Here is a 72,089-nt window from a genome sequence, read left to right as displayed (position 1 = left end):
CTAAAGGTGATCCTTGACAGAGGAAAATATACATGGGCTAGATGAAATATTCATTTGACAAATGACGTGCACAACACAGGCCTTCATTCGATCCTGTGGCAAAATATAACATTTGGGAAAAGGGAGCTACGTATTCATTTACAGACCAGTAAACACTGTTTATTACTATATAGTTACTTATTAAAATAATTAGCTCGTAAGCATCATATTCCTTGTGTGCCACACAGTGCTGTGATTTATAGTTTGTTGTTTTGAAAAGGGAGAACGGGAGATAGAGATATAGGAGGATGTGTGGAGGAGAGGAGCTGTCTCTCGTGGACAACCCATCGGAGCTTGGCGTCTCTCCAGAGCCACGCAGGGGCAGCGGAGTACAGCGTGAGTCTGGGCGCGAAGCACACATTGTGCACCGCGGGACCCCACCAGCCCCGGCCTGAAGGCACAACTCTCAAGGACATGGAGAACTGGGGCAGAGAACCTCCTAGCTTCACACTGCTACAGTAGGGCAGGATGCGTTATGGAGAGAGAGCGAGCGAGAGAGTGAGAAAGAGAGAAAGAAAGAGAGAGAGAAAGAGAGCTAGAGTGAGAGAGAGTTTCCAAACTGTTTTTCCTTTATTGATGATAGGAGATATGCATGGTTTCTGGATCTATTAACCAGTAACTCCTATCTGAGACATTGTCTCTTAGGGATCCGATCCCGTTACCGGGATCAAATTCGACAACATCCGGTGAAGTTGGAGGGCGCCAAATTCAAATAACAAAATCGTAATATTAAACATTCATGAACATACAACTGTCTTACATAATTTAAAAGCATCACTTCTTGTTAATCCAACCTCGTTGTCAGATTTCAAAAAGGCTTTACAGTGAAAGCATACCATGCCATTATCTGAGGACAGCGCCCCACATCAAAATACTTTTTCAAACCAGCACAGGCATCACAAAAATCACAAATAGAGATAAAATAAATAAACCTTTGAAGATCGTCCTCGGTTTGCAATCCCAAGGGTCCCAGCTACACAATGAATGGTCGTTTTGCTCGATAGTCCTTTATATCCAAAAACGTCTGTTTAGTAGGCGCCATTGATTTCCGTAATCCACTCGTCCACATGCATACAAACAAATCCAAAAAGTTACCGGTAAAGTTCGTCCAAATAAGTCAAACGATGTTTCTAATTAATCCTCAGTTACTCTAATATCTAAATAAACGATCAAATTTAAGACGGAGAATAATATGTTCAATAGGGAAGATAAATAACAAAGAGCACACACCTCATTCACACACGCATCAAAACTACTTTTCTAATGAGGGACACCTTGGATAACTTGTTATGGCTGCAATCCCGCTAAAGGGATCGTTATGACAACTACCAGTGAAAATAGAGGGCGCCAAATTCAAACCACAGAAATCTCATAATTACAATTCCTAAAACAAACATGTGTCTTATATAATTTTAAAGGTAATCTTATTGTTAATCACACCAAAGTGTCAGATTTCAAATATGCTTTTCCGCAAAAGCACTACAAACGATTGTGTTAGGTCTCCACCGAACCACAATAAGCACAGCCATTTTCCAGCGAAATATAGCATTCACAAAAAGCAGAAATAGAGATCAAATTAATCACTAACCTTGAATTATCTTCATCAGATGACACTCATAGGACTTCATGTTACACAATACATGCATGTTTTGTTTGATAAAGTTCATATTTATATAAAAAAAAATCTGAGTTTACATTGGCGTATTAGAGTCACAAGTTCCAAAAACATCAAGTGATTTTGCATAGCCACATCGTTTCTAGAGAAATACTCATCATAAATGTAGATGACAATACAAGTTATACACATGGAATTATAGATATACCTCTCCTTAATGCAACCGCTGTGTCAGATTTCAAAAATAGTTTACGGAAAAAGCAACCCATGCAATAATCTGAGACGGAGCTCAGAACAGTAACGAAAGTAGCCACCTTGTTGGAGTCAACAGAAACCAGAAAATACATGAACATTTTTCCTTAGCTTTAATGAACTTCATCAGAATGCACAATAAATGCTTGATTTGTTCGAAAATGTACATTATTTATGTCCAATTAGCTACTTTGGTTAGCGCGTTTGGTAAACAATTCCAAAGTCACAAAGCGCGTCCACTATAACGTGACGAAATGTCCAAAAGGTCTGTAACAGTCAGTAGAAACATGTCAAACGATGTACTGAATCAATCTTTAGAATGTTTGTTTACATATATCTTGAATAACATTCCAACCGGAGAATTAGAATGACTTCAGATGACCGGTGGAAAGCAGGTCCTTCCACTGTGAACGCGCATGGGGAAAGCATGGTCAACTCGTGGCAGTGGTGACTATTTCCTGTCTCATTAGACCCCCCTTCACATTAGAGTCATCAGACAAAGTTATATTGACTGTTGACATCTAGTGGAAGGCGTAGGAAGTGAAAACTCATCCATATCTCGCTGTAATTTCAATGAGAGCTTGGTTGAAAATCTGCCACCCCCAGAAAAATTCCAAACAGGAAGTGGAGTTTATCAGGTTTTTGCCTGCAATATGAGTTCTGTTATACTCACAGACATAATTCAAACAGTTTTAGAAAAGAGTGTTTTCTATCCAATACTAATAATAGCAACTGAGACTAAGGAGCTGGCCATTTACAATGGGCACCTTTTCATCCAAGCTACTCAATACTGCCCCTGCAGCCTTAAAAAGATAAACTACAACTACTTGTTCGTTTTTCAAGAAACAAGCCTAAAGACTGTTGACAACTGTCTAAAGACTGTTGACATCTATTGGAAGCCATAGGAACTGCAATCTGGGTCCTATTTATTTGTATATCCCATAGGCTAGCATTGAAATGACCTCCAAAATAAATTTCCGGATGGATTTTCCTCAGGTTTTTGCCTGCCATATCAGTTCTGTTATACTCACAGACATTATTTAAGCAGTTTTAGAAACTTCAAAGTGTTTTAAATCCAGATTATATGTATATCCTAGCTTCTGGGCCTGAGTAACAGACAGTTTACTTTGGCACGTCAGTTATCCGAACTTCCGAACACTGCTTCCTAGCCCTAAGAGGTTTAATGACACTTGATGAAATAAATGTCTTGAATCTAATTTTGCCTTATAGACCATACAATAGTCCCCTAATTTCTTATTATTATGTAGTCTAGACACAAAGCTGTGTGTGTGTGTGTGCTTGCTTACCTGTGTGTATTTAACTAGGCTCTGAACTCAGTCATATCTAATAACGCATTTGTTGTATAATATCCCAATGAGTGGTTTAGTTTGGGATCAATTTCTCATCTTGTTTATTCCTGCTTTCCATGTCTTTTACAGACAAATAAGAATATCATCTGAAAATGTAAATTACAGCTTAATGTTTTACGTACTTCTTAGCCAATGCATGACTATGGTTTTCACAACTCGACAACTTCCAAAAACATGAGTGTTTTGTAACGCACTAACATGTTTGTGTACTTCCATGGCTTTAAGAAGTTCGATTTTTCTCTCGAGTCCAGGATTCATGGCAACCTTCCAGAACACATATTACACCAGTTGAAGAAGTCATGCACGCCTCTAGAATATTCTCCCTGTATGAAGACTTACTTGACCTATTACTTTGACTTTTTAGTTGACCAAAGGGCCTCAAAGGTGCATCTCCTGCGATCTCTGTTCTGGACGGTTTTCTTGACTTCAATCCAGGTGGTCATTGTAAGTGCTCTTCATAAGCAATTCTCTTCATCCCAGTATGAAGAGAGAGGCCTATTTGATTACATTTCAAATAGACACTACACTGAAAAAAGAGAAACAAGATCCAATGGTACAGAGGTGCTTTAATTCTAAAGGGCCCAGCCCAGCCATGGACACCGTGTTCTCCCTCCTCCTCACTCCCTTTCCCCCTCCCTCCTTCCCCCTCTCAGGAGCACGTTGTCAGTGGGTCAGCAGCCGCTCTCTCTCCTCATCACAGGGAGCTGAACACACTGTGCCGAGATGGAGTACCCCCAACCAGACAGAGTACCCCGACCAGACCTGGCCACATCGACCCATGCTACCAACCCGGCCCTCTAATGGAAGTCCTGGGCATCCAGATGCCTCTCCCCGTCCCTCTCGCCCTAACGGGGGCATCAAGTAGGGCTCTACTCATCATCCTGACCAGCGGGCCCCCTCTACCCTCCTCAACCCCCCTTCCTTCTCCCCAGGCAGGCCTTTTTGGGAACATTGTGGGCAGATGTGTCCAGATGAGTACGTTCTAATTTCTTAGCCAGGTTAATGCTCAGCCAGAGGCCCTGGAGGATCGATAGCTTTATTTCCCTAAAACACCGGCATGGCGAGAGGCGACTCACAGGGTGCTTTTAATATCGCCAGCGTCCCAGTGTGTCCCAGTGAGGACTGGGCCTTATCGATCATGCCACACTGGAAATACGTGCGCCTTCTGGGGAAGGATCTATTTGTGTCACCCTGGGCTGAGATGGGGTCTCTGCTGGAGGAGGAGAGAGCCCAGCCAATGGAGGATGCCAAAAACATCAAAACAGCCATGTTTACAGATTACCCAAAGGGAAAGCAAATTACTGCAATTATGCAGGCTGTGGGAATACTGATATCAACATACCTGCTATTCCTCCCAGAGACACAACTTTTATGAGAATAGAACACAAACAAAAACAGCACACTGTTCATTTGATTTGACGGCTAAACTGCAATAAACATTGGTGGTCGGTTTTAACTAAGTGAAGCCCCACACGTCATTTGTATTGAAATGAATCATTTGTTTTTTTGGAGATCACACGGTTGTGCACACTAACTTCACTAACACACATTTCAGTTGATTGACTGGTAAACATCATTGTTATACCGCCATGCATTTCGGTATATTGGATATGTTTTCTGATCATTTTCCAGGAATAATGATGTATATAGATACTTTATTTATTACCGCAATTCCTATCTTTTCCCAGGCAGTGCCAACTGATCACCAATGAAACACCCTAACATGCTTCCCAGAAAATGTGACAGATCTATCATTGTAATATTCATCTGTTCATACAGAATGCATTTCCACATGATGGGCCTTTTGTTGTGGGCTGTATGTGTGCCATATTCATGACACAGACCATAATAGTCTAAATCCTCTTCTGTTCCCCTGAGAGACCACAGAGGACAATGTCATGTCCAATTATCTGGCTACACTATAGAGATGAATCACAACTCATGTCAAGAGGCTACAATCTACGTTACAAACATGCACACGTGCACTCTCACCAAGGCCAGGTTGTAGAGGGCAACAGATATTAACATTGATAGAATACATTCTCCTGAGGTGCTCCCAGGTCATGTATGGATTGGACAGGCAGACTGGATTGGCCGTGCTTTTTTTTAAAGATAAATTGACGTAGATGATTTCGAGGAGCTATACTGGTTAGAGAGATCGAAATTGTTTGAGCAAAATGTGTTATGTTTATCGATTTTGTGTTGGCATGTAGGTATTTCAATTTATGGCAGATCAGGCAACCAATTTCCTCCTAATTGTCAGAACAATCACTAGATGTGCTTCCAGGTCACCAAGTTCACCAACACCTGATATTCAGAGTCTAACAGCAAAATCCACTAAACTATCATAACAATACCTAGCCAACAAATCAATCAATGTTTCTCTCTCCTCGTCGTGCTGTTTGGTTTGTGATACCTGCTCGTGGTTGGGTGGGTGGACTCTACCTTAGCCGGGCACAACCTAGTGCCATCTCACCCTGAAGTGGTGCAGAGCTCCGGCCCAATAAAGCAGGCTGCCTCCCTAGGGCCCCTCCCTCAAGCCTCCAGTCAACGCTTGTTTTTGCACCATTTATTTAGTGTGACACATCTCCAATTAAACTGTGGAGGCTGCTGCATTTCCTCCATAACTACCTCTTATTCCTCCCCATAGACTTTCTGTCACACTGAGAGAGGGATGGAAGGTGGGAGAGAGAGAGAGAGATGGAGAGAGAGGGGGATGGAGAGAGAGAGATCACATCTTGCCTGCCAGCTATATGATCAAATAGTCATTTTCCCCTCAGTGGTTAGAAGCCTCGCCTGAAAGGTGCCTTGAATTATAATTATCAAAATATTGAACAAGATAATCTTCTGAAATAATACTGTCAACATGACACCTGAGAAGACACTGCATATACACTGAGCAAAAAAATAAACGCAACATATAAAGTGTTGGTTCCATGTTTCATGAGCTGAAACAAAATATCCCAGAAAATTTCCATACGTACAAAAGCCTATTTCTCTCAAATTTTGAGCACAAATTTGTTTACATCCCTGTTAGCATTTATCCTTTGCCAAGATAATGTGGCATTTCAATAAGCTGGCATGCTGACTGCAGGAATGTCCATCAAAGCTATTGCCAGAGAATGTAATGTTCAATTCTCTACCATAAGCCGCCTCCAACATTGTTTTAGGGAATTTGGCAGTGCATCCTACCAGTCTCACAACCGCAGACCACATGTATGGCATTGTGTGAGCGAGCGGTTTGCTAATGTCAACATTGTGAACAGAGAGCCCCATGGTGCCGGTGGAGTTATGATATGGGTAGGTATAAGCTACGGACAACGAACACAATTGCATTTTATTGATGGCAATTTGAATGCACAGCATTCAGCATTATTAATGCACGGCCACATGTCTCAAGGATCTGTACACGATTCCTGGAAGCTTAAAATGTCCCAGTTCTTCCATGGCCTGCATACTTACCACACACGTCACCCATTGAGCATGTTTGGGATGCTCTGGATTAGGGCTGTGGTGGTCATGCAATTTTGTCAGCCGGTGATTGTCAAGCAAATAACTGCCAGTCTCACGGTAATTGACCATTAATTAACATAAGAACATTTCGCATCTCCTGGCTTCCACGCATAGCCTACATGCCACTGATGCAGACCTTTGGAACATCTACATTTTAAAAAGTGTAATAAATCTATGAAATATTACCTACACCATCACAATATATCCATGATTTATTTTAGACAGGTCTAAAGAAATATGACATGAAGAAAATGTAGTCTATTTCGGAAGAACAGAATAGCATATTCTGAGTTGTCCTTATATTAGGTCCTGATCTGGCCATGCCATATGGCTGTGGGCTACACTAGTTAATTTAGCAGACAAGATTTGCTTAGAATTCCATTGCATTATTTTATAGTATGAAGAATACAATTGAACAAAGCTGAATAAAATAGAAAGGATATTTTCTCCAAACGATTTGAGGGAGTGCTATTCTGCATGCTACATGCTATTCTGTGGTGAGCGGTTAACAAAGAAACAGGTACTCCTATATGCTTAATTTAAAGTTATTTATGTAACTTTAGTTGTGATACAAATGTTGGGCTATATATTTTACATTCTAAGGCTACATGATGCGACTCTAATGATGATTTGAAAAAAGTTGCATGGAAGGCATGAGCTCTGCTTTGTTTTTTTTTGTGCAGGTTGTACACACTTTATCAGTCTCTCATTCACAATTTGACAAGCACTTGACAATGCCTCAAATTTCCCGGCTGCTAAAGCTCCTCTCATGCACATGGCTCTCCGTCACGTGATTGGGTCTTTCTACAAGTGAAGACAGACACATCCGGGATGCATCTGTGTGTGTCCTTATCCAATTCAGAGGCGCATAGTGAAGATATTGGAAGAACTGTCCACATTTACTATTCCTCAGCCAACAAAATGAGTAGGCCTAACCAACAGCAAAAGCACTAGCCAATGTCAATCTACTATCCCCCATAGTGCAAAAGTTTACCTATTCTATTCTGTGCAATAAATAAATATTCCAAACATAGTCTGGGACAGTTGTGGGATGCGATAGATCCCAAATTAATACAACCACTAGCATAAAAAACAGTTTTAAGCAACGAGCCTGACGCAACAGATGAGAACGTTTAGCTTAAAATGTTGATAAACTATAAGGCAATTTTTTCACATTATATACGCAGCATTGTGCACATGACAGTAGGCTATAGACATGAGTGTTCTATTAGCAGGAAAACACCATTGTCAAAAGTTGCCATAAATGCGATTATGCACATAATGCTCTCATTATAAAGCTGCATTTTTATGGTGAAAATGATCTTCCCCAAAACTTGAAACTCACGCGCTTCATATGTATGCCAGTTAGGCTCTACATACGATGTAAAGTGGATTAAAGTGCTTAATTTTGAGACGTTATTTGGCAAATTGGTAGTGAAACATATAGGCCTATGGGCTACATGAGGTGTGCAGCTATGATTTGAAAAGGTCACACAAAGAAAAGTCATGCGCTGTTTGGCTTAAACTGGGCATCATTCACAAGTGCTAGGCTAATATTGTCACCCATCACATTATTCTTTATTTAATCTTGTCTTTACAAATACTAAATAATATATGTGTGACATTTGTTTGATTTAAAATAGACCATTATCATGCACCTGTCTCGACACAGGGGCAACGGAAAAAAAGATATCATATATGCACTTAAATGAAAAATGCTTTTCAGTGGTTAATTTTCATGCCAGCCAGGTAAGCTATACTCCTGTTGTAAAGATAAGCAATGTGCTTAATATTAGGGAAGCTGAGAAATAAATATAGTCATGGGTGCCCAAACATTTTCAGATAATTTGCATATTCTGTCAAAAGAAAATATATGCTATATTTTCCCTTATATAATGTGCAACTTTTTTACAAAGTACAATCCCCATTCGCAACAAAAAGCAGATTTACCATAATTTGATTGTAGTATCATTTAGTATTTTTTTCTTCATATTTATGTGGTAAAAGCGACTGCCATTTAAAGAGCCAGTTCACAAAATTTGAAATGCACAGTTGAAGTCGGAAGTTTACATACACTTAGGTTGGAGTCATTAAAACTTGATTTTAAACAACTCAACAAACTATAATTTTGTCAAGTCGGTTAGGACATCTACTTTGTGCATGACACAAGCCATTTTGCCAACAATTGTTTACAGACAGATTATTTCACTGTATCACAATTCCAATGGGTCAGAAGTTTACATACGCTAAGTTGACTGTGCCTTTAAACAGCTTGGAAAATTCAAGAAAATTATGTCATGGCTTTAGAAGCTTCTGATAGGCTAATTGACATAATTTGAGTCAATTGGAGTTGTACCTATGGATGTATTTCAAGGCCTACCTTCAAACTCAGTGCCCCGTTGTTTGACATCATGGGAAAATCAAAATAAATCAGCCAAGACCTATAATTGTAGGACTTTACAAGTCTGGTTCATCCTTGAGAGCAATTTCCAAATGCCTCAAGGTACCACGTTCATCTGTTCAAACAATAGTATGCAAGTATAAACACCATGGGAGCAAGCAGCCATCATACCGCTCATGAAGGAGACGCGCTCTGTCTCCTGAAGATGAACTTACCTTGGCGCGAAAAGTGCAAATCAATCCCAGAACAACAGCAAAGGACCTTGTGAAGACGCTGGAGGAAACAGGTACAAAGGTATTTATATCCACAGTAAAACTAGTCCTATATCGACATAAGCTGAAAGGCCGCTGAAGCCACTGCTCCAAAACTGCCATAAAAAGCCAGACTACGGTTTGCAACTGCACATGGGGACAAAGATCATACTTTTTGGAGAAATGTCCTCTGGTCTGATGAATTAAAAAAATAACTGTTTGGCCATAATGACTATCGTTATGTTTGGAGGAAAAAGGGGGAGGCTTGCAAGCCGAAGAATGCCATCCCAAACGTGAAGTATGAGGGTGGCAGCATCATGTTGTGGGGGTGCTTTGCTGCAGGAGGAACTGGTGCACTTCACAAAATACTGTAGATGGCATCACCCTGACCTCAATCCTATAGAAACTTTGTGGGCAGAACTGAAAGAGCATGTGCGAGGAAGTAGGCCTTACAATCCTGACTCAGTTACACCAGCTTTGTCAGGAGGAATGGGCCAAATTCACCCAACTTATTGTGGGAAGCTTGTGGAAGGCTACCTGAAACGTTTGACCCAAGTTAAACAATTTAAGGGCAATGCTACCAAATACTAATTGAGTGTATGTAAACTTCTGACCCACCTGGAATGTGATGAAAGAAATAAAAGCTGAAATAAATAATTTCCTCTACTATTATTCTGACATTTCACATTCTTCAAATTGATTGATGATCCTAACTGACCTAAGACAGGGAATTTTTACTAGGATTAAATGTCAGGAATTGTGAAAAACTGAGTTCAACTGTACTTTTTATTTTTTTTATTGAGGGAGGATCAGCTTAATATTGCAGAAAGAATGTTGCTTCCAATGTAATTGTCTGCATCATTTCCAATCCCTCATATTTTTGGGGTAAATACTGTATATATATCCATACACGCATGCATACATATACACATATATACTATTCTATATTCTATTTGTAACTGTGCTATTTCACAGAAGTTCCGAACCTATATACATTTTACAGATCCCGTATGTTTTACATTGTTTATTTATTTATTTATTTATTTTACCTTTATTTAACCAGGTAGGCAAGTTGAGAACAAGTTCTCATTTACAATTGCGACCTGGCCAAGATAAAGCAAAGCAGTTCGACAGATAAAACGACACAGAGTTACACATGGAGTAAAAACAAACATACAGTCAATAATGCAGTATAAACAAGTCTATATACAATGTGAGCAAATGAGGTGAGAAGGGAGGTAAAGGCAAAAAAGGCCATGATGGCAAAGTAAATACAATATAGCAAGTAAAATACTGGAATGGTAGTTTTGCAATGGAAGAATGTGCAAAGTAGAAATAAAAAAAAATAATAATGGGGTGCAAAGGAGCAAAATAAATAAATAAATTAAAATTAAATACAGTTGGGAAAGAGGTAGTTGTTTGGGCTAAATTATAGGTGGGCTATGTACAGGTGCAGTAATCTGTGAGCTGCTCTGACAGTTGGTGCTTAAAGCTAGGGAGGGAGATAAGTGTTTCCAGTTTCAGAGATTTTTGTAGTTCGTTCCAGTCATTGGCAGCAGAGAACTGGAAGGAGAGGCGGCCAAAGAAAGAATTGGTTTTGGGGGTGACTAGAGAGATATACCTGCTGGAGCGTGTGCTACAGGTGGGAGATGCTATGGTGACCAGCGAGCTGAGATAAGGGGGGACTTTACCTAGCAGGGTCTTGTAGATGACATGGAGCCAGTGGGTTTGGCGACGAGTATGAAGCGAGGGCCAGCCAACGAGAGCGTACAGGTCGCAATGGTGGGTAGTATATGGGGCTTTGGTGATAAAACGGATTGCACTGTGATAGACTGCATCCAATTTGTTGAGTAGGGTATTGGAGGCTATTTTGTAAATGACATCGCCAAAGTCGAGGATTGGTAGGATGGTCAGTTTTACAAGGGTATGTTTGGCAGCATGAGTGAAGGATGCTTTGTTGCGAAATAGGAAGCCAATTCTAGATTTAACTTTGGATTGGAGATGTTTGATATGGGTCTGGAAGGAGAGTTTACAGTCTAACCAGACACCTAAGTATTTGTAGTTGTCCACGTATTCTAAGTCAGAGCCGTCCAGAGTAGTGATGTTGGACAGGCGGGTAGGTGCAGGTAGCGATCGGTTGAAGAGCATGCATTTAGTTTTACTTGTATTTAAGAGCAATTGGAGGCCACGGAAGGAGAGTTGTATGGCATTGAAGCTTGCCTGGAGGGTTGTTAACACAGTGTCCAAAGAAGGGCCGGAAGTATACAGAATGGTGTCGTCTGCGTAGAGGTGGATCAGGGACTCACCAGCAGCAAGAGCGACCTCATTGATGTATACAGAGAAGAGAGTCGGTCCAAGAATTGAACCCTGTGGCACCCCCATAGAGACTGCCAGAGGTCCGGACAGCAGACCCTCCGATTTGACACACTGAACTCTATCAGAGAAGTAGTTGGTGAACCAGGCGAGGCAATCATTTGAGAAACCAAGGCTGTCGAGTCTGCTGATGAGGATATGGTGATTGACAGAGTCGAAAGCCTTGGCCAGATCAATGAATACGGCTGCACAGTAATGTTTCTTATCGATGGCGGTTAAGATATCGTTTAGGACCTTGAGCGTGGCTGAGGTGCACCCATGACCAGCTCTGAAACCAGATTGCATAGCAGAGAAGGTATGGTGAGATTCGAAATGGTCGGTAATCTGTTTGTTGACTTGGCTTTCGAAGACCTTAGAAAGGCACGGTAGGATAGATATAGGTCTGTAGCAGTTTGGGTCAAGAGTGTCCCCCCCTTTGAAGAGGGGGATGACCGCAGCTGCTTTCCAATCTTTGGGAATCTCAGATGACACGAAAGAGAGGTTGAACAGGCTAGTAATAGGGGTGGCAACAATTTCGGCAGATAATTTTAGAAAGAAAGGGTCCAGATTGTCTAGCCCGGCTGATTTGTAGGGGTCCAGATTTTGCAGCTCTTTCAGAACATCAGCTGAATGGATTTGGGAGAAGGAGAAATGGGGAAGGCTTGGGCGAGTTGCTGTAGGGGGTGCAGTGCTGTTGTCCGGGGTAGGAGTAGCCAGGTGGAAAGCATGGCCAGCCGTAGAAAACTGCTTATTGAAATTCTCAATTATGGTGGATTTATCAGTGGTGACAGTGTTTCCTATCTTCAGTGCAGTGGGCAGCTGGGAGGAGGTGTTCTTATTCTCCATGGACTTTACAGTGTCCCAGAACTTTTTTGAGTTAGTGTTGCAGGAAGCAAATTTCTGCTTGAAAAAGCTAGCCTTAGCTTTTCTAACTGCCTGTGTATAATGATTTCTAGCTTCCCTGAACAGCTGCATATCACCGGGGCTGTTCGATGCTAATGCAGAACGCCATAGGATGTTTTTGTGTTGGTTAAGGGCAGTCAGGTCTGGGGAGAACCAAGGGCTATATCTGTTCCTGGTTCTAAATTTCTTGAGTGGGGCATGTTTATTTAAGATGTTATTAGTCCCACCCTTCAGCTCCATTCAACCCCTCCCATCTATCTTTCAACATCATCCATTTCGGATTTCTTTTTGCCATATCTTTTTCAACTGTGCTGTGATGCTTCACAAAATAATTGAACCTTCCTATTCTCATAGATTCTACAGATTGTAAATTAAAAATAAACATTTTTGCTAAAATAATTATTATATTATTGATTAACTATGGCTTTTCAAATCACCCAGTATTGCTATCTGTAGCGTTAGTTCTAGGCAAGTGTTGCAATTCTTCAGCCATTCCTGGACCTGTGACCAAAATCGAGCTACATATGGACAATACCAAAATAAATGATCTAATTACTCTGACTTCAACTGTACTTAATTGTATTGCCAAAAAGTGATTCATCCATGAATCCTGAGAGACATTGACCAAAAATCCACCCTCAGATTATGTTTAACTAAATATTTTGTCTCCTGAGCAACTTTGACTCAAATAAATACTTTTTTAGATTTGCCCGAGAATGACCAATACACCTCTCTGTGTATTCAGATCATATTTGAGTTTTGTATTGCAGTTCTATCAAGTATGTCCACGATTGGCACATTTTTTATTTTTTGTTTTGTGCACAGTCCTACGATATGGGGTATGGAAAAGTACAATCACTGGGAGCTATATCTCTGCACATGATCTATCTGTTCAAAACTACTGATACAGATCCCCATACACCCTCTGGTGGTATGGATAAATAGTTTATACACCTAATTTTGAGTTGCACCCCCTTTTGCCTTCAGAACAGCCTTAATTTGTCGGGGAATGGACAAGTTGTCGAAAGCGTTTCGCAAGGATGCTGGCCCATGTTGACTACAATGTGTCACAGTTGTGTCAAGTTGGCTGGATACCCTTTGGGTGGTGGACCATTTTTGATACACACAGGAAACTGTTGGTGGTGAAAAACCCAGCAGCGTTGCAGTTCTTGACACACTCAAATCGGTGCACCTGGCACCTACTACCATACCCAATTCAAAGGCACTTAAATCTTTTGTCTTGCCCATTCACCCTCTGAATGGCATCACATACACAATCCATGTCTCAATTGTCTCAAAGCTTAAAAATCCTTCTTTAACCCGTCTCCTCCCCCCCATCTACACTGATTGAAGTGTTATAAAGAGACATCAATAAGGGATCATAGCTTTCACCTGGTCAGTCTATATCATGGAAAGAGCAGGTGTTCTTAATTCAAATAAAGGCCTTATCAAATTACTATAGTCGGAATTAGGCGTTTTGGGCTGGGGTCAAAATGATCATATTGATACAAAAACACTCAATAATGATTCAGATATATTAAGAACAAGTTGAGTGACAAAGTCATGAGAAATTGGAAGAATTTAGTGAACCACCTTTGGACTATGATCAAAAATATGCCCCTGGGGTCAAAATGACCGATCGGTAGTTTGAGTCTTTGTTTCTTTCAAATTTGGACTTGAACCACTATCACCACTCGCTCCTGTCCGCCCTTCTCATGGTTGTGAAATCTGCAGAATGACTCAAACACAACGACTTTTATAGACAGCTCCATTGATAACATCACCCTCAATTCCAATTCCCTACACCTGGTGCTGAAAAAAGAGTCCACATTCAAAACATCCAACAATCCCACCCTGTTACATAAAGAGTCACGGGGTCATACTCATCAAAAACACAATGTAAATCAAATGTGGACTAGTGAGGGGTTGCTTTTACCCACTATCCTATTACGCTAAACAATTAGCACAGTGACGTCTCCATCTTGCTGAATTGATGAGTGCCCAAAAGAGATCCCACAGTACAGGAGTATAAGGGAAGAGTCTTCCTCCAACCACATAACCCTCCTCCTCCCATCCCTTCACCCCCTCATCCCTGTGCACCCCGTGGCACCAGACAGTCACAGGAGGAGTGACTTTGTCCGACCCCATTCCCGTCTGCGAGGGTGGCAGCTGCCAGGGAGGGCTGGTGGGGGAGCGCCCAAAACGGTGTGTCTGCCAAGCCAAGGGGCCAGGGGGAGCCCCAGTGGCAGCTGGGAAGGGTGGGGCAGCCAGCTGTGGAGCAGCAGGATGGTGCTGGGGTGACTGGGAGATGCCACCAGACCCTGAGCACTGCACATACATAAAGACACATAGGTTACATGCAGATCGTTATAAAGGACTGCAAACTAACACAAACAGGACTTCTCTATTTTCTCTTAGTTTTTGAAACATCCATAAACATTCACATTTTAGTAGACACTCATCCAAAACAACTCACAGGAGCACATAGGGTTAAGTGCATTGCTCAAGGGCACATAGGTGGATTTTTCACCGAGTCAGCTCTGTGATTCGAACCAGCGACCTTTCAGTTACTGGCCCAATGCTTTTAACCGCTAGGTTATCTAACACACAAACACATTATCATCAGCAGCAGCAGGGCAAGGCAGGGCCATCATCTCCACACTCTGGTCACGTGTTCTGGCCACACATCTGGTGCACCATCTGTATCTCTCCCCCCTACGTGAGCTGAGAGGGAGAAGAAGGGGGAGGGGAGGTCATTTTGGGTGTAAATATGCCCTGGACCTTTCCAGACACATCTGGACCAGACAGACCGGGTATGCAGGGTGTGGTGGGAGCGTATTGAACCTATACTGCCAATACAGTAAATACACAGATATTCAGAACAAGGAACTCACAAAGCAATCTTACAATATTATCTGGCTATATCCATACATTTGGAGAAGAGACATTTGAAAGAAAGACACTGTATAAAAATTCTAGCAATTTATTGTTGCAGTTTTTCCACAGTGACATACTGTACCATTTAACATCACAGTGACACTTACAGTAACGACCCCATCATATTGGCTACAGGGTGCTGAATGAAAAACAAAACATTAATTACAAGATATGTACTACCGTATACCAAGGTTAGTATCTTTGAGGCTGACTGGAAATCAATGATATACTTCTCTTCTCTGTAACATGTGAATGGTGTGTCCATGTAGTAATAGTGTATCAAGCCCAAGGTTTAATAGAATAACACAACTAGTCTGTACAAGCGTAAGATGCTGCATGGCATTAATGGAAATGTATCTCAAAGCCTCACAACACACTCCCTCTGAGTGTTTTATGTAATATTGTACCTAACTCACATTCGGTTGGTGGTAACGTACACGTTTATTCTGGGGGGAAAATGGCTTACGTCATTGTAAAGAAGACTCCATCAGACTGAAAGAAGCTTATGTGGGACTGATTATACTGAACGTACGAGTGAGTCTGATTGGACAGTCTGTGGTCAAATCACTCCCCCAGACCCATAATGGGAATATTCAGTATGGACATAATGTTCACAAAGTTGCAAATAAAAAATGTTATGTATCGAGCAGACACTATTCTCCATCACATGGAACAGAGATCTGTGTCGGATGTACATTAAGACATATGTTTGGAATTTCACCCAACTGAATAAAGCTCTTAACCAGCTGTCCAATAACAGAGCACACTGAAACGACAAGGCCATATTCTGACAACAGATACTGTAGATGCTACTAATTTTAACCTTTAGGAGTAGCAGGGGGCATTGGAAGCATTCAGGTGCCCTATTCATAAAGCGTCTCAGAGTAGGAGTGCTGATCTTGGGTCCATGTAGTCCTTCACATTGTGATCGCCAAGGAAAAACTGATCGCAAATCAGCTATCCTAATCAGACACTTTAGGAGTATGGGCTCAGCGCGGTTTTACACACATACAGTGCATTCGGAAAGTATTTATACACCTTCACTTTTTACATATTTTGTAACGTTACAACCTTATGCTAAAATGGATTTAATAAAAGAAATAAAAAAACTCAATCTACACACAATACCCCATAATTAAAAAGAGAACAGGTTTTTAATAAACATTTGCAAATGTATATATATTTTTTTACAGAAATACCCTATTTACATAACTACTCAGACCCTTTGCTACCTGACTCGAAATTGAGCTCAGGTGCATCCAGTTTCCATTGATCATCATTGAGATGTTTCTACAACTTGATTGGAGTCCACCTGTGGTAAATTCAATTGATTGGACATGATTTGGAAAGGCACACACCTGTCTAAATAAGGTCCCACAGTTGACAGTGCATGCCAGAGCAAAAACCAAGCCATAAGGTAGAAGCAATTGTCCGTAGAGCTCTGAGACATTTCTGCATCATTGAAGGTCCCCAAGAACACAGTGGCCTCCATTCTTAAATGGAAGTTTGGAACCACCAAGACTCTTCATAGAGCTGAGCAATTGGGAGAGAAGGACCTTGGTCAGGGAGGTGCCTAAGAACCCAATGGTCATTCTGACAGAGCTCCAGAGTTCCTCTGTGGAGATGGGAGAATGTTCCAGGAGGACAACCATCTCTGTAGCTCTCCACCGAGCAGGCCTTTATGGTAGTGGTCAGAAGGAGGCCACTCCTCTGTAAAAGGCATGGCAGCCCGCTTGGAGTTTGCCAAAAGGCACCTAAAGGATTCAAGATTCTCTGGTCTGATGAAACCAAGATTGAACTCATTGGGCCTGAATGCCAAGCGTCACGTCTGGAGGAAACCTGGCAGCATAATGTCGGGATGTTTTTCAGCAGCAGGGACTGGTAGACTAATCAGGAGAGGGAAAGATGAATGGAGCAAAGTACAGAGATCCTTGATGAAAACCTGCTCCAGAGCGCTCAGGACCTCAATACTGGGGCGAAGGTTCACCTTCCAACAGGACAACGACCCTAAGCACAAGACAGGAGTGGATTCTGGAAAGGTCTCAAAGTCATTGAGTGGCTCAGCCAGAGCCTGGAGTTTAACCCGATCGAACATCTCTGGAGAGACCTGAAAATAGCTGTGCAGCGACGCTCCCCATCCAACCTGACAAAGCATGAGAGGATCTGCAAAGAAGAACCGGATAAACTCCCCAAATACAGTGGGGCAAAAAAGTATTTAGTCAGCCACCAATTGTGCCAGTTCTCCCACTTAAAAAGATGAGAGGCCTGTACACTTCAACTATGACAAATTGAGCATTTTCCCCCCAGAAAATGACATTGTAGGATTTTTTATGAATTTATTTGCAAATTATAGTGGAAAATAAGTATTTGGTCAATAACAAAAGTTTCTCTCAATACTTTGTTATATACCCTTTGTTGGCAATGACAGAGGTCAAACATTTTCTGTAAGTCTTCACAAGGTTTTCACGTACTGTTGCTGGTATTTTGGCCCATTCCTCCATGCAGATCTCCAGAGCAGTGATGTTTTGGGGCTGTTGCTGGGCAACACAGACTTTCAACTCCCTCCAAAGATTTTCTATAGGGTTGAGATCTGGAGACTGGCTAGGCCACTCCAGGACCTTGAAATGCTTCTTACGAAGCCACTCCTTCGTTGCCCGGGCGGTGTGTTTGGGATCGTTGTCATGCTGAAAGACCCAGCCACGTTTCATCTTCAATGCCCTTGCTGATGGAAGGAGGTTTTCACTCAAAATCTCACGATACATGGCCCCATTCATTCTTTCCTTTACACGGATCAGTCGTCCTGGTCCCTTTGCAGAAAACCAGCCCCAAAGCATGTTTCCACTCCCATGCTTCACAGTAGGTATGGCATTCTTTGTCCCCCAAACACGACGAGTTGAGTTTTTACCAAAAAGTTATATTCTATTTACCAAAAAGTTCTATATCTGACCATATGACATTCTCCCAATCTTCTTTTGGATCATCCAAATGCTCTCTAGCAAACTTCAGACGGGCCTGGACATGTACTGACTTAAGCAGGGAGACACGTCTGGCACTGCAGGATTTGAGTCCCTGGCAGCGTAGTGTGTTACTGATGGTAGGCTTTGTTACTTTGGTCCCAGCTCTCTGCAGGTCATTCACTAGGTCCCCCGGTGTGGTTCTGGTATTTTTGCTCACCGTTCTTGTGATCATTTTGACCCCACGAGGTGAGATCTTGCATGGAGCCCCAGATCGAGGGAGATTATCAGTGATCTTGTATGTCTTCCATTTCCTAATAATTGCTCCCACAGTTGATTTCTTCAAACCAAGCTGCTTACCTATTGCAGATTCATTCTTCCCAGCCTGGTGCTGGTCTACAATTTTTTTTCTGGTGTCCTTTGACAGCACTTTGGTCTTGGCCATAGTGGAGTTTGGAGTGTGACTGTTTGAGGTTGTGGACAGGTGTCTTTTATACTGATAACAAGTTCAAACAGGTGCCATTAATACAGGTAACAAGTGGAGGACAGAGGAGCCTCTTAATGAAGTTACAGGTCTGTGAGAGCCAGAAATCCTGCTTGTTTGTATGTGACCACCATAATTTGCAAATAAATTCATAAAAAATCCTACAATGTGATTTTTGTCTGTCATAGTTGAAGTGTACCTGTGATGAAAATTAAAGGCCTCTCTCATCTTTTTAAGTGGGAGAACTTGCACAATTGGTGGCTGACTAAATACTTTTTGCCCCACTGTACATACCCAAGAAGACTCGAGGCTGTAATCGCTGCCAAAGATGCTTCAACAAAGTACTGAGTAAAGGGTCTGAATACTTATGGTAATGTGATATCTCCATTGTGTAGATTGATGAGGGGGAAAAAACGATTTATGTTTTAGAATAAGGCTGTAACGTAACAAAATGTGGGAAAAGTCATGGGGTCTGATAACTTCCCTGAATGCACTGTATATCTCAAGTCAGAATTCAGCCCCACTCACAGGTCATGTTCTGCTTCTGCTGCCCAAAGACATGTTTCAGCACTGATGCTTCAATGCAGATAGGTGTTCTCTGTTTGTTTTTGAGGGCTTTCTATGTACAATCCATTCATAAAACCAAGGCATCCGATTTGTTCACCCCAAGAACATATTCTTTGTACAAGTCACTGAAGAAGCAAAGAATTCAGGGGGAACAAATAAAAGAACAAACAAAATGGGGGATGAATACAATGTCATCACAACAACAAAAAATGACATCAATAGACATAGTTAAAGAGAGAAAAAACCCCAAAACAATATTCAACGATAGTCTCAATTCTTATACAAAGTTAGCTTAATCTAAAAAGCATAAAATAGATTTTTACATCACATATGTTGACCTTGACATGTACCATGGCCTAACAGAATTTTGTTTCAGATGCAAGATCTCCTCACGCCGCCTCTGTCCCACCCCCTCCCATTGGCATTATTGCTTCTTATGAACGGGGGGCTATTGGATGGAGAAACATTGCACTACATGAGTGTGAAGTTCAGTTCTGTACAATTCTGTCCTGTTATATCCAAAAAATGAATGTAACTTGTTATTTTTGCCCATTTCACCATCTGCGGGGCTCTGTATAAGGCAGCTCTGTTTCCTTTTAAGGCATCGCTGCTTTGAGACTAACACAGACCAGAAGCGAAGTGATGGAAGTGGACAAAATCATCTCATTATCGACATTAACAAAAATTACACATTTCACATAAGGACCACAAAGTGTGTGCGTGTGTGTGCGTGTGTGAGAGAGAGGGTGTCTCAGTGAGCTGCAGCCGAGTTTAGAGGTTAGAGGTCAGAGCAGGGCTCTTGTTGACTGCCATGACCATCTCTCATTGCTGGTAATTTCCATATTGACCCTGTGGAGGAAGGAAGAAAGTACTGTAAATGGACACATCTTAATGACTTCGCATTCTAACGTCTGAACAAACAGGCATTTACTTGAGAAAAGCTCATATTTATATATCTAAATAGGATGCAAACAAGCACATCTGTGGTAGCTATCAACCTTATGTCACAGATGCAGACTATTCCTGTCTGGCTGCATTGGCTGGATTTAACCAGCAGGTGGCAGCATGGCCTCAGAAAAGCTCATGAAAGGAGGGACGCAACTTCTTATTAGTATTCTGCAGCATTAAGCAAAATGCTGCTCTGTGACTTGTGCATTTAATATGATAGGAGGGATGTTTTGTTTGTTGGTATTTTAAAGGTTAATTTCTAAACAGGGGTCGAAAGTGGCTGCTCTTTAGGAACAATTGTCGTTAGTTACATATTTAAGATTTTCAGTTTCAATTTGACTATTACTTTGATCAGATACTATTTCTACACAGTGCATAATTATTAATAAATGACACATAAAACATTTAAATGCAGTTAATTGCATGAAAAAAATATGAATATTAACCAAAGTATGGAGAGTTGTATTTTTGATTTGGTCAATTCCAAAACATCTACATTTTCTCAAGTTCCCCTACAGATTGTGCTTGTTATATTTGAAGACCTCAAGCATAAAGTTCGACCCCTGGTTACAAAAAGACGTAAAGAAATCAGATGTTTAAACAGAAGACAGGAGGAGAAACATAACAAATGCAGATCAAGGCTAGGCGAACAGGTCAAACGTCCAGATTTGACGTTGAGGTGACGTCTTCACAGCAACCATTACCTTTGCTTCTTACAGAGCTAGTCAGGGGTTCAAATCCCCGGGTCTTTATTTCCTCATGTGTCCCTGAATATTCAAAGATAAAGAATCAAAGTGTAGCTGTGGCCTCCGCAAAGGACCACAGAAAATACAGGGCAACACGTAGCTCTCCCCTCCCTGTCAACACTACCAAAGGTCTATGTTACATTTGGGGAGGAGAGATTCTACATTACCCTGCTCTGCTCTGACTTGCTGTATTATTCAAGGCAATATATCATAAACTCTTTTCCACTCACAACTCAACTGTGAAGGCAGGTTTCTCTTAACAGAGGAGAACCATACTAAGCTGTAAGCTGGCTAAACACATCAAACCGTTTAAGGAATTATATATTAACCTCCCCATACAACGTCAGCATGCACAAGACACCCACTCCTCCCTGGTCTCTTGCTTATGGACACTCCCGGAACCCTGGATAAACTAAATGTTATATCTCATCTTTAACTTCTATCCATCTTTAGCCAACATACAAGGACACAGTAAGACCTGCCTACTCATGGGCTCATGCTCACCTGGTCGTAGCCTGGGTATGGGCGTTGTTGCTGGGCCTGAGGGGGGCCGGGCTGGGGGCCCCGGTAGGCCCCGTACTGCTGCCCCTGGCCCTGGGGGTAACCCTGAGGGTACTGGCCTGGAGCTCCCTGGGATGGACCTGGTGGACACACAGAGATCAAAGGTTATGGATGTCTGACTGAAATATTACATGTACATGAAGATACTGTTCTTCACAACGACATTATTATAGACATTGTCTGTTCACTCATCAAACGTACAGTGTCTGGGAGCGTAAACAGCATGCTAGATTCCCATATTTTGCTGTTCGATGTCAATCATTATGACACGTCGTATTCTTGCACAATTGAGCGCTTCAGGGGAACTCACTTAGAGTCAATCCACCTCTATCTACCCATGAACACAGGTCCACTGACAGGCAGACCGACAGAGGCATGACAGAGCGAGAGACTAGTGGGTCGTATTAGTTGGGCCCTGGGCCATTCGTTGAAGTTTGGCTCCACACTAACACTGGCCTACTCTTCTCTGTAATGAGAGTCAGAGAGTCTGACTAACTGCAGCCAGAGCTGTAGCCAGCACCAGGGACGGGACTGGGTGTTAAGTCATCTAATGCAAGGAGACATCAAGGAGATTCCGTGGGCCTTCATTAGAGAAGCAGAGCCTCATTAAAACCCATTTCATCGGACAGCCTCTGAATACTACCGTTGCACTGGTGTTACCGTACCGCCGCATAGCGCCGTGCTATCAGGCATTCCAACGGCTGATCAGTGATAGGATGCCTGACTGACTGGGGCCAAAAGAGAGTCAAAAGAGAGCCACGCAACATCGTTAGGGCGCTCGTAATGCCAACGCCGCAAAGCTTAACTTAGAGGGGGCCCGCCTGAGAGAGTGAACGAGCGTGTGGCAGATGGAGCCTACCTCACAGCTTCTGCCTCTCTCCACCAGCTCATTACTGACATGAGAGAAATGCCTCTGGCTCAGAGAGAGAGAGAGCGAAAGCAGGAGAAGAAGAGCTGACACGATTTTAAAAACGAAGGGGAGAAGGCCCACTCGCACACACTGCCATGGGCGATTACCCATAAGCCTGACCTTTCCTTTCTCTTTCACTCACTCTCTCACTTTCTGTAACACAGTGACTAGGCCTGCACAGTGACCCACCGTAGTACTAGAGGGACACCTAACACAGCACATTGTCTGCCAGCTCCCTCTTCTGATCAACGTGCCAGTGTCTGTAGCCTTGACTGTGCTGCTGCGACATTGAAAGTGCACAATGTCAATTAGGAAAACAGTGGCGTGGTACAGTAAACATACAGGAGGCACTGGGTTGGTGCCATTTGGAATCAAGGACTGATGTTTCAAGACAACTAAATCAAAAGCAAATGGTGCCTCCTACAGGATGAGTGTGGACTGAAAGAGAAAGAGGAAGTCAAAGGGAGACTGAGTATTTCCACCCACCATAACCCTGTTGCTGTCCAGGATAGCCCTGCTGTCCGGGGTACTGCTGCTGTGGGGGGTAGCCCTGCTGTTGAGGAGGACCTTGCTGGTAGGCCTCCTGCTGCTGGCCATACTGGGCGTTTCCTATAGGGGGGACAACAGAGACATTACAGTACCTGTGACATTACAGTATCTGAACCAGGCTCGACGACATAACAGCAGACAGCACAGCAGTGCTTAGTGTGGCCAGAATCAGGGTTGGGGTCCATTCCATTTCGATTCAGTCAACTCCGGAGGTAAACAGAAATTCCATTTCAAAATGAATTTCAGTTTACATCCTGAGTTGACTAAACTGAACAGGAAATTGACCCCAACCCTGATCCGAATGTTTTGAAAACACTGATTTAGGCTGTTAACAAACAAAGTTAACAAACCATGATCTTTTTCATAGGGGGACTGTTGGTTGGCTGCTGGGTCTCGCTCTGGCAGACAAGACAAGAACCACAGGAGAAAAAGAACCAACACTGTGAGCACGCCCATTGAAACATTAAGTTTTTAATATACAGAATTGTTATCGTGACATCTTTTCAGGACCCTTACCTGACACCTGCTATGAGCCGTAAAATAAAATCAAAGCTTGAACGACAACATTTATGAGAAATGAAATATTTGTGAGTGAGAAATCAAGAATGATAAAAAACGTTTTTAGGAAGGCAGAAAACAGAGCAGACTCGGGAAGCTTCAGCCGCTCAACTCAACCTCCCTTAACCTGAACTGAGCTGGCCAGGGAAGGCTAATTGGGAGAAATAATACCGGTGTAGAAAGTGTATTTTAGGCATGTTAATTGTAAAAAAAACTAGCATTTAGGCTACTGCAGTTATTGAACAAAATAGCCTTAGCAACAAAAAAAGTTGCATTAGTTATATGGCTTTAGCGTAGCTTCCTTTTTCCCTACGTACATTTCTGTGAAACTACAACGATACCTCCGTGGTAGTATTGTTCTGAGAAATCAAAGCGTTGATCAGGAAACGGTGGCTAAAGCAAACCGTACTCACCATCACCTATAGCATTACTTCACAGGGAGATAGGAGACATGTTATTTCATGTCCATTTTGGAGGAGGTAGAAGTCAATGGGGGGAAAATTCGGGGGATTAAGATAGTTATATACGCATAAACATATATTGTGCTTCACACAGTGTCTCTAAGCGTTGAAATGTTCAGAAATATAGTTTTGCAAAAGTTTAAACTAATCATGGGAGAAAATAAACTACTTTCTTTTGAGAATATACATATTTTTCCAAAACAATATTTAAAATCCTGTAATTCCCATCAGAGTACAACCTAGCTATTGGAGACTGCTGTGTCAACGTTTCAAAGGGAGTAGAATGTAGAAAAAGGTGTAAAAAGGTGATTGACACATGCAAGAGAAAATTATTCATTTGAGAATACTTTATGTTTATGTTGATGCTATGACACAAAATCACTATGAAGGGGTTGGAAATCATTGGGGAAATCATCCCAGGCCAACTAATCCCATTTTCCCCCAATGAGACTTTAACACAACATCTGTCAAGTCTGCTAACTCGTGTGTGTGTGTGTGGGGGGGGGGGGGGGGGGGGGGGCTTCTGCTAAAGTAGGACCTCTGCTTCCGCTAAAAGCACGACGGGAGATCAACTTCCAGGATTGAATCGCTGTATGCATTTGGAGTCCCACCATGACAAGATCAGGGTTCGACAGAATAACTAGCCAACTAGCTATTTGTTTATCGACGACGCACAGTCCTAAATGGGACGGAGGGTGGGAAAACCGAACATCAGAGCTTCCTTCAGGCCAGACTTACAGAGCACAGTGACTAATGTCCAACTGAAGTTAGATGACTTTCATTCTCTACTTCCACAAATGTTCTAGATAACCGCGTAGGAACCGAAATACACCGTCGACGCTCAGTATAAGGCTTGGGTGTGAGGTGGTGCTGAACGATCCACTCCCTTAGCTGATAGACAGGGTCACCATCTGTCACACAATGTTGTTTTGCTTTGTTACGCTCTCCATCCTCTGTCCTTCTCCATGCCTCAACACAGCTCCTCTAAGTGAACCTTAGACAGGCAGAGGTTTGGTTGGTTCTACGAGCGAGCAAGCGGTTGGTTGGATCTCCTACCTTCTGAAGCTCCCTGTCCTGCGTGACTGTACTGGTCCCCATAGTAGTCTTCCTGCCCTGGGTACTGCTGAGGGGGTCCTACACACACATACACACACGGCAAACAACACACACACAGGTAGATTCAAGGTGTTGTTGGGGGGTAATTTCGGCGAGGAAGTTGTAATTTTGGTCGCTTATTTGCTAGAGAGCTCCTGTGTGAGTCTCGTTGGTCACCAAACTACAGTTTAGTAGTGCTGGGACTGACAACCTTCAGGGCGCCTGGGTGAGTGTTCCTTCTATGGTTATGGGACTCCCTGCGTCTGTGAGCCACGACAGTGGAAGTGAAAGATAGCTCCACTTAAAGACGAAGAGGAGAGGAGGTGGCAGCCCTGTGTAAAGTCAAACCAAGCGCCTTGCTCTTGGCCCAGTGGTCCACTCTGTGGAGCGGAGCATACCTTGCTGTGGGGGTCTGTAAGGGGGCATAGGCCTCTGCCCCATGACATGGTTGCCCGGGTTGACCTGACCCATCATGCCCATGGGATTCTGCTGGCCCTGGTAGTGCTGCCCGCCACCCCCAGGGGGCATGTTGTACTGCTGGGAGGGAGGCTGCTGATGCATCATGGGGCCTGGGGTGGGAACAACACAAATACACACAATATTTAATTACAGAACCCAATTAGAAAAATAATAATAATAAAATGCTCTTTGGGTGGATGTCATCATCAATAGAAGGACAACTGAAGGTCCAGTGTGAGAGGTGATAAGGCCTATCAATTATACAACCCCACCCCCCCCCCCCCTTTCCTGTACCTTGGTTAGGCTGCATGTTCATGTTGGGCCGGGGGCCGTAGTTGCCCATGGGTCCCTGTCCCTGGGTCATGTTCATCTGGCCCTGGGCTGGCATGCCCTGAGACGAGGGCACAGCGTGGTTGTAGCCGCCCATGGAACCGTGGCTGCTGGGGGGCATGTTCATGGCGCCACTTCCGGGCATGTTGGGAGGCTGGTTGGGGCCAGGCCCGGGGCCCTGCATGGGCATGTGATTGGGCCCTGGGAAAAAAAGGACAGACCATTTAACCTTCAGGATGATACAGTGCCTTGCAAAACTATTCACTACCCTGGCGTTTTTACTATTTTGTTGCATGACAAACTGTACATTTTTTTGTTTGTATTTTTCTCCCCAATTTCATGGTATCTAATTGGTAGTAGTTACAGTCTTGTCTCGTCGCTGCAACTCCCGTATGGACTCGGGAGAGGTGAAGGTCGAGAGCCAGTCTCCCTCAGTCCGGAACACAACCCAACCAAGCCGCACTGCTTCTTGAAACAATGCCCATCCAACCCGGAAGCCAGCCGCACCAATGTGTCGGAGGAAACACCTGGCGACCGTGCCACAGGAGTCGCTAGTGTGCGATGAGACAAGGATATCTCTGGCGCACAAACCCTCCCTAACCCGAACGACGCTGGGCCAATTGTGCACCGCCCCATGGGCCTCCCAGTCGCGGCTGGCTGTGACAGAGCTTGGGCTCAAACCCAGAATCTCTAGTGGCACAGCTAGCACTGCGATGCAGTGCCTTAGACCACTGCACCACTCGGGAGGTGACAACCTGTAATTTAAAATGGATTTTTATTTGGATTTCATGTAATGGACATACACAAAATAGTGAAATGAAAAACAATTACTTGTTTCAAAAAATTCTAAAAAATAAAAAACCGAAAAGTGATGTGTGCATATGTATTCATCCCCTTTGCTATGAAGCCCCGAAATAAGATCTGGTGCGACCAATTACCTTCAGAAGTCACATAATTAGTTAAATAAAGTCCACTTGTGTGCAATATATAAATAAATAACCCACTGTTCCTAGGCCATCATTGAAAATAAGAATTTGTTCTTAACTGACTTGCCTAGTTAAATAAATGTTCAAATAAAAATAAAATCAGGGTTGGGTTATAAAAAAATCGGAAACTTTGAACATCCCTCAGCGCACCATTAAATCAGAGAGGCAACAAAGAGACCAAAGATAACCCTGAAGGAGCTGCAAAGCTCCAAAGTATCTGTCCATAGGGCCACCTTAAGCCGTACACTCCACAGAGCTGGGCTTAACGGAAGAGTGGCCAGAAAAAAGCCATTGCTAAAAGAAAGAAATAAGCGAACACATTTGGTGTTCGCCAAATGGCATGTGGGAGACTCCACGAACATATGGAAGAAGGTACTCTGGTCAGATGAGACTAAAATGTATCTTTTTTTGGCCATCAAGGAAAACGCTATGTCTGGCGCAAACCCAACACCTCTCATCACCCCGAGAACACCATCCAGTGAAGCATGGTGGTGGCAGCATCATGCTGTGGGATGTTTTTCATCTTCAGGGACTGGGAAACTGGTCAGAATTGAAGGATGATGCTAAATACAGGGACATTTTTGAGGGAAACCTGTTTCAGTCTTCCAGAGATTTGAGACTGGGACGGAGGTTCACCTTCCAGCAGGACAATGACCCTAAGCATACTGCGAAAGCAACACTTGATTGGTTTAAGGGGAAACATTTAAATGACTTGGAGGCTCTGCATCTGTCCTCGTGCTCCTAGACCTTAGTGCTGCTTTTGATACCATCGATCACCACATTCTTTTGGAGAGATTGGAAACCCAAATTGGTCTACACGGACATGTTCTGGCCTGGTTTAGATCTTATCTGTCGGAAAGATATCAGTTTGTCTCTGTGAATGGTTTGTCCTCTGACAAATCAACTGTAAATTTCGGTGTTCCTCAAGGTTCCGTTTTAGGACCACTATTGTTTTCACTATATATTTTACCTCTTGGGGATGTTATTCGAAAACATAATGTAAACTTTCACTGCTATGCGGATGACACACAGCTGTACATTTCAATGAAACATGGTGAAGCCCCAAAATTGCCCTCGCTAGAAGCATGTGTTTCAGACATAAGGAAGTGGATGGCTGCAAACTTTCTACTATTAAACTCGGACAAAACAGAGATGCTTGTTCTAGGTCCCAAGAAACAAAGAGATCTTCTGTTGAATCTGACAATTAATCTTAATGGTTGTACAGTCGTCTCAAATAAAACTGTGAAGGACCTCGGCGTTACTCTGGACCCTGATCTCTCTTTTTGAAGAACATATCAAGACCATTTCGAGGACAGCTTTTTTCCATCTACGTAACATTGCAAAAATCAGAAACTTTCTGTCCAAAAATGATGCAGAAAAATTAATCCATGCTTTTGTCACTTCTAGGTTAGACTACTGCAATGCTCTATTTTCCGGCTACCCGGATACAGCACTAAAAAAACTTCAGTTAGTGCTAAATACGGCTGCTAGATCATATTACTCCAGTGCTAGCCTCTCTACACTGGCTTCCTGTCAAAGCAAGGGCTGATTTCAAGGTTTTACTGCTAACCTACAAAGCATTACATGGGCTTGCTCCTACATATCTCTCTGATTTGGTCCTGCCGTACATACCTATACGTACGCTACGGTCACAAGACGCAGGCCTCCTAATTGTCCCTAGAATTTCAAAGCAAACAGCTGGAGGCAGGGCTTTCTCCTATAGAGCTCCATTTTTATGGAACGGTCTGCCTACCCATGTCAGAGACGCAAACTCGGTCTCAACCTTTAAGTCTTTACTGAAGACTCATCTCTTCAGTGGGTCATATGATTGAGTGTAGTCTGGCCCAGGAGTGGGAAGGTGAACGGAAAGGCTCTGGAGCAACGAACCGCCCTTGCTGTCTCTGCCTGGCCGGTTCCCCTCTTTCCACTGGGATTCTCTGCCTCTAACCCTATTACAGGGGCTGAGTCACTGGCTTGCTGGGGCTCTCTCATGCTGTCCCTGGAGGGGGTGCGTCACCTGAGTGGGTTGATTCACTGTTGTGGTCATCCTGTCTGGGTTGGCGCCCCCCCCCCCCCTTGGGTTGTGCCGTGGCGGAGATCTTTGTGGGCTATACTCAGCCTTGTCTCAGGATGGTAAGTTGGTGGTTGAAGATATCCCTCTAGTGGTGTGGGGGCTGTGCTTTGGCAAAGTGGGTGGGGTTATATCCTTCCTGTTTGGCCCTGTCCGGGGGTGTCCTCGGATGGGGCCACAGTGTCTCCTGACCCCTCCTGTCTCAGCCTCCAGTATTTATGCTGCAGTAGTTTATGTGTCGGGGGGCTGGGGTCAGTTTGTTATATCTGGAGTACTTCTCCTGTCCTATTCGGTGTCCTGTGTGAATCTAAGTGTGCGTTCTCTAATTCTCTCCTTCTCTCTTTCTTTCTCTCTCTCGGAGGACCTGAGCCCTAGGACCATGCCCCAGGACTACCTGACATGATGACTCCTTGCTGTCCCCAGTCCACCTGGCCATGCTGCTGTTCCAGTTTCAACTGACCTGAGCCCTAGGACCATGCCCCAGGACTACCTGACATGATGACTCCTTGCTGTCCCCAGTCTACCTGGCCATGCTGCTGCTCCAGTTTCAACTTCCACCTGACTGTGCTGCTGCTCTAGTTTCAACTGTTCTGCCTTATTATTATTCGACCATGCTGGTCATTTATGAACATTGAACATCTTGACCATGTTCTGTTATAATCTCCACCCGGCACAGCCAGAAGAGGACTGGCCACCCCACATAGCCTGGTTCCTCTCTAGGTTTCTTCCTAGGTATTGGCCTTTCTAGGGAGTTTTTCCTAGCCACCGTGCTTCTCCACCTGCATTGCTTGCTGTTTGGGGTTTTAGGCTGGGTTTCTGTACAGCACTTTGAGATATCAGCTGATGTACGAAGGGCTATATAAATAAATTTGATTTGATTTGATTTGACTTGGAATGGCCTAGTCAAAGCCCAGACCTCAATCCAATTGAGAATCTGTGGTATGACTTAAAGATTGCTGTACACCAGCAGAACCCATCCAACTTGAAGGAGCTGGAGCAGTTTTGCCTTGAATGGACAAAAATCCCAGTGGCTAGATGTGCCAAGCTTATAGACACATACCCCAAGAGACTTGCAGCTGCAAAAGGTGCCTCTACAAAGTATTGACTTAGGGGGTTGAAGTCTTGAACTGCACTGTTGGTTAAGGGCTTGTAGTAAGCATTTCACGGTAAAGTCTACACTTGTTGTATTCGGCACATGTGACAACGTTTGGTTTGATTTAGTTATGCACACTCAAGTTGTTTTGTGTGTGTCTTATTTCTCGTTTCACAATAAAACATATTTTGCATCTTCAAAGTGGTAGGCATGTTGTGTAAATCAGATGATCCAAACCCCCCAAAATCAATTTAAATTCCAGGTTGTAAAGCAACAAAATAAGAAAAATGCCAAGGGGGGTGAATATGTTTGCAAGCCACTGTATATTACCATACAGTACAGAGATTAAGATGGAACTGTTAAATTAAAAGATTCTCTCCCGAGAAAGTATTTTCTCCCTATACTAATATTTACAACCATGTGTGCTGTATAGAGCCTTGACAACTGGTAATAATTGGCATAACAAAGTAGACTAAATGCTCAGTCTCCCTCACTCAAACGAACACGCATATAAAACACAACCACAGTGAAGTGGAGTCCAAGACCACCTAGGAACATAAAGCGAAGAAACAGTCAGATGCACAATTATACCCCTGAACTAGCTGCACTGTGGTCACCATTCATGTAATCCATTAAATATATACATCATTAGGGAACAATTTCATAGTCTTCACAGGTACATTGTTTCCCCCATTTGAATCTTACAGCAACTCCAACTTACAGCTTTTCATGACTTATGGGCAGGGCAGACCATATGATAAGCGATTAAATATTTTGAAGTGCAACCTGGAATGAAAATGTAAGAGGACCAGTGCTTCTATAGTGAAATAAATCTCACATCTGTGCCATTTGCGAGCGATGTTGTTAGGCTACATTGTATCGTTGATTCTTCTTCAGAGCACTCTAGTGAGAAACAACATAATTTTACTTCGCAGAGAGAACCACGAGATCTTCAGGTTTAGCATCCACACATTTTTGAATGATGATGTTTGTGGTGAAGGGGGTGATTAAATGTACATTATACAACGGGCGAGTCTAGTCCTGAATGCTGATTGGTTAAAACCGCATTCCAGCCAGTGTCTATTCCACAAGTTACCAGCGGCTCACGTTGAAATGCCCATTTTCTTTGTTCCATCTGACTGTGCAATCCAGTCTCATCAGCCCAGCCATGCAATTATAAACTTGATCTCCACTATAAAAAGCATCTAGACATTACCTCACATTTATTTTAGACTAACATGTAGTTTAACAGCAAGAGACTTGTATAAACCTTGCTGTCTGTCTCTCCGACCTTTTCAATTGTTTCAATATGGAATTGCGATCTCCATCGTCCCATATAAAGTGACCGTGTCCGAATGAGCCTTACAGCAAATTGAGCTGGTTGTCATAGCAACATCAAGTTGATTGGCTAAATCGATACTTTGTTGCCAAAACTAAAACGGATGAGTGGAATATTTCTTTAGATTTTTTTCGGCAGCATGACTATGGATGAATGGGAAAAAGAGATGGCAATAATACCCAGGCATGCAGATTTGGAGGATAGTGCATTGAATGACCTAGAGAAAAGCAACGACAGAAAAAAAAACACAGTTAAGAATACAAACTGGGCTGTGTGTTGCTTTGGGGGCTGGCTAGCAGAGAAGAAGAAAAGGTTGTTGACTTCAAAACTGTCACTAAGAGTTTAACATCCTTCGCCTATAGTTTTATGGAGATGTACAAAATGGGAAGGGGTAGCACTACAGCATAAGTAGATACCTGGCACTCCGGGGTGGGCTCAACCGGTTTCTAAATGACCCACCCATTGGTCGCAGCTGGTGCCTTATGAAGGACACCAGATTTACCACCCAGAATCATGTATTTCTGGGAAACATTAAACAGCTAAGGCAGCAAGGGAAATATTTCACAAACAGACACCCTCCCATCACCGATAAGGACATGGCCCAGCTCCAAAACTCCCAGGCTCTGAATCCCGGTACACCAAGGGGTCTGGTCCAGAAAGTGTGGTTCAACCTCCACTTACATCTGGGTCGAAGAGGAAAAGAGAGGAACAGACAACTAAAGCCCAACTCATTCCTCGTAAAAACAGACGAGAACAGTCTAAGGTATGTTATGCATAGCCTGTTTGTGTTATTTCTAAGTTGCACTCGTAATTAGGCTATTGGAAAACAATATTATAACATTGCATTCTCTCTCAGATACGCCACTCTCGCATATAACGAGGCAACAAAGAATCCACTGGACCCAAGGGAGAGGGGTAGGGAGTCCAAGATGGGATTCATGTTCGAGCAGCCAGGGAACCAACTATGCCCAGTGGCATCACTGGAAAAATATCTATCGAAATGCCCAGAGAAAGCCCTTCAATTTTATCTCTGCCCAAGGAGAGGAGTGTGTATCGGGGACTCGATCTGGTACACATCAGAGCCGATGGGCGTGAACTATCTGCAAGATCTGAAGGGCAGCGGGAACAACTATATACACAAATCACAGCATCAGGACCATGACAGTCCAGAAACTGGCCAATGCCGGTTTAGAAGCGAGGGAGAATATGTTAGTGAGTGGGCATCAGTGAAAATATATCTACAACACAAAATCCTTGTCTACGTGTGTGTATAGTTCATATGTTATGTGTTTGTGCCTGTGTTGCTTCACAGTCCCCACTGTTCCATAAGGTGTATTTTTATATATTTTTAAATCTTTAAAAAATAAATAATCTGATTCTACTGCATCAGTTACCTGATGTGGAATATAGTTCCATGTAGTCATGGCTCTATGTAGTACTGTGTGCCTCCCATAGTCTGTTCTGGACTTGGGGACTGTGAAGAGACCTCTTGTGGCATGTCTTGTGGGGTATGCATGGGTGTCCGAGCTGTGTGCTAGTCGTTTAAACATATAGCTCAGTGCTTAGTTTCAACATGTAAATACCTCTCACAAATACAAGTAGTGATGAAGTTAATCTCTCCTCCACTTTGAGCCAGGAGAGATTGACATGCATATTATTAATGTTTGCGCTCTGTGTACATCCAAGGGCAACCCGTGCTGCCCTGTTCTGAGCCAATTGCAATTTTCCCTCTTTGTGGCAACTGTTAAGGTTGAGCAGTGCTTTATTATGGACAGACTTCTCCCCGTCTTAGCTACTGCTGTATCAATATGTTTTGACCATGACAGTTTACAATCCAGGGTTACTGCAAGCAGTTTAGTCACCTCAACTTGCTCAATTTCCACATTATTAATTGCAAGGTTTAGTGAATGATTTGTCCCAAATACAATGCTTTTCCCCCTGAAATACTTAGGACCAACGTATTCCATGCCACCTATTCTGAAACCAACTGCATTTCAAATGCTTGGTAGCTGACGTGTAGTGGTGAGTCATCCACATACATAGACACTCAAAGCCAGTGGCATGTCGTTAGTAAAGATTTTTTAAAGTAAGGGGCCTAAACAGCTGCCCTGTTCTGTTAGACAGGTAACTATCTATCCACAATATAGCAGGGGATGTAAAGCCATAACAAGTTTTTCCAGCAGCAGACTATGATTGATGTCAAAAGCTGCACTGAACCCCCCCCCCCCCCCCCAATCTTTTTATCATCAATTTCTCTCAGTCATTTGCATAAGTGCTGTGCTTGTTGAATGTCCTTCCCTATAAGCATGCCGTTAGTCTGTGGTCAATTTATTTAAATGTAAAATAGCATTGTATATAGGTGGGCTATTTGAGCCATTAAAGGGGGCTTTACAATTCTTAGGTAGCAGAATGACTTTTGCTTCCCTCCAGGCCTGAGGGCACACACTTTCTTGTAAGCTTAAATTGAAGATGTGGCAAATAGGAGCGGCAATATCGTCCAATATTATCCTCAGTCATTTTCCATCCAAGTTGTCAGACCTCGGTGGCTTGTCATTGTTGATAGACAATTATTTTTCACCTCTTTCACACTTACTTTATAATTCTTGCCTTTCACAATTTGGTCAGATATACTTGGATGTGTAGTGTCAGTGTTTGTTGCTGGCATGTCATGCCTAAGTTTGCTAATCTTGCCAATGAAAAAGTAATTAAAGTTGTTGCCAATTTCAGTTGTTTTGGAATGAATGGAGCTGAGTTTGCCTTTTTTCTCCAACATTTAATTGAAGGTGCACCAAAGCCTTTTACTATCATTATTCAAGTTATCTAGAAGGGTGAGTGACTAACTGTGTATTGTTTTGACAGAGTGAAAGTACAAGCGCTTCCCACGTTCGAACACACACACCCCACATCAAAGCACGCCTCCAAGACCCAAATTTCGTTCTGTTGAATTTCCTAATAAGGAGAATTAAAACCGAGGCTAAATCGAGTTCAGGCCCCGTTTAATGATGCTATTATTTTCTCCTTCATGGCATGCAGAGTGCGAAAGCTCATAAACTAGAGAGAGCTTCTACGATAACATTGAATTGGCTTCTTTCTCTCATCGATATGTTTCACACCTTTCCAATCCAGAACCAATTCATTTTCATAATGTTGGATGTGATGGGTATATAACACACACACGAGGAATTCATTTTCATGATGTTGGATGTGATGGGTATATAACACACACACGAGGAATTCATTTTCATGATGTTGGATGTGATGGGTATATAACACACACACGAGGAATTCATTTTCATGATGTTGGATGTGATGGGTATATAGTCTTCTCTATTCGCTACAGAAAATTGCAAAGGAGTAACGTTAGGAAACAGTAATCTCAACCTACAGCTGTCAAATGATTTGGCATAAATAGAAGCAATCAGCAACGGCTTGATAAAAGGTGTAAAACATGCGGATGATAATTACACAAATGTAAATGGGACAATATTTTCATGTTGTAAACCAAATTACAATTGCAATTTTAGTTGTCTCATTAAAATGGTTTCAATATCTGTTTATGAATTTCTACAATTTATATTTGGTTTGAGGTTAAGTCGTTGAAATTTGGAGCCATTAACATTTTGAAATATTGCCCCATGTACATTGTGTAATTTACCGATGGTCCGTCACTATTCCCGTGGGGATATCAAATGTCAAACCAAATTGACCATGGACATTACGATCCGGTGGCGTGCAGCTGCGCTCCAAATTGCTGCCAGCTGTGGGCATGATTGAATTAAACCCAAGGAAAACTGTTTCGGTATCTTTCATCCCGTGACATCTCGCAAAACTCAGATTTGGATGAGACTGACTTTATGACCATGGGTATCATATTTACACTTCGTAGTCAATTTTAACACTAGAATAAATGTTTGACTAACGTCAACGCCACATAGGATGTTTTCTACCAGAGAAGATGCTTGCCTTCAGTTGCCCTTTAAACTTTGATTCATTGATTGAATGAAACTATAGCAGTGCATTTGAATCATGACGGTGATATGAAGGAAAAGCGAAATACAATTCCGATTCACGTTTATTGACCTAAGAGGGAATCTTAGCACAGCTCACAAAACATATAGAAGACACAGCAGGAAACAAACAGAAAAAGTCAGACAAATATCTTACCAACCTTTCTGTCCCACACCTGCCCATATGGGGAGTTGTTCAGAATAGTAAGGCCCTATAAAATGTGCGTTGTGAAGAACACAGACGGAATCACCGAATCCAGACATTGAAACAGAATTCAACAACATTCCCCCAAAAAGGTGTACTTAGTAGAGAATTAACTTAAATCATTTTCTAATTTTTCAAAGTTAATCATAAGACATGAACAAATGCCTGTGTGTGTGTGCCGTGCGCGCGTACACTTTGTGTAGCCATTAGCAATGATGCTAAACGATAACCAGCTTCTTGTAGAGATGGAAACGATTTCCCAAAAACCTTCTCAATTCACCCTTAATCATTTTAAGATGGTCACACCATGATCATTTAGCTATTAGATGTATTGACTCAGGGGTGTTGTCAATAAATTGGCAAAAAATGTCTAAAAACATGTTGTCACGTTGAAAGCCAAATCATTCGGACGCTACAGACGTTTGTGAAAAGACCAATTTTCGGGATGTCTCGTGCGGTGAATTCAGTCACAGCAAAACATATCTATAGCTGAAGACAGATCTTGGTGAGGATTTTTTTATGTCGACTGTAAGGGGTTAAACATTAACTACAAAGTTAGCCTATGCCTACCTGGCAGAATGATGTGATTATTTGCATCAATCCAGTGGCCATTTGTTTTGCAAACTCGTCAGATGACCTGGCCTCCACAATCGCCAGACCTCAACCCAATTGAGAGGGTTTGGGATGAGTTGGACCGTAGGGTGAAGGAAAAGCAGCCAACAAGTTCTCAGCATATGTGGGAACTACTTCAAGACTGTTGGAAAAGCATTCCTCATGAAGCTGGTTGAGAGTGCGCAAAGCTGTCATCAAAGCAAAGGGTGGCTACTTTGAAGAATCTCAAATATATGTACATTTGTTTTTTTCTTACTACATAATTCCATGTGTGTTATTTCATAGTTCCATGTGTTATTTCATAGTTTTGATGTCTTCACTATTATTCTACAATGTAAAACCCTGGGACGAGTAGGTGTCCCAACTTTTGACTGGTTTGTGTGTGTGTGTGTATATATATATATATTTTGTACACATATTTAACCGTTTTTAGGGTAGGCACAAAACTACCTTCGTCCTTTCATAAGAATTTTTTAAAACGGTACGGGTTACCTTCAGACGAGTTCCATGACACTTGTGAGGTCACATTGGTTTGTAGCCCAAATGGGCTGTAGATCAGGTGGCAGGTTATGTGCTGGATAGCGCGTTAGTTCAGAAGGGAGAGTTTTAGAGAGGGGGACCCAATCCCTATAGTAGGCCTATAGGCTACCCCAACACTTTATTTTTATACAAACCTTCAGAAATCACAGTGCCAAACTTGTCGTTCTCATGGTCAAGCGAAATTATACAATGTATCAATTTTAGAACAGTACGCTCTGAAGAGTAAATAACGATACAATGTAGCCGAACAACCTCGCTTGCAAACAGCAGAGATGTGAGATTTATGTCACTCTAGAAGCACTAAACAAAATATTTAGGGGCATATGACGGTCTGCTCTGCCCTTCCTCTCAGTCACACCAGGGCTGCGAAGTACATAGGGTTGCTATATGATTGAACTGGGAAAATAATGTAACCGGGGGAAAAAAATATATTAAATAGCTCCCCAATACTGTTTGATGTTAATATTTTATGTATTACATGAATGGTGACCACAGGCCTCCCAAAAATACATTTAAATTGTGTTTTAATAAGATCATTTTGCACCCAGCTCCATTGATTTGGTAATTGCGTTTCAAATTTGGGTCCCAGTGTGGCTAGTTCCGGTGGCACCATGACACATCTGACTGTTCCTTCTCTTAGAAGACCACCAGAGCTCACAGACCAACGAGTGACATCATCATTTAGCAGAGCACCATCCCCTCCCATATCTGTGGTGTTGCTAGGCAACCCTCGTGAGTGAGAAAGGGACAGAGGGAGGTGGTGGTGACGGAGAGGTCACTTACCAGGCATCTGCCCGTTCATCTGGTTCTGCATGTGTGGGGCAGTGGGGCCGCCGCTGACCATGCCCTCCGGGGGCATGTTGTGTCCGTGGGGGGGCTGGGGGCCAGGCGCTCCACTCGGGTTCATCCCACCAGGGCCCATGGGCATGTTCTGAGTGGGTGGCTAGACAGACAACACAGAGACACAGGGAGAGAAACACCATCTGTGTTAAGGTACATATCTGAGCCACGTATGAGAAAGAAAGCAAATGAAGGTACAGAATTAAAAAGGCTTCATCTAACTGTGGACACAATCTCTGGCTATACAGTGCATTCGTAAAGTATTCAGACCCCGTCACCCTTTCAACATTTTGTTAAGTTACAGTCTTATTCTAAAATTGATTGTTGTTTCTCCCCCTCGTCAATCTACACACAATACCCCATAATGACAAAGCAAGATCCAGTTTATTTTTTAGAAATGTTTGCAAATGTATTGAAAACGAAAAACAGAAATACCATATTTACACAAGTATACAGACACCTTGCTATGACACTCGAAATTGAGCTCAGGTGCATCCTATTTCCATTGAGCATCCTTGAGATGTTCCTACAACTTGGAGTCCACCTGTGTTAAATTCAATTGATTGGAAATAATTTGGAAAGGCTATATAAAAAGGTCCCACAGTTGACAGTGCATGTCAGAGCAAAAACCAAGCCATGATGTCGAAGGAATTGTCCATAGAGCTCTGAGACAGGATTGTGTCGAGGCACAAATCTGGGAAAGGGTACCAACAAATGATGCAGCATTGAAAGTCCCCAAGAACACAGTGGCCTCCAACATTCTTAAGTTTGGAACCACCAAGACTCTTCCTAGAAGAATGGGAGAAACTCTCCAAATACAGGCGTGCAAAGCTTGTAGCGTAATACCCAAGAAAGACTCAAGGATGTAATCGCTGTGATAGGTGCTTCAAAAAACTATTAAGTAAAGGGTCTGAATACTTATGTAAATGTTATATTTCAGTTTTTTTTTTTTTATACATGTGCAAACATTTCTAAAAACCTGTTTTTGCTTTGTCATTGTGGAGTATTGTGTGTGTACAATCATGATGAAAAATAACCATTTAATCAAATTCAGAATAAGGCTGTAACGTAACAAAATTTGGAAAATTGAAGGGGTCTGAATACTTTCCGAATGCACTGTATAATCTCTGGATATATGTTATTCCATCCTCTATTTCACAGCGCCAGATTGAAGCAACAAGCAAGCTCATATAATAAAGGATGGCCTATCAACAGAGTATACCATTACATTTTCTCATACTATTGTAAAGGCCATCAACTGGCCTATCACCAGCAGTGTGTCTCAGAGGTGTGACGTGTCACAATAAAATACCCTGTTTGAATATCTATGGGGAAAAGCCTGCAATACACAGTATGTATAGTGTGAACCAAGACACCTTAGACACCCTATCATAATTCAAACACCACTTCTCCATCCATACTCACTTCAAGCTTTACCTCTGGAGGAGTAGGGGAGTCACACTTCTGAAATCAAGTAGAGCATCTAGGTGAACATTATACACCTCCCCTTTGTCCAACAACAGGGGAGACCGAGCAAGCTTGCATTTGGGTGGCATATGAGGCATATCAAATGATTGCTTTCAATCTCACATGCACCACAAAATCTATCGTCAGAGCTTGACAGCGGTAGATATACAAGCAAAAGGGAAGGGGTAACACGTATTATGGCCTCATTTCCTGTACTTGACGAATCTAGTGGAATTTCTGACCAGCAGTGTAATGTACAGTACCAGTCAAACGTTTGGACACACCTACTCATTCAAGGGTTTTTCTTTCGTTTGACTATTTTCTACATTGTAGAATAATAGTGATAATAACACATACGGAATCATGTCGTAACCAAAAAAAAGTGTTATGTCAACATACGAAAAATGATTCTTCAAAGTAGCCACCCTTGCCTTGACAGCTTTACACACTCTTGGCATTCTCTCAATCAGCTTCACCTGGAATGCTATTCCAACAGTCTTGAAGGAGTCCCCACATTGGCTGCTATTCCTTCACTCTGCGGTCCAAATCATCCCAAACCATCTCAATTGGGTTGAGGTCAGGTGATTGTGGAGGCCAGGTCATCTGATGCAGCACTACATCACTCTCCTTCTTGGTCAAATAGTCCTTACACAGCCTGTAGGTATGTTGGGTCATTGTCCTGTTGAAAAACAAACGATAGTCCCACTAAGCGCAAACCAGATGGGATGGCGTATCGCTGCAGAATGCTGTGGTAGCCATGGTGGTGAAGTGTGCCTTGAATCCTAAATAAGTTAACAACATTATCACCAGCAAAGCATCCCCACACCACCTCCTCCATGCTTCATAGTGGGAAACACACATGCAGAGATTGTCCGTTCACCTCTCACAAAGACACAGCGGTTAGACTCATCAGACCAAAGGACAGATTTTCACCGGTCTAAGGTCCATTGTTCATGTTTCTTGGCCCAAGCATGTCTCTTCTTCTCATTGGTGTCCTTGAGTAGTAGTTTCTTTGCAGCAAGTCGACCATGAAGGCCTGATTCACGCAGTCTCCTCTGAACAGTTGATGAGATGTGTCTGTTACTTGAACTCCGTGAAGCATTTTTTTTGGCTGCAATTTCTGAGGCTGTTAACTCTAATGAACTTATTCTCTGCAGCAGCGGTAACTCCGGGTCTTCCTTTCCTGTGGTGGTCCTCATGAGACAGTTTCATCACAGAGCTGGATGGTTTTTGCGACTGCACTTGAAGTCCTTGAAATTTCCCAGATTGACTGACCTTCATGTCTTAAAGTAATGACGGACTGTCGTTTCTATTTTCTTTTTTGAGCTGTTCTTGCCATAATATGAACTTGGCCTTTTACCAAATAGGGCTATATTCTGTATACCACCCCTACCTTGTCACAACACAACTGATTGACTCAAACCCATTAAGGGACGAAATTCCACAAATTAACTTAAGGCACACCTGTTAATTTAAATACATTACAGGTGACTACCTCATGCAGCTGGTTGAGAGAATGCCAAGAGTGTACAAAGCTGTCACTGCTACTTTGAATTCTTAAATATAAAATATATTTTGATTTGCTTAACACTTGTCTTACTACATGATTCCATATGTGTTATTTCATAGTTTTAATGTCTTCACTATTATTCTAGAAAATAGTAAAAATAAAGAAAATCCCATACTTTGACTGGTACTGTATATGTAGAGGGTATTCTTTAATTGCACAATAGCTCTGTGGTTGCCTGGCTATGCCCTTATATTTGGAGCGGCAAGGAAGCCTAGTGGTTAGTGTTTGGCCAGTAACCGAAAGGTTGCTAAATCGAATCCCCGAGCTGACAAGGTAAAAATCTGTCTTTCTACCCCTGAACAAGGCAGTTAACCCACTGTTCCTAGGTCATCATTGTAAATAAGAATTTGTTCTTAACTGACTTGCCTAGTTGAATAAAAAAAATGTAAAGTTGTGATTTAGGCCTATATATTATATCAGTTGGTGAAGGGAATATTATGGAGAGGGTATTTTTTTTATTGCCATGTTTGGGGCAATACAAAAATATATACTAGGCTACTAGCCAAGAACAACACCTTATTTGAAATTGTACAATATCTGTACAACTTCATGAATTCTAGTACGCTTCATGTTTTCTCTCTGGCAGAAATGTGTCAGAGTGAATCAGCACCTACGTCACTGCCCTTCGCCCTGGACCCATACTCACAGCAGGGAGCAGAGACTGCATGTTCTGATTGGAGTCTGCTATCGTGGCCAGGTAAACCAAATTTCTGTGGAGCATTTGTTGGTACCTTTTGACAGAATGAACATAAAACACATCTTAACATTTAAAAGACAGGGAGATGGGCCATCAATAAACTGCAAAAACGTACATGCATGACAGTGTGGAACCAGAAAGCACATCAGGTATGGAACTTTTGTATGGTACATAATCAAATCAAATTGTATTTGTCACATACACATGGTTAGCAGATGTTAATGCGAGTGTAGCGAAATGCTTGTGCTTCTAGTTCCGACAATGCAGTAATAACCAATTACCAAACATAAATGATAACTTACTGTGAACATTCTGCGGTCTTTCCTTTGCTCTGGAAATCCATTATACATTGAATCAGCTGATTGTTCTCATCCAGTAACTGAAACATGACAGAGCAAAAAGGAAAGAAAACTGAAAAAAATGTGGATAGGCCTGTAGAAGACAACTGCATCTTCCTATCCAGTAATGTTCGCATTCGGACCTGTTACATATGAGAGAATACAGTAGCCTAAATACAATTTTATGGGGATTGGAAACATGCATGAAAACAATTTTGCTTGTATTGACTGGTTGAACTTCAGCAGGACATACGGCTGTCCCATTCCAATGCAGACTACTCATGAAATCATATGTTCTTTGGTAGTACAGTAGTACATGACGTTGATGGCAACATCGTAGTTAGCTGGTCAACCGGTCTTTTTCTCCAAACGTTAGCTAGCTATAATCAATGTCATATATACTAGTAGTCCTGTTCTGTGCGTGCCTGGCTAACAAAAGACGCTAACAATCCAACTAGCTAAGAACACCTTAGCCTATGCTTCCATTTATATCAGAAACTAATTCAATGTTAGTCCATCGAATCGACTAAACATGTTTGTTATTTTTTAGATTATTTGCCCACTACCGCGAAGTTCATATTGGCCGCGCTTTACCCTAGCAACATTGTTACCATCTATTTCCCTCTTTACAGCTCGACCTGGCCGCTGGCTAGGCTAGTTAGCTAGCAACAGCAGCTGGTGCTGTATCCGCCTCCATTCTGTTGCGGTGCGTGATAAAAAATGAATTAGCTACCTTTTGAATTCCAGCGGGTGTTATATCACCCTTTCCACGTTGTCTGTGAGGTGCAAACGCCACCGACATGGTGTTTTCATATAAAGCTAAATAAACTAAAACATACAACTAACAAATCTGTAGAACTCAAAGCAGACAGTTTAGATTAGCAACATCTGATGTTATTCTGTGATGTAGTCCATGGCCGTGTTCGAGAGGATCAAATCTGCAATGTATCATGGGTAAATTGTGACTGATTGACTGATCTACAAATAACAATGAGTCATTATTTATGCTCCACCTTGATTTGTAGATCAGTAAGTCGGCAGTGGCCTGCAGTCGTTCTGATGCTCTCGAACACGGCCAACTAAAGGGCTGAACGATAATGCCCTTGAAATGTAATAAATCTTCATGATATATATATATCGAAATGATAAAAACATGTCAATGCATTGTATTGTTGTTTTGTGGTGTACAATTAAGACTTTTATCAAAACAAAACAATGTTTTCAACCCCTGTCGAAAGGTGGAATAATCCAAACTCAACCCAAAGGCCACAGGGGAATGGAAAATAGTATCCCCCGGAAAGGGTCCAAACAGCGCTGAAAACGTCTGTATTAAACCCTTATTATAGTCCCGGAACCACTTATGATAACAATGAAATGCTGTTGAGTTTATAAAGAGTAAAATAAATTGTTGCAGAGGCATCTGTGAATTTATGAAAATTTTCTTGGTGAAATGCTCAAAAATGAAAGAGTTCAAGCGCATGCGCCCTGTGATTACTCTCACTCAAAACTAGCTGGCAAACATTCGCTAGCGGAGTAGCTAGCTACACGTTTTAAACATTTCACTACATCTGTTTCGAGAAACACAATGGCAGCGAGATATGACAGGGCGATCACTGTGTTTTCTCCCGACGGTCACCTTTTTCAGGTGGAATATGCACAAGAGGCTGTGAAGAAAGGCTCCACTGCTGTAAGTTTATGAAGCTAAGCTAACGTAAGCTGTGTCATTTAGCTACTATGTAGCTATACATGTATAAAAAGATAGCTAGCTAACGTAACATTGTGATGCTGTTTGAGAAAATTGCTAGCTAACTCAATTTAGCTAGCTATCATGTTCTGTTGTTGAACGCAATATTTACTTGAATTTCGGTGAAATTACTTAGCTAGTGTCGAACTACTTAACTGTTTCATTTCCCCATTCCTAATTTAGGTGGGCATCAGGGGCAAAGACATTGTTGTCCTTGGAGTTGAGAAGAAGTCTGTCGCCAAACTACAGGAGGAAAGAACAGTCCGCAAGATCTGCGCCCTAGACGAACATGTTTGCATGGCATTCGCAGGTATCTAACTACATATTCATTCATTTGTATGTTATCTTGATCATCAGACGACATGGCAAAGTAAGTACCGTTGAAGTCTGAAGTTTAAATCTATTTGGCTAAGGTGTATGTAAACTCAGTTTTTCACAATTCCTGACATTTAATCCTTGTAAAAAAAATCCCTGTTTTAGGTCAGTTAGGATCACCACTTTACTTTAAGAATGTGAAATGTCAGAATAATAGTAGAGAATTATTTCAGCTTTTATTTATTTTGTCACATTCCTAGTGGGTAAGAAGTTTACATACACTCAATTAGTATTTGGTAGCATTGCCTTCGGGTAACCTTCCAACGGCTTCCCACAATAAATTGGGTGAATTTTGGCCCATTCCTCCTGACAGAGCTGGTGTAATGGAGTCAGGTTTGTAGGCCTCCTTACTCGCATTTGTTTTTTCAGTTCTGCCCACACATTTTCTATGGGATTGAGGTCAGGGCTTTGTGATGGCCACTCCAATAACTTGACTTTGTTGTCCTTAAGCCAGTTTGCCACAACTTTGGAAGTATGCTTGGTGTCATTGTCCATTTGGAAGACAAATTTGTGACGACAAAGCTTTAACTTCCTGAATGATGTCTTGAGATGTTGCTTCAATATATCCACAATTTTCCTCCTCATGATGCCATCTATTTTGTGAAGTGCACCAGTCCCTCCTGAAGCAAAGCATCCCCACAACATGATGCTACCACCCCCGTGCTTCAAGGTTGGGATGGTGTTCTTCGGCTTACAAGCCTTCCCCTTTTTCCTCCAAACATAATGATGGTCATTATGGCCAAAAAGTTTTATTTTTGTTTCATCAGACCAGAGGACATTTTTCCTTGCTGAGTGGCCTTTCAGGTTATGTCGATAAAGGACTCGTTTTACTGTGGATAGATACTTTTGTACCTGTTTCCTGAAGCATCTTCACAAGGTCCTTTGCTTTTGTTCTGTGATTGATTTGCACTTTTGCACAAAAGTACGTTCATCTCTAGGAGACAGAATGTACCTCCTTCGTGAGCGGTATGACGGCTGCGTGGTCCCATGGTGTTTATTCTTGCGTACTGTCGTTTGTACAGATGAACGTGCTACCGTCAGGCATTTGGACATTTCTCCCAAGGATGAACCAGACTTGTGGATGTCTACAATTTGCTCTCTGAGGTTTTGGCTAATTTCTTTAGATTTTTCCCATGATGTCAAGCAATGAGGCACTGAGTTTGAAGGTAGGCCTTGCAATACATCCACAGGTACACCTCCAATTGACTCAAATGATGTCAATTAGCCTATCAGAAGCTTCGAAAGCCATGACATAATTTTCTGGAATTTTCCAAGCTGTTTAAAGGCACAGTCAACTTAGTGTATGTAAACTTCTGACCCACTGGAATTGTGATACAATGAATTATAAGTGAAGTAATCTGTCTGTAAACAATTGTTGAAAAAAGTACTTGTCATGCACAAAGTAGATGTTCTAACCAACTTGCCAAAACTATAGTTTGTTAAACAAGAAATTTGTGGAGTGGTTAAAAAACGAGTTATGACTCCAACCTAAGTGTATGTAAACTTCCGACTTCAACTGTAGCTAACATTGCCTAGCAAGAACAATTCGTGTAATGGCTGTTTCCAGAGGTAAAACTTTGTCTAGGGAGTTTTTTTCCGCCATTTGTCTGGTTTCAATATTGTTTGGTTTGCTGTGGCTCATAACCAAACCAGCTGAACGTTTCGCTCTTATTGTCTCTTATTTAACCAGTTGTCTGCCTCTGTCAGGTCTGACAGCAGATGCCCGCATTGTGATCAACAGAGCTCGGGTGGAGTGCCAGAGTCACAGGCTCACAGTGGAGGACCCAGTTACCGTTGAGTACATCACACGGCACATCGCCACCCTGAAACAGGTACAATACACACCACCTCCAACTAACAGCCCCTAACGACTTGCTAGTGCCATCCGTGACAGACACCACTCAGCAATTAGATTTCACTAAAACAGGAAGTCACAGCTCTCCAATAGTCTCTCTCATATGTGCACAAGCAAGAGATGGCTTGTGTAAGACTTTTATTTTAATGTTAGGGGAAGCAATTTGTCAGGAACCTGTAGCAGACCCACGTTTAATAAGACTTCCCTGTGTTTATTTTGTCAACGTCATAAAGACCAACCACCTGGACAGCTGTCAGTGGAAGTTAAATGTTAATTCAACATTAGTGACACAGGGGACTTTTTTGTGTTGGGTCAACGTGGTGATGTTGTCCAAGAGTGACAGCATCGGCGCATGCTACCAGGTTCGGGTAGGTTACATTCAGAATGTAATCCTTTACAGTTACTATTGTTAGGTTCTAATTCTCAGCGTAAAAAACTCTAAGGACACTATGAAAGCTGAACCAAGTTTAATTCTTCCCAGAGGATCAATGCAGCTGCATTGGACAAAACATGTTTCCACCACCACAAGTATATATATACTCCAATTTAGATGCACTCCTCCTTCTCTCCAACCCTTACATCTTTTATGGTTCTACAGGAAGACGAAGTGATGGTGTAATAAACCGTTCCTTCTCCCTTAAGGTGACCTGACGTTAACCCCCTTGATTCCCAATCCAAAGCTCTCCACCGTATCACCTATAGCAATCATGTGACTGCCTCCCCTCTACCCAGCACATTCCAAAGCCATCTGGCTCCTACAGATAACCATTAACTTCTGATGTAAAAACCAGTCTCTCACTCCTCCGATACTATATCAAATCAAATCAAATTTATTTATATAGCCCTTCGTACATCAGCTGATATCTCAAAGTGCTGTACAGAAACCCAGCCTAAAACCCCAAACAGCAAGCAATGCAGGTGTAGAAGCACGGTGGCTAGGAAAAACTCCCTAGAAAGGCCAATACCTAGGAAGAAACCTAGAGAGGAACCAGGCTACGTGGGGTGGCCAGTCCTCTTGCTGTGCCGGGTGGAGATTATAACAGAACATGGCCAAGATGTTCAAATGTTCATAAATGACCAGCATGGTCGAATAATAATAAGGCAGAACAGTTGAAACTGGAGCAGCAGCACAGTCAGGTGGAAGTTGAATTACTATTACTATACTATTACTTCTGATGTGTCTTGTCTCTAGTGTAATAATGTTCCAACTTTAACCCAGAATCTAACAGTCCCCTGTTTTGAACATTTAACTCCATACTGTTCAACATTACATACATTTGGAAATGACTTTTCAATGGACAAACAATCATTAGTAAAACATGAACAAAAAATAAACATAATTAGCATTCACAGTGAGGGTTACAAACTCAGAGACTTATGGCCTCTGTTCTATGATCACACCATACACAATCTTATTTCCATTCCTCATAGAACACTGATTATAACGTGTCCCCTGGGTCTGTTGACTTCTCCCAGTTCAACGTTCTCCTTCTGGTTCCCAAGAGTGATAGTGCAAAACTTGCAAAGCAACGAGAAACACTAAACATAACAGTATTAATGTGGTAAGCTATGCATAATTATATATGCATGAAAACCAAAGTCTGAGACCATGACACTTCCCACTCTCTCTTCGCCTGACTCTATGCCTCCAGGATACTTTTCTGCTGGATTCCACATAAATGAAAGCCCTAAAAGCCTCTTAATGCTTTCGCCCAGTCTTCCCCTTACCGGTTCTGAGAGGTGTTCCCAAGCCATGTCATTTTCACTTTGTTCCCAATTCTCCTCCATTGCCACCTGATGGGCACCTCACCTGATAGGCAAGTGCGTATCCCTAATCAACGCTACATCTTCTTGCGGTAACTCGGCACTGTATAGACTTTCATATCAATGCCTCCAAAATGTTGTTTAGAGGACAATTATCCCACATCTATCCTTTTATATGATGCATTAACCTACCTGGAACACTGGGTTTACTGTCCCTCTCTCTTTCCCCCTCCCTCTCCCTCCCTCCACCCCCATGGGAAATTCTACCCACTGCCCTCTCTTCCATGCAGTCACTTCAACACAGGTGGACACACTGGAAACATGACAACAAATAGGATTTGCTAGCGTCCCACCTCAACAACAGCCAGTGAAATTGCAGGGGGCCAAATTCAAAACAGAAATCCCATAATTAAAATTCCTCAAACATACAAGTATTATCCACCATTTTAAAGATAAAGTTCTTGTAAATCCAGCCACAGTGGCCGATTTCAAATAGGCCTTACGGCGAAAGCACACCAAACAATTATGTTTGGTTTTCTGTGACTAGGTGCTGATCTTACAGCCATTTTCCAGCCACAGAGAGGGCTCACAAAAGTCAGAAATAGCAATTAAATTAATCACTAACCTTTGATCTTCATCAGATGGCACTCACAGGACTTCATGTTACACAATGTGTGTTTTGTTTGATAAAGTTCATCTTTATGTCCAAAAACCTTATTTGAAATTGGTGTGTTATGTTCAGAAATGCATTGTCTCAAACAAACATCCTGTGAAAGTGCAGACACATCAAATAACAGTAATACTCATCATAAACATTGATAAATGATACAAGTGTTAAACATACGAATACAGATAGAGTTCTCCTTAATGCAACCGCTGTGTCAGATTTCAAAAAGGCTTTATGGCGAAAGCCCACTTTGCGATTATGTTAGGTCAGCGCCTATACACAGAAACCCATACAGCCATTTTCCAACCAAGGAGAGTGTCACAAAAGTCAGAAATAGCATTAAAATTCATCACTTACCTTTGCTCTTCATCTGGTGGCACTCCCAGGTCTCCATGTTAGACAACAAATGTTTGTTTTGTTCGATAAAGTTCATCTTTATGTCCAAATACCTACATTTTGTTGGTGAGTTTAGTTCAGAAATCCAAAGGCACCATGCACGCTCTCAACACGAAGACGAAAAAAAAAAAAAGTACAAATAAAGATAGTAGAAACATGTCAAACGATGTTTAAAATCAATCCTCAGGTTGTTTTTGTCATAAATAATCAATATTATTTCAACCGGACAAAAGCTTCGTCAATGGAAAAGGTAAACAAGAAATGCGCTCTCCCGATCACGTGCTTGGTTCATGTCTGGAAATTTCCACTGTCCTCTCATTGAAAGTGGTGTATCTCCCTCATTTGTCAGAGTAGAAGCCTGAAACAATGCCTAAAGACTGATCACATGTTGAGGAAGCCATAGAGATCGTGAACTGGGTCCTAAGTCTTTGTATGTTGGATAGGCTTTCAATGGAAAAACAGCCTTTCAAAATAATAGTACTTCCTGGTTGGATTTCCCTCGGGTTTTCGCCTGCCATATCAGTTCTGTTATACTCAGACATTATTTTAACAGTTTTGGAAACTTTTGAGTGTTTTCTATCCAAATCTACTAATTATATGCATATACTAGCTTATGGGCCTGAGTAGCAGGCAGTTTAATTTGGGCACGCTTTTCAACCGAAATTACGAATGCTGCCCCCTACCCTAGTGAAGTTAACCAATAAAGCAGCTAACCCAACTATGTTTAAAGTAGCTCCCAGACCCAACCAATTTGCATGTCTATGGTGGAATCTAGTCTCTCTCTCTTTAGCTCCACTTCGTTTGTCATGGCGTCTTCAACCTCACCCATTATGCAGCTGGACCTCACTTCCTGTGAGAACTATGCGCCCACCGAGGAGAGACATGACGATCTTCACCGCTGCAGGTGCTGTAAGGACTACTGTGTGTAGACCAGAACATTGCTGTCCCAACATCCCTGCCTGGTGTATCTTGATGTACACTCTCAATCTCCAGAATTCAGCCCGTGCCTAGGTTATCTCCTGCTCCTCATGTGCTGCTTTCACCTGAGGATATACACACTGCAACACATGGGTCATTTCCTGACAACATACACTCCCCCCTTATGGGCAGATCACTAATTTGTGGCATTTGAATAACAGCCCCCGGCACTCCCATCAGTCTCCCAGCTACCCAGCCATTTGGCATGAGTCCTCAAACTGATAACCCAACAATGCTACTAAAGTAACCCCTGCTACTCCTAACATGGCCCACGACTATAGCCTCCTCCAATTACTTTCCCTACAAATCAAATCAGACTTTATTTGCGACATGCGCCGAATTCAACAAGTGTAGGCTTTACTGTGAAATGCTTACTTACAAGCCCTTAACCAACAGTGCAGTTTAAGAAGAAGAAAGTATTTACCAAGTAGGCTATAATAAAAAGTAACACAATAAGAAAAGCAATAACAAGGCTATATACAGGGGACACTGGTGCCGAGTCAGTGTGCAGGGGTACAGGCGACTGCTGTGAGAATAACTACTGCATGTAATCTGTCAAGTGTTTTCCGGCGGTTAGAAATTGGGAACGAGATTAATGAGTTGGAAGAATATCCAACCTAACACCATGATCTGGGTTTGTGTAATGTTCAATTTAACTTCATAATAGTCCCTATATTGTGCACAGTTAGCGGTCCTCCCTCTCCTACGAGCTATCTCCTGTAACGATATACATAGTCTCTGGGAATGATACCCCTCTATCACCACAACCTTAATTTATGAGCCCCCACAGATCTCCCCCGCAGTCACATTCCATCCCACTTAACAGCCCTATATAAACATTCTGTCTCAAACACAGGCCGTGTGTACTTCACCTCCTGCTGCTGATACATTTGCAAATATCATTCCATCTAACCCATAAAACACTAGTGTACTACTCCTAATGCACTTCTAGTTATAAACATACTAAAACATCCTCAAATCATTAGTCAATATACATCAGCCCCTCTGGAACAATGATCACTCTGATGTTCCACGAAACCTAAAAACATATTGACTTGAAAAGGAAAGGGAAGAAAAGTATGTTTAGTAACTTCACACCACCCTTGATGCGACTAAATCTGTGGAAAGAACCGTCCATCCGTAACGTTCTATACCCATATGATGCTGGTCTCCATGCCCTCTCCTTCATTTTCATCCTTGGGTGTTATTGCAAAACACAGACTATGAGCCTTTTATGCAATTCATTGTGCCGTATCTTCCAGCCATCTATATGTATTGTGATTTAACATTCAAATTCTGATGACCTGGTAAAACAAAAAAAAGCCTTCATGGTTGGCCCAAGCTATCATCCAGTGAGTTCTCTAACAACCTCCCTGTCGGAGGATACTTAGAGAGAAGGTTTCTAGAGCCTCCCTAGGCCTAATACATTTTTGCAGTGCCCTCACTGTTTTAGAGCCCCCCCCCCCCCCCCCCCCCTCTCTCTGAATCATAACTAAAACATTTTATAAATTATCCAACCCAAATTCAGAATGACAGTCCTTAGTGCTTACTTTGAGTCTACGACTTGAATTCAAGTCTCTCAACCTAGCACACATCATCCCTGTTACAATGTATGTTTATTAACTGAACCTTTTTATTGCCGGTAGAAGCTCTTCCCATTACAGCCCCCATTTGTCCCTGTTTTCCTGTCGCCTGGTAATGAAAGAGCGATATCTCAATGCATACCTAGTCGAAATTGTTTGCAGTGTGTAGACCCCCCCCCCTCTCCCGGCACTTATCATTCTAGCGTGTCTTCTTCAGATAGCGTTACAGTTCATCTTCCCAACGGCACAGGTAACTCGTGCCTGTCACATTTGATGGCCCTTGATCATGTCCTGATTTTCAATATCCAAATGGATACATCCGTTTCTCCCACGAACACAAGTCTCTCACCTGAGCCGGTATCTCTCTCCACACGCGCGGTCTCAGCACTCCTTCCGCCCGTACCCAGGTTTGGCTCGGACTCAGAAGTGTTAAGAGTCGCTGTCGCATTGAACGCCTTTGTCACTTTCTTCAGCCGGTTAGGGAGCGTTTTGTGGTTCACACACACTGTTTGTGGTCAAATGATTCCTACCATGTCTTAAGACATGATCTGATGTCACGTTCCATGGTAACCTCAAGAGAGGAAAGAGCATAATAACATACTGTTACTGATGAAACCATTTTCAAAATTAGTTCATACTCCTGTATTTTCCCTTCGAACACATGATTCACATTGTGATTCAAAAACATGTTAAATCAAAAATAAAATTCAAATAACCAATCAACTTAGAATTACAAATCTTGATAACTCCGTAAGAAAATAATAGTATCTCATTAAGCAATGGTAAAATAGAATAGACAGTGTTTCTTTCATTTTATAGTTTAATCTGACTCCTACAGATGACAATGAACTTATGGTGTAAAAAATCAGTCTCTCACTCCTCAGATACTATAGTATTACTTCTAATGTATCATGTCTCTAGTATAATACTGTTCTGATTTTAACCCAGAATCTAACCACTATACTGAACAAAAATATAAATGCAACAATTTCAAATATTTCACTGAGTCACAGTTAATGTAAGGAAATCAGTCAATTGAAATAAATTCATTAGGCCCTAATCTATGGATATCACATGACTGGGAATACAGATAACCATCTGTTGGTCACAGATACCTTAAAAAAAAAATGTGGCGTGGATCAGAAAATAAGTCTATCTCTGGTGTGACCATTTGCCTCATGCATAGTGACACATCCTTTGCATAGAGTTGATCAGGCTGTTGATTGTGGCCTGTAGAATGTTGTCCCACTCCTCTTCAATGGCTGTGCGAAGTTGCTTGATATTGGAGGGATCTGGAACACGCTGTTGTACACATCGTTCCAGAGCATCCCAAACATGCTTAATGGGTGACATGTCTGGTTAGCATTTTCAGCATTCAGGAATTGTATACAGATCTTTGCGACATGGGGCCGTGCATTACCATGCTGAAACATGAGATGATGGCAGCGGATTAACGGCATGACAATGGGCCTCAGGATCTCGTCATGGTATCTCTGTGCATTCAAATTGCCACCGATAAAAGGTGTTCGTTGTCTGTAGCTAACGCCTGACAGAACCATAACCCCACCGCTACCATGGGGCACTCTGTTCACAAAGTTGCACACCGCTCGTCCACACGACACCATACTCGTGGTTTGCGGTTGTGAGGCCGGTTGGACGTACTGCCAAATTCCCTAAAACGACGTTGGAGGTGGGTTATGGTAGTGAAATTATCATTAAATTCCATAGCAACAACTCTGGTAGACATCCCTACAGTCAGCATGCTAATTGCCCCCTCCCTCAACTTGAGACATCTGTGGTGTTGTGACGAAACTGCACATTTTAGTGGCTTTTTGTCCCCAGCATGAGTTTCACCTGTGTAAAGATCATGCTGTTTCATCAGCTTCTTGATATGCCACACCTATCAGGTGGATGGATTATCTTGGCAAAGGAGAAATGCTCACTAACAGGGATGTAAACAAATTTGCGCACAAAATTTAAGAGAAGCTTTTTGTGTGTGTGTAAAAATGTGTGGGATATTTCATTTCAGCTCATGAAACATGGCAAATTATTATATTTCTCTTCAGTGTAGTTACCTGTCCAAAATTGTAATCACAAATGTAACTTTTGGATTACCCAAACGAAATAACGTAATCTGATTACATTCCATTTTTTGTTATTTAACTAGGCTAGTCAGTTAAGAACAAATTCTTATTTACAATGACAGTCTACCCCGGCCAAACCCGGACAATGCTGGGCCAATTGTGCGCCGCCCTATGGGACTCCCAATCACAGCCGGTTGTGATACAGTCTGGAATTGAACCAGGGTCTGTTGTGATGCCTCTACCACTTGGGAGCCCAACTATCCATCAGACACATTTGGTGTGTCATCATATTAGTCTCTGATTTGTGGTCAGACTCTTTCAGACATGACAAACTTAAACTTGTGCCTTTTTTCAATGCTGATTTGAATGTCATTAAGGAAAATAAATGTACCAACAACACAAAAATATTTTAAAAGTAACCCTAGAAGTAATCATCTAGTTTTTCAAAAGTATATAATCTGATTACAACATTTTTGCTGGTCATGGATTACAGTTAGTTGTTTTGTAATCCTTTACTCCCCAAACCTGCATGCAAGGCCACCTTGTACCCAGTTTGGTAGAGTAAACTAGAGTCCATATGATACTTGACTGTTTGTTTATTTTCATATAAAGCCAGCTTTTATCTTTTTCTATAGCGTTACACTCAGAGTAATGGACGAAGACCGTTTGGCATCTCGGCGTTGATTGTGGGTTTTGACTACGATGGGACCCCCAGGCTCTATCAGACTGACCCCTCAGGAACATACCATGCATGGAAGGTCAGCCAATCCACCAAAATATCTCACCTTTCTCAACAGATAATGTTTTAACGTTTTTCATAGCCATAATGATTATCTGAAGTGTATCATTGCAAAATATCTTCTTGTCTTAATTGTGCGGTCTGTTTTTGAAAATAAACATTAGCTATTGAGCTGGATTTAAACCACACTATTGATATGTTATTGTTTTAAAAATACTCAGTTACTGATTTGTTACCCATCTCTTTGTTCAGGCAAATGCAATTGGCCGCAGTGCTAAGACAGTGAGGGAATTCCTGGAGAAGAACTACACAGATGAAGCCATCGCCACTGACAACGAGGCGATTAAGCTGGCAATCAAAGCCTTGCTTGAGGTGAGGTCAACCACTGTCATTTTTATGCTAAACTCCAAACCGACTCCTAACGCCTACTTCCTACTCCCCTAGGCACTTCTGTAGGTCTGAGACAGTTATATTTGGGTATTCAATATGGCCAAAAATTTGGCTGTTAGCATATTAAATCCATTGTGTACATTTGACCTTTTGAACTATGTTTACAGGTGGTTCAGTCTGGTGGGAAGAATATTGATCTTGCTGTGATCAGAAGAAACCAGCCACTGAAGGTAACCTCACCAAAAAGTTTGGTCTGATCCCAGTATTTGCTGCTTTACACATGTCCTTGTCTATGAGTTAATTGCTTCTTTCTTTTGTTGTTGCTCCATGTAGTTATTGGAGTCCAAAGAAATTGAGACCCTGGTGGCTGAGATCGAGAAAGAGAAAGAAGATGAGGCAGAGAAGAAAAAACAGAAGAAATCTACTTGAAGTCGTTACTCAACCACTGGCATTAATTTAGCCCTTGGGTAAAGGCAGTGTATTTGGTCGGTAAATATAGAAAAGTGTCAAGGTTTATAGGCCCAAATTTAGCTTTCATGTAACACACTAAGGTTCGTATGTTGAATTTTCACAAATATCCCACCGGCATTGCCATCAATGCATGGTTTATGTGGAAGTTGAGCTGTGTGGATCTCAAGTTAGGATTCAGAACTTTGAGATCTCACCTCTGCCCTCTTTTAAGAACAGTATGTTATTTTTATTTGAAGTGAATGTTAATTGACTGACATACTTAATAAAGTCAACTTGTTTATGTACCTTAGTTTTTATTCATTCATCGGGTTATAGGGAGAGTTTATTTTCTTTAGATTCATGTTATCTTTGTTGTGTGTGTTGATGCTAAAATATGTCTGTAGTGAAGTCGAGCACCCAATCCCAGCTAAAAAAAAAAAAAAATACTGTAGTAAAATGGAATCGGAACAGCATTATACCAACTATGTCAAGAATCAACAATGAAACAGTAAATATCACCCCCCCCCCCCCCCCCCCCCCCCAGGACCTATTGAGATATTGCGCGTGACTAACATATTTAAGTTCATTTCTAATGCTAATGCCTTGGTCCAATCAGTGTAATTCTGTACATGCCGGATCTCTGTGGCAGGATGCATCATTCACCCAAGTTTTGTCAATTGGGCTACTGCTGTCTGAGATGTGACTAATGGACAGCCAGGGACAGATCCACAGTCCCTTCCCTGATTTCATCATGGGGGATAATGAAGGCTTAGTTTGACATAAGTGGGTCAATATGAAGAAATGACAATGTAATTTTAGCTTCACTTCAGTATCCTACCCAGCAGTATACAAAAAGATCACTGTTATCCCTCACTCCGACAGAGTAGACTCAACATCCATAACGGCAATGTTTCCATTTACCAGCATTCTTTAGGAATATCACTCATACAGCGAATGCAGAGTAGCCCAGGCCCCAGACGGACTGCTTTATGACGCGCTCATCTCTCACATAGTCATTTAAAGCGTAGTGCAGTTACAGTTGAAGTCGGAAGTTTACATACACTTAGGTTGGAGTCATAACTTTTTTTTTTTTCAACCACTCCACAAATTTCTTGTTAACAAACTATAGTTTTGGCAAGTTGGTTAGAACATCTACTTTGTGCATGACACAAGTCATTTTTTTTCAAAAAATTGTTTAGACAGATTATTTCACTTATAATGAATTATATCACAATTCCAGTGGGTGAGAAGTTTACATACACTAAGTTGACTCTGCCATTAAACAGCTTGGAAAATTCCAGAAAATGATGTCATGGCTTTAGAAGCTTCTGATAGGCTAATTGACATCATTTGAGTCAATTGGTGGTGTACCTATGAATGTATTTCAAGGCCTACCTTCAAACTCAGTGCTTCTTTGCTTGACATGGGAAAATCTAAAGAAATTAACCAAGATCTCAAAAATTGTAGACCTCCACAAGTCTGGTTCATACAACCACGTTCATCAAATCAAATTTATTTATATAGCCCTTCGTACATCAGCTGATATCTCAAAGTGCTGTACAGAAACCCAGCCTAAAACCCCAAACAGCAAGCAATGCAGGTGTAGAAGCACGGTGGCTAGGAAAAACTCCCTAGAAAGGCCAATACCTAGGAAGAAACCTAGAGAGGAACCAGGCTATGTGGGGTGGCCAGTCCTCTTCTGGCTGTGCCGGGTGGAGATTATAACAGAACATGGCCAAGATGTTCAAATGTTCATAAATGATCAGCATGGTCGAATAATAATAAGGCAGAGCAGTTGAAACTGGAGCAGCAGCACAGTCAGGTGGAAGTTGAAACTGGAGCAGCAGCATGGCCAGGTGGACTGGGGACAGCAAGGAGTCATCATGTCAGGTAGTCCTGGGGCATGGTCCTCCGAGAGAGAGAAAGAGAGGAGAGAATTAGAGAACGCACACTTAGATTCACACAGGACACCGAATAGGACAGGAGAAGTACTCCAGATATAACAAACTGACCCCAGCCCCCCGACACATAAACTACTGCAGCATAAATACTGGAGGCTGAGATCTGTTCATCTGTACAAACAATAGTACGTAAGTATAAACACTAAGGGACGCCGCAACCGTCATACTATTCAGGAAGGAGATGCGTTCTGTCTCCTACAGATGAACCTACTTTGGTGTGGAAAGTGCAAATCAATCCCGCAACAACAGCAAAGGACCTTGTGAAGATGCTGGAGGAAACGGGTACAAAAGTATCTATATCCACCGTAAAACGGGTCCCCTATATCGACATGATCTGAAAGGTCGCTCAGCAAGGAAGAAGCCACTGCTCCAAAAGCGCCATAAAAAAAGCCAGACTACAGTTTGCAACTGCACATGGGGACAAAGATTGTACTTTTTGGAGAAATGTCCTCTGGGCTGATGAAACAAAATTAGAACTTTTTGGCCATAATGACCATCGTTATGTTTGGAGGAAAAAGGGGGAGGCTTTTTCCTTCACCAACCGTGAAGCACGGGGGTGGCAGCATCATGTTGTGGCGGTGCTTTGCTGCAGGAAAGACTGGTGCACTTCACCAAATAGATGGTATCATGAGGAGGGGAAAGTTATGTGGATATATTGACGCAACATCTCAAGACATCATTCAGGAAGTTAGAGCTTGGTCAGAAATGGGTCTTCCAAATGGACAATGACCCCAAGCATACAGCCAAAGTTGTGACAAAATGGCTTACGGACAACAAAGTCAAGGTATTGGAGTGTCCATCACAAAGCCCTGACCTCAATCCCATAGAAAATTTGTGGGCAGAATTGAAAAAACATGTTCGAGCAAGGAGGCCTACAAACCTGACTCAGTTACACCAGCTCTGTCAGGAGGAATGGGCAAAAATTCACCCAACTTATTGTGGGAAGCTTGTGGAAGGCTACCCGAAACGTTTGACCCAAGTTAAACAATTTAAAGGCAATGCTACCAAATATTGATTGAGTGTATGTAAACTTCTGACCCACTGGGAATGTGTTGAATGAAGTAAAAGCTAAATATATCATTCTCTCTACTAATTATTCTGACATTTCACATTCTTAAAATAAAGTGGTTATCCTAACTGACCTAAGACAGGGAATTATTACTTGGATTAAATGTCAATTGTGAAAAACTGAGTTTAAATGTATTTGGCTAAGGTGTATGTAAACTTCAGACTTTAACTGTACATGTGATTTTCCTGCTATGACGTCAAAATAGTCTGTCGGTATTGGAACGTTGTGCCTAGAAGAAGACCAACAGCACAAACAAACAGGCTATACAGCTACAAGTAGTGAGTGGAGTTACTAACAGACTATACAACTACAAGTAGTGAGTGGAGTTACTAACAGACTATACTACAAGTAGTGAGTGGAGTTAACGGGCTATACAGCTACAAGTAGTGAGTGGAGTTACTAACAGACTATACAGCTACAAGTAGTGAGTGGAGTTACTAACAGACTATACAGCTTCAAGTAGTGAGTGGAGTTACTAACAGACTATACAGCTTCAAGTAGTGAGTGGAGTTAACGAGCTATACAGCTACAAGTAGTGAGTGGAGTTACTAACAGACTATACAGCTACAAGTAGTGAGTGGAGTTACTAACAGACTATACAGCTACAAGTAGTGAGTGGAGTTACTAACAGACTATACTACAAGTAGTGAGTGGAGTTAACGGGCTATACAGCTACAAGTAGTGAGTGGAGTTACTAACAGACTATACAGCTACAAGTAGTGAGTGGAGTTACTAACAGACTATACAGCTTCAAGTAGTGAGTGGAGTTAACGAGCTATACAGCTACAAGTAGTGAGTGGAGTTACTAACAGACTATACAGCTACAAGTAGTGAGTGGAGTTACTAACAGACTATACAACTACAAGTAGTGAGTGGAGTTACTAACAGACTATACAACTACAAGTAGTGAGTGGAGTTAACGGGCTCTACAGCTACAAGTAGTGAGTGGAGTTACTAACAGACTATACAGCTACAAGTAGTGAGTGGAGTTACTAACAGACTATACAGCTACAAGTAGTGAGTGGAGTTAACGAGCTATACAGCTACAAGTAGTGAGTGGAGTTACTAACAGACTATACAGCTACAAGTAGTGAGTGGAGTTACTAACAGACTATACAGCTTCAAGTAGTGAGTGGAGTTAACGAGCTATACAGCTACAAGTAGTGAGTGGAGTTACTAACAGACTATACAGCTACAAGTAGTGAGTGGAGTTACTAACAGACTATACAGCTACAAGTAGTGAGTGGAGTTAATGGGCTATACAGCTACAAGTAGTGAGTGGAGTTACAAATGGTCTAAAGTAACAAGTTAAATGTCTTACCTGTGATAAATATTTTCCACAAATATAGCTAGCTAGACGTAGCCTACTTGGATCCCGGGTCGCCACATTTCCCACTCCAAATAGCCTGAAGCCACAGGGCTGTTCTCGCGGCCTTTATTTCCCTACATGGGAGCATGTACATTGAACAACACAGCAGCTTTTCAGCTTTTTTTATTTCTCTATAACAAAAAATCTACAGCTTCCCATTGTCAATGGGAAAGAATTCATTTTTTGTTTTCCCCAATTTGTGGGTGTGGTTGAGGAGAATTCCTTTTTATGACGTAAATATAGACTCGGAGTATAACTCTGAAATTGTGAAAATTAAGATTTTTTTTGTGTGTAAGAGCTGTTTGATAGACATTCCTGGAATTTCAGCCTGTTCAGGTGGGATGGAACTTTTAGCCCACATCATGACGTCACAAAGTGATCTAATTATAATAGACAGATTACTTTTCATCTGGGCAAGGGGGTGGACTCTAGACCATCATATCAGCCAATCAGGGCTGTGTATGTAAATATATTCACATTTGTTTCCTAACGCCCACAAGATCAAGACAGCATTTCAAGGGTCAAAGGAGGCCCAGGGAAATAAATACATGTTTTTATTTTGTAGTTATTTTCATTAAATAAACACACACATTGGTGTATTAGACATACAGTGATGATTTTAAAATAAAATTACAAACGACTGCATGAGGGCTTTACAACAAATTAGTGATGGACCAAGGGAAGTGTCCGTATGCCTCTTCCCTCCTTTCTTGCCTCACCCCCTTCTTTTATTTCACCCTAAATTTGCTTATCAAGCAACCGCTGCTCTGAATTCTCAAAGACACAATTATGGCCGCCGGTGTAGTAGGCCTGCTTAATGGGATCCTGGCCTCAGACCCCAGTGGGAAACTTCAGTGACTTTAATCTGGAGCCCTTTGAAAAGTTGTGCTGCCGAGCGTTGCTGAGGAGCCCCGGGGGGTCCCTGTGACTCTCACCAAAGACATAATGGTGAATGGTAAAGTCCTTCATTTAGAGTCATCTCCCCGAGACAGGATTTCCTGAGTGGGTGCCATGACTGCCATGGCAAGAGAAACTGCTATTTGTCTGCCATTTGTCTTGTTTGTGTGGGTTATAGATGTGTGGGTATGAATCCGTTAATTTCAGGAGAATACTTTATAACCCTACTATAAATGTATAGGTTGTTCAATTATTTATCAAACTCAGTTCTTCAATTTTTTAAGGACAATGGTAGTGCAGATGTGTGCTAATCAAGAATGAGCTTTCCATTTACAAAAAAAATCCAAACATCACACACATTTTGTATTTCAATCAGTTGTATGTTGAAGATCAGCTCTCAGTATGACAGAAGCGCTTGCAAAATTCTTATTCTGACAGAAACAGACAAACACTGCTTTTCTGATTCTTGTGGTAGTGGTTGAAAGGGAAGACAAATTACAAAGGAGCAACAAAATAAGCTACTTCCTTAACTTTCTCCAAGTTCACTAAGAGTAATCCCTTCAGACACAGAGGTTATCTAGATCCATCTTGTCAATAGACTGAGAACAGCTTATGTTTCTAATGTCAAAGCTGGCTGCTGCTCCTAGTTCTGTTTCAACTTCTTGTGGGAAGAGTTTCTCTTTGTTTTTCACTGCCTACCGTTGTTGTTGCCCATAATCAGAACGAGCTACTTTGCCTGGGGACAAAGCCCATCACTGGCTGACTGCTGTTCGTCATTAATGCATAAAATAATGGCTCCACCAGAGGTCATTGACGGAGGAACAAGGCCCGGGGACATGTGCTCTCAAAGCAAGAATGCACAGTGCCCAAGGCTGTAGACTGAGTGCATTACATTGTACACACACACACACACACACACACACACACACTCTCTCTTAATGTACCTCACAAACCAATTGTGCAAACATATTGCGTTTTTTAGACTACTGACAATACCTCACAAACCAATAGCATTCTTATATTGCGTACTACACTTAGAAGACATTGCAAACTAAATAGAAATGTACATCAACACACACACACACACACACACACACACACACACACACACACACACACACACACACACACACACACACACACACACACACACACACACACACACACACACACACACACACACACACACATACACACACACACACACACACACACACACACAGGCCACAGAGCTCACCACACATACTCTCAACACAGTGTATTTATGCGTTTGAATTAATAGACTTTTATGTTACTTGAATGCATACAAAATAGATGGAAACTGCCTGTAGTATGAGTCTGCTGCACTTTTGCCTAATATTAACCAAATAAATGTAGCTTCCTGTCATGTTGATTTCAATTCCTATACAGTGCATATTGCAGGCAGCGCAGGTTGGGGATCTACATTTTGTCATTCTAATGTGTTACCCCCCTTAGCTGTATTTCAAAGCAGGCCCCTCTTGGGATGTTTGAAATTATCAGTGTGGAATGTCCCCAGGTCCAGATAAGATAACTGCTTCAAGGGCAAAACACACACACACAGACAGAGAGACACACACACAGACACACAACCCCTGGGAGCTAAGGTTATATCAGTCCTCCTCTCTTACAGAGTGCTTCCGTTCCGCTGAAATCAAATGGAGCCAGTACCACTCGTCACCAGCCGGGTGCAGTGTTGCATAAAAGCAGCACGTTCCTATCAGTTACACTCATCTCACTTTTGTCATTAAGGCTTACAGTATGAGTCTAGCTAACAGCTAGCTGAATATACTGGCCTCTGACATGTTTTTAACATAGAGCCTCAAAGGCTCTAAGAAGAATTGAATCCATAGAGAGAGAGAGAGAGAGAGAGGGATATATATATATATATATATATATGTAAAGAGAGAGAGGGAGAGTTGTGTTTGCTTAAAACTGTCAAAAGAAAAAAACAACAAGGCTAATGTCCTGCAGCCATGGCCAAGCTGTCATAGTGTGGTGGGTCATGAAAGGCTACGCTCTCAACACTGTCCCTTTTCTGCTTGTCACTTGTTGACAGATATATACACCATTATCCGTGAAGGCTAGCGATCTGAACCGCTAGCCTTCACTCATCCCCTACAGGGTTTATGGTTACACCACAAAATAAAGGGTGGACAAATTGGAAGTAAGTGTGTAGTCCTAAGACAGATGTGTAATCACATGTGTGATCCCCTACTATAGTTCCGGGGATATTGACTAGAGTCATTTCCACATATTTCATTCATAGGTCTGCAAAGTTGCTATCTTCGCCTCGTGAACACACCCTCTGTCAATGTCACCACAGTTGCGAACATACACAGTGGCGTAAATGATACAACAAGCTGCATTGATAGCCTTGGCCTGTGTGTGTGTTGAATGGGTTTTGGAACACTAACAGTTCAGTGTTAACAGACTAAAGGGCTGGTTTACTGTTACCCCTCAAGAGTCAACATACAATGGTTTTGTCTCACTGGTGAAGAATATGAGTACATCCTCTTCTAATTGAAAGATGATACCATCAGATACACAGGGAGAGAGAACTAGAGGGAGGGGGGGAGAGAGAAGGCATGGAAAACTAGAGAGAGGGGGTAAAAAAAATAAAGGAAGGAGAGATTGGCAAAAAGGAGCAGACAGGGCTAAATAAACAATTCCCATGATGCCGTGGGGCAGGAAGCAGTAGCCCGGGGGTGCTTGGCCTCTCAGGGCCGTGGCAGAAGTCAGTCACACACATCACATAGAATTACACGGAATGAGGTTACAGCAAAATGTCAGCCAACGCATAAGGAGGAACCATCGACCCATAGGATAATTCGATGGCCTGAGGGGGTTGCAATCTCACATTCCCACGAATCCTCTCTTTCCACCCACACACCCTCTTTTCATTGTATTTTTAAATCAATTTTATCTCTCTCTCTCTCTGCTCCATTATTTAATGTTTTCAATTGTACTGTGCACTCTAGTAGCCAAGCATACTCATGAATATAACATGGTAAATGTGTGGCTAGTGTATTTCCATGAGAATTGACTGCAGTATCCTCTACCGCCTGTCGCCATTCCCCATGGAAATGTTCAGAGCTATTGGTTTAAAGGCTCCCCTGACCTGACTGTTGGATGGCTTGATTCAGGACCTGCTGCTTTCTGTTCATGCTCTCCCTTAGTCTCACTCTCATATTGTCTTCACCACACAAAATGCCTATCATTCTATTACTTGTCGGACATATTCTTTCCCTCCCAGTCATGATGTGAGACACTTGAGGCCTTTAATAACAATTAATTGAATTGGACAGTTGAAATAAGTACATGTTGTGTTTTTGAACTGTCATGTTCTTTTTGGGAGGTCTATCATTACGGTATCATATGGAAATGTGTGTAATATTATGTTTGTCAGAGTGTGTGTGTTATTGTGTGTGTGTGTGTGTGTGTGTGTGTGCAGATAGCTGAGTACCTCTGACAGGGAGGACAAGCCTGAAGGCAGGTCTTAGCCCTTCAGCACCAAAAATGACACATGACCCCCCCCCCCAACACATGCTGTTTACTGCTTAGATTACATTATATGTGTCCTCTGGACATGCACCCTCCTTGCTGGATGACATTTGGGCTTGTGCAGCGCTGAGGTTACCTTTATGCCCCCCGAAGTCAAACATGCCTGTCTTCAGTATGCAATCAGAAAAGAAAATGTGATGAGAGAAAGATTTCCAAAAGCACTTTGATCAGAGGCATCCACAGCAACTTGTTAAGCAGTATGTAAATTTAGGCTGATACTGAATAAAGTTGCCAGAATGGCATGAATCCATTGTGCTGCGATGATCAAAATAAAAGAGGGCTTCATGTGCTGGAGGGCAAGAAAGTCACAGACATTAGTTTTTTTTTTTCTTCGGCTTCCTCCTTTTTTTCTCACAAAGAGAGAGGGCTGATGGGGGGCAGAGAGGAGAGGGTAGGGAGGAAAGGAGGGAGGGAATGAAAGATGGGGGGGGGGAAGCCTGGAAGGATCTCAATCTAAATTAGCCGAATGGAGGGAAAGAATCTGCTGAGTGAGATGTATAATTCAAATCAGGGTTATACTGCTGTGCTGTGATGAAAACATCAGCATCCATTCATTATCTGACTGAGTGAATTCTCCAATTACAACTGGGACCTTCTATAGACGATTCAAAGCCAAAGATATAAGCTTGAACTATTGAATAGATTGTGGCAATGCCCCTAGAATGGATTTCAATGAACAATCTCACCTATGGTATCTCTTTCTCACTGTTCTCTCCCTCTCTCTGACACTCTGTGAGATGAATAGGCAGTGTCACTGAGACTCTTGTAGCCTGTCAGCTTTCAAACAAACAGTCACTGAAAGCATCACTTTCACAGGAGAGACCTGAGAGTCTGAGGTAAGATCATTAGCTTGCCTCAGTCACAACCCCTCAACTCACACCTGTGAGGGTGTGGGAAGATGTATCCTGCCAATGAAGCAGAAAGATACAAATATGGCCTCACAAGTAGAATGAGCATTTCTCCTGTCTTCAGCAATGTTATCACAGGAATCTGATTGCCTTCAGCATCCGTATTAATGTCAAACAAAACAAAAATAGCTAATTGTATGATCTTGTTCATTCAGTGTCCATAATAATTTTGAACAACACTGACCGTGTCTGAATACCCATACTTGGGTTCTAAATAATAGACATTTTGGGTATGCGAAAATAGAACATTTTATAGTATGTGACATTTAGCAATGTTATAACGAGTGGGGAAGCAAGTACAGGGAGGGTGTGTCAATAAAGCACCGTAACTAGAAAAACAAAACACACACCGACATGAAACAGAGTCAATAACACCTGAAGAGAGAACCAAGGGGAGTGACAGATATAGGGAAGATAATCAAGGAGGTGATGGAGTCCAGGTGAGTGTCAGGAGGTGCTGGTGCACTTGACAATGGTGGCAGGTGTGCGGGATAATCAGCAGCCTGATGACCTAGAGGCTGGAGAGGGAGTATACCTGACAGTATGCTTTAAATTCCAGGATGTCGTACTCATTGCGGCTTTCCGTCTAGTGCAATTCGTTGCACGCTGTTGAGGAAGAGAATCGTCTTTCGAGACCCACATGTGTTTGACAGCAGTTAATAATGACATAAGGTGACCGACCTACTGTTCCAAAATTATGAATGGCTGGAATAAAAGCAATTCTGCATTTGATGATACATTGTCAGTATGGACGAGCCTTGTATGTAGATATTTGTTGCTTACTGCATTCGATTTTTACTAAAAAGTGCCTTCTAAATAGTATGCAGTACTATTAGTACACAGTATCTACTTTTAGTAGTAGGTAAGACAGACTTTTTGATACTGTTTTTTGTCTACTTATTCATGTCCACTTACATATATACTGAACAAAAATATAAACACAACATGCGACAATTTCAATTATTTTACTGAGTTACAGTTCATATAAGGAAATCAGTTTGAATTTTAAAAAATTCATTAGGCCCTAATCTGGCTGGTCTAAGACGATCCCGCAGGGGAAGAAGCCGGATGTGGAGGTCCTGGGCTGGCGTGGCTACACGTGGTCTGCAGTTGTGAGGCCGGTTGGACATACTGCCACATTCTCTAAAACAACGTTGAAGGTGGGTTATGGTAGAGAAATTAATATTACATTCTCTGGCAACAGCTCTGGTGGACATTCGTGCAGTCAGCATGCCAAATGCGCGCTCCCTCAATACTTGAGACATCTGTGGCATTATATTGTGTGACAAAACTGCACATTTTAGATTGGCACTTTATTGTCCCCAGCACAAGGTGCACCGGTGTAATCATGCTGTTTAATCAGCTTCTTGATATGTACACCTGTCAGGTGGATGGATTATCTTGGAAAAGGAGAAATGCTCACTAACAGGGATGTATACAGATTTGTGCACAAAATAATAGAAACAAGCTTTTTGTGCGTATGGGACATTTCTGGGATCTTTTATTTCAGCTCATGAAACATTGGACCAACACTTTACATTTTAGTATTGTTCCACTTGATTTCAGTGATCTAACAGATTTGGATAGGGTTCAAATGAGATTTTCATTGTGATGCTTTCACCTATCAAATGAGATAACAAAAAAAGTAAATAAAAGAAAGAATAACACCCAGATGCTCTCTCTCTCTCTCTCTCTCTCTCTCTCCTCTCTCTCTCTCTCTCTCTCTCTCTCTCCTCTCTCTCTCTCTCCTCTCTCTCTCTCTCTCTCTCTCTCTCTCTCTCCTTCTCTCTCTCTCTCTCTCTCAATTCAATTCAATTCAATTCAAGGGCTTTATTGGCATGGGAAACATGTGTTAACATTGCCAAAGCAAGTGAGGTAGACAACATACAAAGTGAATATATAAAGTGAAAAACAACAAAAATGAACAGTAAACATTACACATACAGAAGTTTCAAAACAGTAAAGACATTACAAATGTCATATTATATATATATACAGTGTTCTAACAATGTACAAATGGCTAAAGGACACAAGATAAAATAAATAAGCATAAATATGGGTTGTATTTACAATGGTGTTTGTTCTTCACTGGTTGCCCTTTTCTTGTGGCAACAGGTCACAAATCTTGCTGCTGTGATGGCACACTGTGGAATTTCACCCAGTAGATATGGGAGTTTTTCAAAATTGGATTTGTTTTCGAATTCTTTGTGGATCTGTGTAATCTGAGGGAAATATGTCTCTCTAATATGGTCATACATTGGGCAGGAGGTTAGGAAGTGCAGCTCAGTTTCCACCTCATTTTGTGGGCAGTGAGCACATAGCCTGTCTTCTCTTGAGAGCCAAGTCTGCCTACGGCGGCCTTTCTCAATAGCAAGGCTATGCTCACTGAGTCTGTACATAGTCAAGGCTTTCCTTAATTTTGGGTCAGTCACAGTGGTCAGGTATTGTGCCGCTGTGTACTCTCTGTGTAGGGCCAAATAGCATTCTAGTTTGCTCTGTTTTTTTGTTAATTCTTTCCAATGTGTTAAGTAGTTATCTTTTTGTTTTCTCATGATTTGGTTGGGTCTAATTGTGCTGCTGTCCTGGGGCTCTGTAGTGTGTGTTTGTGTTTGTGAACAGAGCCCCAGGACCAGCTTGCTTAGGGGACTCTTCTCCAGGTTCATCTCTCTGTAGGTGATGGCTTTGTTATGGAAGGTTTGTGAATCGCTTCCTTTTAGGTGGTTGTAGAATTTAACAGCTCTTTTCTGGTTTTTGATAATTAGTGGGTATCGGCCTAATTCTGCTCTGCATGCATTATTTGGTGTTCTACGTTGTACACGGAGGATATTTTTGCAGAATTCTGCGTGCAGAGTCTCAATTTGGTTTTTGTCCCATTTTGTGAAGTCTTGGTTGGTGAGCGGACCCCAGACCTCACAACCATAAAGGGCAATGGGCTCTATGACTGATTCAAGTATTTTTAGCCAGATCCTAGTTGGTATGTTGAAATTTATGTTTCTTTTGATGGCATAGAATGCCCTTCTTGCCTTGTCTCTCAGATCGTTCACAGCTTTGTGGAAGTTACCTGTGGTGCTGATGTTTAGGCCAAGGTATGTATAGTTTTTTGTGTGCTCTAGGGCAACAGTGTCTAGATGGAATTTGTATTTGTGGTCCTGGTGACTGGACCTTATTTGGAACACCATTATTTTGGTCTTACTGAGATTTACTGTCAGGGCCCAGGTCTGACAGAATCTGTGCATAAGATCTAGGTGCTGCTGTAGGCCCTCCTTGGTTGGTGACAGAAGCACCAGATCATCAGCAAACAGCAGACATTTGACTTCGGATTCTAGCAGGGGGAGGCCGGGTGCTGCAGACTTTTCTAGTGCCCTCGCCAATTCGTTGATATATATGTTGAAGAGGGTGGGGCTTAAGCTGCATCCCTGTCTAACCCCACGACCCTGTGTGAAGAAATGTGTGTGTTTTTGCCAATTTTAACCGCACACTTGTTGTTTGTGTACATGGATTTTATAATGTCGTATGTTTTACCCCCAACACCACTTTCCATCAGTTTGTATAGCAGACCCTCATGCCAGATTGAGTCGAAGGCTTTTTTGAAATCAACAAAGCATGAGAAGACTTTGGCTTTTTTTTTGTTTGTTTGATTGTCAATTAGGGTGTGCAGGGTGAATACATGGTCTGTTGTACGGTAATTTGGTAAAAAGCCAATTTGACATTTGCTCAGTACATTGTTTTCATTGAGGAAATGTACGAGTCTGCTGTTAATAATAATGCAGAGGATTTTCCCAAGGTTACTGTTGACGCATATTCCACGGTAGTTATTGGGGTCAAATTTGTCTCCACTTTTGTGGATTGGGGTGATCAGTCCTTGGTTCCAAATATTGGGGAAGATGCCAGAGCTAAGTATGATGTTAAAGAGTTTTAGTATAGCCAATTGGAATTTGTTGTCTGTATATTTGATCATTTCATTGAGGATACCATCAACACCACAGGCCTTTTGGGTTGGAGGGTTTTTATTTTGTCCTGTAACTCTTTCAATGTAATTGGAGAATCCAGTGGGTTCTGGTAGTCTTTAATATTTGATTCTAAAATCTGTGTTTGATCATGTATATGTTTTTGCTCTTTATTCTTTGTTATAGAGCCAAAAAGATTGGAGAAGTGGTTTACCCATACATCTCCATTTTGGATAGATAATTCTTCATGTTGTTGTTTGTTTAGTGTTTTCCAATTTTCCCAGAAGTGGTTAGAGTCTATGGATTCTTCAATTGCATTGAGCTGATTTCTGACATGCTGTTCCTTCTTTTTCCGTAGTGTATTTCTGTATTGTTTTAGTGATTCACCATAGTGAAGGCGTAGACTCAGGTTTTCCGGGTCTCTATGTTTTTGGTTGGACAGGTTTCTCAATTTCTTTCTTAGATTTTGCATTCTTCATCAACCATTTGTCATTATTGTTAATTTTCTTCGGTTTTCTATTTGAGATTTTTAGATTTGATAGGGAAGCTGAGAGGTCAAATATACTGTTAAGATTTTCTACTGCCAAGTTTACACCTTCACTATTACAGTGGAGGTCTCTCTCTCTCTCTGTCTCTCTCTCTCTCTCTTCTCTCTCTCTCTCTCTCTGCTTCTCTCCTCTCTCTCTCTCTCTCTCTCTCTCTCTCTCTCTCTCTCTCTCTCTCTCATCTCTCTCTCTCTCTCTCTTTCCTTCTCTCTCCTCTCTCTCTCCTCTACTCCTTCTCTCTCTCTCTCGCTCTCCTTCCTCTTCTCTTCTCTCTCTCTCTCTCTCCTTCTCTCCTCTCTCTCTCTCTCCCTCTCTCTCTCTCTCTCTTCTCTCTCTCTCTCTCATCTCTCTCTCTCTCTCTCTCTCTCTCTCTCTCCTCTCTCTCTCTCTCTCTCTCTCTCTCTCTCTCTCTCTTCTCTCTCTCTCTCTCTCTCTCTCTCTCTCTCTCTCTCTCTCTCTCTCTCTCTCTCTCTCTCTCTTCTCTCTCTCTCTCTCTCTCTCTCTCCTCTCTCTCTCTCTCTTCTCTTCTCCTCTCTCTCTCTCTCTCTCTCTCTCTCTCTCTCTCTCTCTCTCTCTCTCTCTCTCTCTCCACCAGCACAGATCTAGTATCCCATGTGTCTCTCCACACAATGGAGAAAAGTGCGTAGCCCCTGGCGCCTCTCCCCAGCTGAGAGCCACCTCTCTCCAGAGGACACGGGCAGGCAGGAGGAGAAACTTAGCAGGCTAAGAACTGATCCTGGTAGATAAAGAAGGAGATAGGAGGAGAGGAAGTGATAAATCAGCCAAAAAGGCAACCTTCTCTGCCTTCTGTGTGTCTTCAACGGTGCTATGACTGCCCCTGGTAATAACACTACTGATGCTAGTAATAATAATGATACACATGTAAATAGCAAGTATTGCAACTTTGTCTTCAAATATGCTCTGAAGTATCTTCTAACACAGCTATTCCCAAACTGGGGTACGCGTACCCCCAGGGTACACACAATGCCGTGGGCGGTTATGCCCCAAAAAATGTGATTCACATTTTCAAACAGTCCATTTAGATTTTCCAACGGGGCTATAAATGTGGGTGTTTTTCTCTTTCCTGAGTAGCCTCGTTTCACTGCCAAAAATCAAATCAAAGAATGTGGGCAGTTCAGCGAAATAACAACACAATGTCAATACAGGTACGTCTAGTCAAATAATTAAATCCAATCACATATAACTGTTACTCTCTCGTGGGAATTCCACTATGTAGCCAAATGTAGCTGCTGCTCATTCCGTTTGCTTGAAAATTGATAAATTGTTGAAAAATTAAGGCCCGCGTTCCATAGAGGACAGATACCAGCTCTACTGGTAGTACGGACTACCAGCAGTAACTACCACCTGCACCTGTCGATGACACAAGTTGTTCTGCTTCCACGAGCACATTCAATGCCCGCATCAGTAATTCTACATTTGTTGCTAGCCCAGCTAGCATAGACATTGACAGTTGTGAATCTGATTGCAGCCGAAAAGCTACTGCCCCCTTTAACCGGGAAAGCTCCGAACAACAGGCAAGGTCGTTGAACCATCGAAGAGGCGCAAATATGATGAGAACTACATTGATTTGGTGGTTCACTTATATTGGAAGTAGTGCCTTTCCTCAGCCACAGAGTGTAATATGTGCAAAAGTACTATCTCACAACTCGATTGAAACCTTCACTCTTGCGCAGACATTTAGAAATTAAACAAGCTAATTTGAAAAATAAGCCACCGGGAGTTTTTTGAGCGAGAATTAAGATGACTTTTTGGGTAGTTAGACATGTTTTAAAAGCAACAGATACCATTAATAAGAAGGGGCTAGAAGCGTCGTATATGATGAGCTACCGAGTGGCTAGGACAGGCAAGCTCCCATACTATTTTGGAGGACTTAATTCTTCCTGCTGCCACGGATATGGCTGGGACAATGCTGGGGGGAAACGGCCCAAAAAAACTATACAGACAATGCCTTCATTAAACAACACTGTTTTACGAAACATCAGTGACATGGCAGGAGATGTTTTGAAAACCATTACTGCTTCTCATACAAGCCAATGAATTGTATGCGTTTCAGCTGGATGAGTCAACAGCCAGGGAGACATAGTGGAGTGGTAACGCTTGTGCAAGCAGTGCTCCAAGATGCCACTTGGGTACACTGCAGCATCCTCCGAGAGGCTCTTGCTGCCAGGGAATGCCTGACAGCTTGAAAGACGTTTTGGACACTACAGTGAAAATGGTTAACTTTGTTAAAGCAAGGCCCCTGAACTCTCATGTATTTTCTGCAGCATGCAATGACATAGGCAGCGACCATGTAGCGCTTTTACAACATACAGAAGTGCGCTGGTTATCAAGGGGCAAAGTATTAACATGTTTTTTAAAATTGAGAGACGAGCTTAAAGTTTTCTTTAATGACCATAATTTTCACGTCTGACTGCTTTGCATGATGACGAGTTTCTCACATGACTGGCCTATCTGGGTGATTGTTTTTTCTCACCTGAATGATCTGAATCTAGGATTACAGGGAATCTCCGCAACTATATTCAATATGCGTGAAAAAATTGAGGCTATGATTAAGAAGTTGGAGCTCTTCTCTGTCTGCATTTTACAAGGAAAACACACGTCTTTTCATCATTGTATGATTTTTTGTGTCTGCAAATGAACTCAAACTTACGGTCAATGTCAAATGTGATATAGCGAAGCACCTGAGTGAGCTGGGTGTGCAATTACGCAGGTACTTTCCCAACGGATGAGACAAACAATCGGATT

General features: G+C 42.1%; 2 protein-coding genes across 16 annotated transcripts; one reads left to right on the top strand and one right to left on the bottom strand.

Moving 5' to 3' along the window:
* Positions 1 to 19,813: 19,813 nt before the first annotated feature.
* LOC109871665 (protein SSXT) lies at positions 19,814 to 42,963 on the bottom strand. 15 transcript variants are annotated; one of them, XM_020462604.2, is made up of 13 exons: positions 42,754 to 42,963; positions 41,985 to 42,061; positions 41,632 to 41,716; positions 39,374 to 39,412; positions 37,892 to 38,051; positions 26,220 to 26,456; positions 25,865 to 26,035; positions 25,428 to 25,505; positions 23,703 to 23,750; positions 23,290 to 23,412; positions 21,837 to 21,973; positions 21,291 to 21,353; positions 19,814 to 20,487 (listed from the first exon to the last, which is right to left on the bottom strand). In XM_020462604.2, exons 1-12 carry the CDS (start codon positions 42,820 to 42,822, stop codon positions 21,336 to 21,338), a joined length of 1,242 nt encoding a protein of 413 aa, XP_020318193.1. In that variant the 5' UTR covers positions 42,823 to 42,963; the 3' UTR covers positions 19,814 to 20,487; positions 21,291 to 21,335. The 15 variants fall into 15 exon arrangements, with proteins under 15 accessions (XP_020318193.1, XP_020318192.1, XP_031662419.1 ...); XM_020462603.2 differs by lacking the exon at positions 21,291 to 21,353; XM_031806559.1 differs by lacking the exon at positions 21,291 to 21,353 and having other exon boundaries at positions 39,374 to 39,409.
* A 406-nt stretch (positions 42,964 to 43,369) lies between these two features.
* On the top strand, positions 43,370 to 55,350 carry LOC109871666 (proteasome subunit alpha type-7). The gene is made up of 7 exons (XM_020462613.2): positions 43,370 to 43,707; positions 43,948 to 44,074; positions 45,847 to 45,971; positions 54,102 to 54,224; positions 54,458 to 54,577; positions 54,763 to 54,825; positions 54,929 to 55,350. The coding sequence occupies exons 1-7, from the start codon at positions 43,606 to 43,608 to the stop codon at positions 55,022 to 55,024; spliced, it is 756 nt and encodes a 251-aa protein (XP_020318202.2). The 5' UTR covers positions 43,370 to 43,605; the 3' UTR covers positions 55,025 to 55,350.
* Positions 55,351 to 72,089: the final 16,739 nt, after the last annotated feature.

Source organism: Oncorhynchus kisutch, linkage group LG27 (genome assembly GCF_002021735.2).
Source record: "Oncorhynchus kisutch isolate 150728-3 linkage group LG27, Okis_V2, whole genome shotgun sequence".
NCBI lineage: Eukaryota > Metazoa > Chordata > Actinopteri > Salmoniformes > Salmonidae > Oncorhynchus > Oncorhynchus kisutch.
Note: the sequence above shows the minus strand (reverse complement) of the source record. Positions and strands in the feature narration are given on the sequence as shown.

What these genes read in the sequence shown, in the direction of transcription:
- LOC109871665 (XM_020462603.2), bottom strand. Translation starts at nt 42,822, where the DNA reads ATGTCGGTGGCGTTTGCACCTCACAGACAACGTGGAAAGGGTGATATA. An exon ending in CACCCGCTGGAATTCAAAAG is followed by an intron (nt 42,062 to 42,753) that starts GTAGCTAATTCA and finishes GTCATGTTTCAG; the next exon opens with TTACTGGATGAGAACAATCA. An exon ending in TGGACAGCAACAGGGTTATG is followed by an intron (nt 21,974 to 23,289) that starts GTGGGTGGAAAT and finishes TGTGTCCACCAG; the next exon opens with GTCCATCCCAGGGAGCTCCA.
- LOC109871666 (XM_020462613.2), top strand. Translation starts at nt 43,606, where the DNA reads ATGGCAGCGAGATATGACAGGGCGATCACTGTGTTTTCTCCCGACGGT. An exon ending in GAACATACCATGCATGGAAG is followed by an intron (nt 54,225 to 54,457) that starts GTCAGCCAATCC and finishes CTCTTTGTTCAG; the next exon opens with GCAAATGCAATTGGCCGCAG. An exon ending in GAAGAAACCAGCCACTGAAG is followed by an intron (nt 54,826 to 54,928) that starts GTAACCTCACCA and finishes TGCTCCATGTAG; the next exon opens with TTATTGGAGTCCAAAGAAAT.